Source organism: Diabrotica virgifera, chromosome 7 (assembly GCF_917563875.1).
Source record: "Diabrotica virgifera virgifera chromosome 7, PGI_DIABVI_V3a".
NCBI lineage: Eukaryota > Metazoa > Arthropoda > Insecta > Coleoptera > Chrysomelidae > Diabrotica > Diabrotica virgifera.
In genome coordinates, this window is record NC_065449.1 from 179,626,681 (window position 1) to 179,698,769 (window position 72,089).

The 72,089-nt window shown below is 32.7% G+C and overlaps 6 non-coding genes across 6 annotated transcripts; 5 read left to right on the plus strand and 1 right to left on the minus strand.

The window, feature by feature from the left end:
• Window positions 1-7,231: 7,231 nt before the first annotated feature.
• Trnaw-cca (transfer RNA tryptophan (anticodon CCA)) lies at window positions 7,232-7,303 on the plus strand. Its single transcript has one exon. It is a non-coding gene; the product is annotated as a tRNA-Trp (tRNA).
• Window positions 7,304-10,275: 2,972 nt separating this feature from the next.
• On the plus strand, window positions 10,276-10,347 carry Trnaw-cca (transfer RNA tryptophan (anticodon CCA)). The gene has a single exon. It is a non-coding gene; the product is annotated as a tRNA-Trp (tRNA).
• Window positions 10,348-15,569: 5,222 nt separating this feature from the next.
• Trnaw-cca (transfer RNA tryptophan (anticodon CCA)) lies at window positions 15,570-15,641 on the plus strand. Its single transcript has one exon. It is a non-coding gene; the product is annotated as a tRNA-Trp (tRNA).
• A 4,780-nt stretch (window positions 15,642-20,421) lies between these two features.
• Window positions 20,422-20,493, minus strand: Trnaw-cca (transfer RNA tryptophan (anticodon CCA)). The gene has a single exon. It is a non-coding gene; the product is annotated as a tRNA-Trp (tRNA).
• A 6,005-nt stretch (window positions 20,494-26,498) lies between these two features.
• Window positions 26,499-26,570, plus strand: Trnaw-cca (transfer RNA tryptophan (anticodon CCA)). The gene has a single exon. It is a non-coding gene; the product is annotated as a tRNA-Trp (tRNA).
• Window positions 26,571-27,403: 833 nt separating this feature from the next.
• Window positions 27,404-27,475, plus strand: Trnaw-cca (transfer RNA tryptophan (anticodon CCA)). The gene has a single exon. It is a non-coding gene; the product is annotated as a tRNA-Trp (tRNA).
• Window positions 27,476-72,089: the final 44,614 nt, after the last annotated feature.

Below are 72,089 nucleotides of genomic sequence, written 5' to 3' on the forward strand. Positions count from 1 at the left end.
TTAATAAACTGGCAACATCGTACGCACTACGGCATAATAACATAATAAGAACTCGTTTGTGATTGTGATTAACAGTATTTAAAATAATCCAACCTAATAGTAGGTAATACTACTTATGTATTTACTATTTGTTTACTAAAATTATTTTCTTTTGAAATGTATTGAAATACCTATTGCATAATTTTAAACGAATTACACATCTTTTAACATAAAAACACATCTTTTAACTAAACTAGTATTATGTATTTAGTAAGGTTTAAATGGGTTGAATGCTGAGTATTGCTGAGGGCTTTAACTGAATTACATAGTTTTACTAGTTTACAGTGGAACTTAAATACACCAGATAATGTCTCAGTAATTTGTTTACTTGTGAACTGAAATGAAATAACTAAGTTGTACTTACTTGAAAATAATTAATATACCGAATAGATGTTTCAAGTAACCTTTCACAAACACCATTCATAGGTAATAACATAATAGGTAATACACTCACTATTCGAAAACATTTTCGGCATTGACACTAAACAGGATTCTTTTAACTATCTGTTTACTATCATCTTCTATCTATTTACATGGGACTGTCTATGCTTAAATTTGCGTACCGCACATAGTTGTCAGATTTAAATTTGGATACCAAAATACATTTTAATTTTTTGGTCAAACGGTTGCATTTAGAAAAAAATGTTATAAGAGTTTTTTGTTCTACATGGTGCCTTCTACCTATACCTTTAAGGAACGCACTATTTTCCGGGACACCCTGTATGTATGCAAGTAAATTTACTAAATGATTTTATTAAATTAGGTCAATTCTATTTTGTTTTGCCAGAATCATATATATATTTTTTATTACTTAATCAGGATTAAAAGAAGAAATTTAATTTTTTGATAAAAAACTTATTAACATCTTACTGAAAATCTTAAAAAATTCATTCCCTCATGATTTAATTTACTGTTGATGCTATGATGCTACATAATATGCTGCTGCCAGTGCAACTGCAAAGGAAATTTTCATAACCTAATGGGAAAATTGATCGCTTCATCTCTCCAGAAGGCCGAGGAAAAAAAATCACAGTCAAATTCAAGGAGAGAAAAGATTTTGGAATTGAAGATATTCACTTGGCAGCTTTTTTGCTAGATCCAAATATGCAGGGGAGTTCACGGGAAGTTCATATGCATGGGCTTTATTTGCGAATTTGCTCAAAACATGAGTCTTGTCGTAATGAAAGTTTGGCCGATTATAGGGATAAACAAGGGCTTTTCTCGAGAAAGTTTATTTGGGAGAGAGTTGGTGACGAGGCAACTATTAGGCCTCTTTTGTGGTGGAGGGGACTCAGAAGTACCTGTTATTTAGCCGATGTTGTAATAAAGATCCTGAGTGCCCCTGTCACTTCTGCCGCCACTGAATGGACATTTAGTACCTTCTCCTAGTTCTCCTGGATGCGCTCTAAAAAGAAACATCGTTTATCATCAGAGCAAGCAGCCAAGCTTACCTACCTTGCTTACAATTGGAAACTAATGAACACTCCAAAGGAAGGTACTTTAAGCCGAACGACGTCAACAGATGGTAGGCTTAATAAGAATGGACCTGACGAAGACAAGGGCGACGACGAGGTTGTGCAAAATGAAAGCCATGAGGATGAGGATTGTGAAGAAACAAAAAAGAAGAAGAGGATGATGATGATGACGACGATAACGACGATGAATATCAAATGGATGTAAATGACAGTGAGAGTGAATAGACTCTGATATTTTTTACATCACTTCTTATAGACTACGTCACTAAACTATTCGTTTTTTTATATCAGTAATTGTTATTTCTGTATAAGTTCTTTTCACTAATTGCATTTGTATTTTTATCGCCAACCGTCACCAAAGTCATTCATTATTGTACCTACTCATTTGCCCTCATTTGCGGCAGTAAAGTAACACTTTATTTTACTGAAAGAAGAATTTTACTTTACCTGCCGCAAATAATCAAATTAACCGAGATTGAATGTAAGTGGTTAATGGCAGTAATCGAATGGCGAGTATTTGAGTGAACTTAAAATTTATTTACTTTAATTGTTAAAAATATTGTATACAATTGGCGATATTATCAATTAAATTTATGTCAAAAAGGAGAATTCTGTAGTATTTTGTAATTATATTCATATAAAATCATTTAAAACTTTACCGATTTAGTAATTATTCAATATTGATAACTATCGATTAAACATCGAAAGCGGCCATCTTGCAAAAGTTATCTGTCATCACTCATGAAATTATGAAATTTAAAAAGTTTTTAAATTGTAAATTGTAACTAAGTGTTAAAACCAATATCAAATTGTTGGCGATAAAATTTTGTATGCACCACGTCAGTAAAGACTCTTTATCGAACTCGTCTGTTATTCGCCTCGTTCGCTATGCTCGCTCTGCTCATAATATCAGACTCGTTCCATAAAGAGTAACTTTACTGACTTGGTACATAAATAACTATTAAACTTGAGTTGTTAAATTATTTTTGCACGATTGATCATTTTTGACTGTTTACCGTGACAGATTTTACGTCAGTAGGTGACATTTACTAGCAACTCGACGGTAAGTAATCCAACTCGACGGTAAGTACTCCAACTCGACGGTAAGTAATTCACTTACCGTCGAGTTAAAAAATCTCTTAATTTTAATTTATTTTTTGAAAGAATAAAGAAAACGAATTATTTATTAATATTGAAACTTATGGTAAAATTTGTTAAATTATTTAATGAAATCCCACTTGTTTGGGCTGTGGTTTCACTTCTAACAGAAACTCCTGCAGAATCGCATACATTAGTAGTATCCAACATTTTTTCTCTTCAAATACGCGATCAAAGTTGAAAACTTGGAAATATCAATGCCATCATAAAGAAAAACGGTGGATTTAATCATTGAATATTCTGCCCAGAGGCTTCCAGGAGCTTTCAACTGCATATGTCTTTGAACGAAATATGCCAATAGAGTCTTTTCTTCGATTCTTAAATTCTTGCCTTCGCACCATTTTTTAAAACTTTGGTAGGTATTTTGATAACGGATTTTGGATTTTTCGGGAATAATTGCGGAACACCCTTCTTCCCAAGCCCGTTCAAATTCTTCAAATTCACTTTCGCTCATATTTTAATTTATCATAATCAAAGTTGTACTTAAAATTATTGACAACTAAATAAAAACTCAATTCTCCATTGTTGTTATGCACCCTAGTTACTACCTAACAACCAAAGTATCTATCTTGATAAAATGAATGAAACTAGTCAATATGACGAAAATGTTTAATTTTATAATTTATAATGGTATCAATCGTGCAAAAAACGTTATAAGCATGTCGAACGTTAACCGATCTCAGACAATAATTGGAGTCGTCGCTCCGCTCCTCCTCCAAACAATTGTCTTCGATCGGTATAAAAACCTTACCGTTCTCCATACTTAATATACTATTTCTGCCTAATTTTGATCATATTAGAATTAGAATATGAACCCAACAATGAGTTTCCATTTAAATCAGTTTCGGTGTAAATTATAAATTCCCAAAAATTCCCAGGAAGATATAAATTTTGGGAATATTCCTGGGAATATTCCCTGAGAATATTCCCCCGAGAATAAATTCCCGGGAATTTTACATCACTACTCTGTAACGCGTCTGACTCCAGATCAGAAGGTTGCGTGTTCAAATCACGTCGGGGTCAAAGCTTTTTAACGATTTTAAAATCAAAGCTTTGACTACATTATTAACATATCACACATTACGCATTAAAATATTACACATTACAATAATAAAAATAATTCTGCACGTGTTTAAAATAAGTAAAAAACTCCAGTCCGTTGTTATTCATTTTAACCCATTATAGGCCAGCATCCTAGTTGTAGATCACTGAAAATTTTCTTTTTCAATAACAAAATAATTGTTTATTCGCCGAAAAGCTTCAAATAATGCGCTATCTACAGCAAGTCTTTTTCGTAGTATTTTTATACGCCAAATCGATTGCCGCTAGTCGTGATTGCTTAAACCACGTTCCGACTTTGTTATTAATAAATTATTGCAAAAATAACGGTTTATAGTACGTTTACTCACGGTTATTGCGCTAGATTTTAAAAAACCACTTGAATTGACATAAAATTTGGCATACACGTAGCTTAGATGTCAAACAAAACAAGTGATATTGTGCTGATATGTGCTTTTACCCTGGGGGTGAGTTTCACCTCTTGTCGGCGGTGAAAAAAGAAACATTTAAAATAATTCCGGAAGTGGATAAACTGATTAAGTCTAAGCAACTTTTGTTCTATACAGTTTTTTCACTAAGTCAATACTTTTTGAGCTATTTGCGAGTAAATATGTTCATTTTTCAACAAAAAAACGTTTGAAACTTACAGATCATATAAATACAACATAAGTAAAGCAACTTGTGAAACGGTAACGATTAATTTCATTTGAGAAGCATTTTACCATAATTTGTTAATAACAATTAAACGCACCATATTTGGGCTTCCAGACCACTTCCATTGGATTCAGCGACCCAAAAAACCTATAATACCACCATAAAATCACGGCGAGCTAGAATTTCCCATAGGACCCCCTATGTTGTGACTAGACTATAGTATCAAGTGTATAACATTTTTTATCTCCTCTATCTCATATTACGCATAAGTTTTTAGTTTGTGAAAACTGTCATTATGGATAGCAGTGCGTGAAGGATTTAAAGTGTGCGTGAAGTAACAATGTATTTTAAATGGGGTTTACTTTTTCGCACTGTTTTTTGGCACACTTTCATAACGAGCGATCCACAATTATTGGGATCAAAGCTAGCAGTGCACAAAATTACGTATGTCTTGTTTTAATCTGAATGTATATCAATTAATTTTGATTAACATTATAAAACATAAAAAATCAGTCGAAACCTTTAACACAGAACTTTAATCAAAAATAAAAAGATTTAACAAAATTATAAGTAACAATATAATAATAATGATGTTTATTTAGGAATAACAATAAAGATTTACAAAATAAAATAAAAAGCATAATGAGTACTACCTAAATAAACATAAATAACTCACTGAAGTTGAGCTACCCTGTATATATATTACTAATATACATACAAAAGTAGCACCCCTTGTGCGTGAGACTTAAAAATATAATATACTAATTTACAAATATAAACAAACACAAAAAATATTTAACAAATGTATAAATGTATACAGTTATATGAAAATTTATAAAAATACTAAAAACTCTAACATTAATCAAGAAAAAATAAAAATATAATAATTTTAATATAATTTGTGATATAAATGTGGCCATCAATAATTCAAGAAATGTCGCAGTTGATAATAATAGTACATTATATACCGCGGGACTGAAGTAGTACATTTAATCCTGAAGGTAAAGTTTATGGCCCGACCGCAGGGAGGGCCATAATTTACCTGAAGGATTAAATGTACTTCAGTCGCAAGGTATATACGATACTTTTCGTACTTCCGGTATGATTTTATTAATTATTTCAATAATTTCAATCAGTTTTTTCTCTCTTCAACTCATTTAATAAACTGTCTTTAAAATAAGTTACCATAGTAACATTGCGTTGTGACAGTTATAATTTAGAAACATTGTCATTACTAGTGTCATTGTAAAGAAACATTGTTATTGATAATTATTGGTATCATGAGTGAAGAAGGTGTATCTGATATTGATAAAAGAGCAGCCGAAGTAGGTGAAGAATTGTTACCACCGAAATCTAGAAAACTATACGAGCAGCAGTACGATGCTTTTAAAAAGTGGTGCCGCTTAAAAAATGTGAGACAACCTACTGAAAATGCGCTGTTAGTCTACTTCGATGATAAATCAAAAGCGGTTTGTGCCTCAACTCTCTGGGCACATTACTCAATGCTGAAATCGGTTATTAACATTAGAGAAGATATTGATATAAGTAAATTACTGTCACAATATTAATTTGAATATTAACGTTAATTACCATTCTAATTAATTATATTTTTCAATAAAATATCCCTTAAATTCGTTTGTTTGTGATTTAATCGTTCCGGGAGTTTCGTCAATATTTAATCCCGGAGGGATTAAATGTGACACTTTAGTACCTGTCACAAGGGAGTGAAGTTGTCACTTTAGGCCCGGAAGTACGAAAAAATCTATTTAGATACAATTTTTATTTTCGATATAATTTTTTATTTCTTATTGAAGTTTATTTATTACAATTATTGTCCATTGATAAGTTCTTCGCAGAATTTTGTTGATTTGTTCCCAATCCATTGTTTAATTTCATATTTATATCTATGTTTTTTATAATTTTTAAATTGTTTTAAATTATCCGGTAGCAAATTGTACAATTTGGGCCCTATGTAACCAACATATCTTTGAAGGATGGATTTATTACATTTTGGTAGAATTGTATTATGTTTTATATATCTAGTTTGGTGGGCATGACTGTTAAAATTTAATATTATCTTTTTTTCATGTATATGTATAAGGGCTTTATAACAGAATAATTTACGTACATTTAAAAATTTACTTTCGTTATATAACAGCTCACTAGAATATTTTAAATTTTTCTCGTATATAATTCTAATTAGCCATTTCTAAATAATATTTATAGAATGTAAGTAATTATTGCGTATTCCACCCCATCCTAAAAGGCCATATGTGAGTTGAGATTGTATAAGTGCATAATAAAGAATTCGCAATATTCAATAATAAATAACATCAAACAATATGCTGTATATGTCCACCACCATCATCTCTACTACATAACCTAACTTTTCTTGTTAAGTTGACGTACACTGCAAAGGTGAGGTAAACTGGACAGTATATCTGAATTAAGAATAGACATGCACTCCATAGCTAACTCTGTCGTTATAATCAAATATCCTTAACTCGCGTTGTCATGGTGATGACATTTGAGCAATAAATTACAACAAAACTTTTGACAGTTTTGTGGTTTGAAAGAAGTTTTTAAATGTCAAAGCTCTAAAATTTTGTAGAATAGAAATGAATTCTAGTGACGAAGAGTTACAGTTTTTTTATTTGTTTATCGTAGATAAAATTTTGTATGAAACTGTGCATGAAGTATGCTTTTTGCGAACGCACGCGATGTTTAGAGCACGAGCGACAGCGGAGCGAGAGAACTGTTTCATAAATAACTATTTTTATTTTGTTCATAACACTATACTGACAGTGAGTTTATTCATGAAACAATGTAGACACTGTAGCTGTATAGACTCCGTGGCGCAACGGTAGCGCGTCTGACTCCAGATCAGAAGGTTGCGTGTTCAAATCACGTCGGGGTCAAATGGTTTTGTTTTAAACCTAAGTAAAACCTAATGAATAGTTGATAAACATTTAAATTTAGTCGCTTCGATACATAACACCATTACATAAATTACAATAGGAACGAATCAGGAGTGAATAGAATAAGAGAATTATTCCTCCAGTTCTTAAACACTGACTTAGATAAACAAGATATCTTACTAAATCCTAAGACTGTGGTCTCCAATAAATGCCGTAGATTGCGTACAGAGTCACGCCGTAGATCCCGTCTGTATGCTTAATAGATCAGGGCGCATCTGCAAAAATATTAGTACATTTGGACGTTGAGAGGTGATTCAAATTTTTTTGCAGAAATTGCTTATAAATAACTCAAATAAATCCTCCCTGAGTTATCCTCCCTCTCAAAAAGGTCCGAACCATAGGGCCAGATTCATACAGAATTTGCGAAGAATGCTCCAGATTCCAGATGTACTATTAGTCCAGGGCGCATCTGTTTTGAGATGGACGTTGAGAGGTGACTCATATTTTTTTGCAGAAATTGCTTGGAATTAACTCCTATAATAATAATTGAGTTATCCTTCCACTAAAAAAGGTCCGGAACATTGTTTAAATAATCAAAATGTCAAAATATGAAGAAAAAATTCGATTTTTTTTATTGGTTTTTTGATTATAACTTTAAAACTATTCATTTCTGAGAAAAGTTGTACTGACATAAAAGTTGCATAATTAAATTTCCTATAATATAGAATTGGTTAAAAATTTAAAAAATAGTCACCCTTCTTGCAAAATAGCAATAATTGCGAAAAAAAAACATACAAAAACAAGTATTCGCATTTTACTTTTTTCAACCTTTTATGCTACACTTAGGACTTTAGGACCTTCATATTTCACCCAGAAAAACTTCATGATACAGTAAAACAATACTGTAAATTTCATTAAGATCGGTTTAAGAGATTTTGCAAAATAAATTTTGCAATCCAGCTTTCGCAAAAAAATTCATTTTTTCAAAATGTTACAGGACCGAAAATAAAGCAGATAGTGAGTTGAATTTTGTTTGCTTATAGAAGTGTACTGTACCTTTCATTTGCAATTTGCAAAACTAAAATCGATTAACTACCACGACGTCAGAATTTTTTTTAAATAAACAATAATTGTTGGTGCTACGCGCAGGACAGCGGATAGTTTGCTCTGATTTGGCATTCCAATGACCTTTGATAATGATTGATACATTTTCATTTTTATTACATTTCGATATAAATAAATAAATTTGTTTATTGCAAAAAAAAACACATACTCTATCCTTTGAAATAACACTTTTTTTAGCAAAAACTTTCTTTGTTCATATATTTTAACTTAGAGAATAAAAGTTTATTATTTTTAAACATATGCAATTGTTTAAACAATATTTCACAAACAATAATAAAATTAGTTTGATTTTTGTGGAATTAAAATATTAAAATACAACAAAATATAGAGTAAGAAAATAATATATTAGATAAATATTGGAAAAAATTTTGATGCAAATCAGCTTGTGTGAATCGAACACCGCTGTCCTGCGCGTAGCACCAAAAACTAATGTTTATTTAAAAAATTTCCTGACGCCGCGGTAACTAATCGATTTTAATTTTGCAAATTGCAAATGAAAGGTACAGTACACTTCTATAAGCAAAAAAAATCAACTTGCTATCTGCTTTATTTTTAGTCCTGCAACATTTAAAAAAAATGAATTTTTTTGCGAAAGTTGGATTGCAAAATTTATTTTGCAAAATCTGTTAAACCGATCTTAATGAAATTTACAGTGTTGTTTTACTATATCATAAAGTTTTTCTGGGTAAAATATGAAGGTCCTAAGTGTAGCATAAATGGTTGAAAAACGTAAAATGCGAATTTTTGTTTTTGTATGTTTTTTTTTTCGCAATTATTGCTATTTTGCAACAAGGGTGACTATTTTTTAAATTTTTAACCAATTCTATATTATACGAAATTTAATTATGCAACTTTTATGTCAGTACAAATTTTCTCAGAAATGAATAGTTTTAAAGTTATAATCAAAAAACCAATAAAAAAATCGAATTTTTCGTTCATATTTTGACATTTTGATTATTTAAACAATGTTCCGGACCATTTTGAGTGAGAGGATAATTCAAATATTATTATTTGAGTTATTTTCAAGAAATTTCTGCAAAAAAATTTGAGTCACCTCTTAACGTCTATCTGAAAACAGATGCGCCCTGGACTATAATGCAAATAGAATAATAGTTGTGGTCTGTTATCGTACTCCGAGCGTAGCATCAAACTGCTGCACACGACTTCACAGGCGGTGTTTACCAATAAACGCCGCACGCTGCCTACACTGTCACGCAGTAGATTGCGTATGTATGTGATTTTATTTGTGGAACGTGTTATCCTGACTGACAAGTGTACGATTGTGAAAACTAGCAGGTTGTTTTTAAGTTTATTCAATACCAAACTTTATATTATAATATATAAAAAATGTTTGTCCGACAAAAATTTGGTGCATTTTAATAAGTCCGACACACAAAATGTCAAATGACGGGATATATATTGGTCTGATTTTTGCATGAGAGTTTAATGAAATGGTCACAAATCACTTGGAAGTTCTGTCCGACAAAATACATGGGACGTTTTCGTAGTCTGACGTTCGAAACCTGTAACCTGTTCCACAATTAAAACTTCCCTTGTTCCTGTGTTCCCGTACATCAAAGTTTGTCCGACTAGACACCGTTAAGCTATTAACAAATTGTCAGCTTGCTAATAATAAATTTTTTGGGTACGCGGGATCCTGGCCTATTGGCGATGCAAATTGGCAATGGACAGGAATGACTAATGAGACAGAATGTTGAATGCCTAGGCTAAACTAGGGCTGTCGCGTCGTATTACTATCAAATATATAACATTTTTTTTATTTTGTTCGTAACACTGCACTGACAGTGAGTTTACTCGTAAAACAATGTAGACTCTGTAACTGTGTAGACTCCGTGGCGCAACGGTAGCGCGTCTGACTCCAGATCAGAAGGTTGCGTGTTCAAATCACGTCGGGGTCAAATGGTTTTGTTTTAACCTAAGTAAATCCTAATGAATAGTTGATAAAATATTTAGATTTGATTTAGTCGCTTCGATACGTAACATCATTACATAAATTAAAAAGGGACGAATAAGGCGTGAATAGAATAAGAAAATTATTACTCCAGTTCTTCAACAATGACTTGTCGCAGTTAAGAATGGTCTAAAATTCTAGAAATGAAGAGCGTTAACAAGAAGCAGCTATAATTTTCGTTACACAAATCAATCTTTTTTAGAATACATGTATACGTTATACCCACTTGTGATATTGATAATTGGGGTGTCCACTTATATTTTCCCCCATTTTAACTGCCTATAACTTCTAAACGGCTCAAGATATGCGGTTTTCGCTGAAATGTTTTATATTAGTAAAAGATTTGTCTGAATGGATTGAATTTTTTATATCGCTTTCAATTACGAAAAAAAAAACGGCGGATTTTTGAAAAAAACTTTGTTGACTTTTTTTTAATGGTACACTTAGTATATTTTTTTGTAAATTAAGAGAACGGTCATTCACCTATCCAGCGATATAAAGTTTTTTAAAATCGGTTGTCAAATGACTGAGTAATTAATTTTTAAAATGAGAGGTGCAATGTGGAAATCACATAACATAATAGTCCAGGGCGCATCTGGTTTGAGATGGACGTTGAGAGGCGATTCAAATTTTTTTGCAGAAATTGCTTAAAAATCTCAAATAATAATATTTGGATTATCCTCCCACTCAAAATAGTCCGGAACATTGTTTAAATAATCAAAATTTCAAAATATGAAGGAAAAATTCGATTTTTTTATTGGTTTTTTGGTTATAACTTAAAAACTATTCATTTCTGAGAAAAGTTGTACTGACATAAAAGTTGCGTAATTAAATTTCCTATAATACAGATGTGGTTAAAAATTTAAAAAATAGTCACCCTTGTTGCAAAATAGCAATAATTGCGAAAAAAACATACAAAAACAAGTATTCGCATTTTACGTTTTTCAACCATTTATGCTACACTTAGGACCTTCATATTTTACCCAGAAAAACTTTATGATATAGTAAAACAACACTGTAAATTTTAATAAGATCGGTTTAATAGATTTTGCAAAATAAATTTTGCAATCCAGCTTTCGCAAAAAAAATTCATTTTTTTAAAATGTTGCAGGACTGAAAGTAAAACAGATAGCAAGTTGATTTTTTTTTTGCTTATAGAAGTGTACTGTACCTTTCATTTGCAATTTGCAAAATAAAATCGATTAATTACCACGGCGGCAGGATTTTTTTTAAATAAACATTAATTTTTGGTGCTACGCGCAGGACAGCGGTGTTCGATTCACACAAGTTGATTTCCACCAAAATGTCTTCCAATCTTTATCTAATATCTAATATATTATTTTCTTACTCTATATTTTGTTGTAATTTAATATTTTAATTCCACAAAAATCAAACTAATGTTATTATTGTTTGTGAAATATTGTTTAAACAATTGCATATGTTTAAAAATAATAAACTTTTATTCTCTAAGTTAAAATATATGAACAAAGTTTTTGCTAAAAAAAGTGTTATTTCAAAGAATAGAGTATGTGTTTTTATTTTGCAATAAAAAAATTTATTTATATCGAAATGTAATAAAAATTTAAATGTATCAATCATTATCAAATCCGCTGTTCTGCGCGTAGCACCAATAATTAATGTTTATTTAAAAAAATTCCTGACGCCGCTTGTAGTTAATCGATTTTAGTTTTGCAAATTGCAAATAAAAGGTGCAGTACACTTCTATAAGCAAAAATAGCTATTTGTATAACAAGGGAGGAAAGTGCTACTTTTCCTCCCGAGAATGAAGTTTACTGCCCGACGCGTAGCGGAGGGCAGTAATCTTTCAAGGGAGGAAAAGGCACTTTATTCCCATGTTATACATATGGTTTTTCCACCTTCCTCAAATAACAAGTCATTTTTTCATTTTTAGTTAATTTATTTATGTAACTAACCAACAAAATTTATTAGAACTAAAACTAACAAGTAGGTACAATATAACTGTCAACCGTCAAATATACGTCAAATTATTAATGTAAACATTGTTAAATCAGAATAACAATCTACTGTTTCTTACCATTCTGCAAAATACAGAGTGTTTTTAAATAAAAGTTAAAATGTATAGATACTTACGTAATAGAAAATAGATATTGTACAGGGCGTCAATAAGTTATATTTTATGAATGAAATGCCATGACGTCACTTTTATTTTTCCTCCCTAGGGAGGAAAAGTACAACTTTGCTCCCTCCCTAGGGAGGAAAAGTACAACTTTGCTCCCTACAATCAGGTCCGGAAAAGTATACTTTCGGTAGAGGTAGGTGGAAAAAATTTTAACGTGCTATCTGCTTTATTTTCAGTCCTGTAACATTTTGAAAAAATGAATTTTTTTTGCGAAAGCTGGATTGCAAAATTTATTTTGCAAAATCTATGGTACCGATCTTATAGCCCAGTAAATGAACGGGAAATAAGGCGATACCGTGTAATTTTCAGGGGCAACTCCAAATTGCATAAAAATTTGGATTTAGGTTCTACTTACCCTCCACTTCAAAGTTGAAATTGTGCCGTTGGTTGCTTTTACTTGGGGGGTGACAGTCACCCCTTCTATGGGGTGCTTTTACTTGGGGGTGACAGTCACCCCTTCTAGGGGGTGAAAGAACATACCTTAAGACAAGACCGGAAATGGATAAATTGACTGATTTTAAGCATTTTTTGTTCTATAATGTTTTTATGTAAGTCAATACTTTTCGAGTTATCTGCGATTAAAAATGTGTATTTTTCGACAAAAAACTACGTTTTCAGACGGTTTTTCGCAAATAACTCAAAAAGTAAATATTTAATCGAAGAAGATATTCTTAGCAAAAGTGTAGCTTATAAAAAACCGAAAAAAATGGTGTATCAGTAAATTCTATCAATCAAGTAAAAACAAAGTTGTAGCTCATGAAAATACGTTCTTATTCGTCTAATTCCAAATCGAATATTTCAAGGTGAAATCACCGAAAAATTAAGCACTTTTCGGGAAAAACCCTTTCGAACTTTTTTAAAGTGTTTATAGAATGCTTTATTTTAATTGTTTACAAAAGTTTCTAGCATTAAAAATAAGCGAGTTACGCTCAAAATAAAGTTGGCCCTCTTTTTTTTGTAAAAAAATCATGCAAATCTCCCCGTGTTTAGCTCCTCAAATGAAATTAATCGCTACCACTTTACAAACAATTTACTTACTTATCTATTTTTTATATCATTCAGTCTCGCCGGTTTAAAGTGCTTATTTTTGAAAGGGTTATAGTTGAAAAAGCTTGAACGGGTCACTATAATCACGAGTTGAAAATTTTGAACAGCCATATCTTAACCAATTCTTGTCTCACGGAGAAACAAAATAAAACTATCATATTTATAACAGCAAAACCTACATTTCTTTACTCTTTAAGATTTTTCTTATCACTAATACTTTCTAGGTTATTTTTTTTAAATATGCACTTTAAACAAATTAAACTTATAGATCATATAAACAATACACATACAGTTAAAATAAATGGTAAAGCGTTAACAATTAATTTTATTTAGGGTGATAAATAGAGGGAGGTTTTCACGATTTTTTTACCAAAAAAGGGGCCAACTTTTTTTTTCAGTGTAACTCGGTTATTTTTTTATGCTAGAAACTTTTGTAAAAAACAAATGTAAAGCCTTTTTTTAGATGCTTTAAAAATGTTAATAAGCTTTTCCCGAAAAATGCTTAATTTTTCGGTGATTTCGCGTTGAAATATTTTATTTGGAATTAGACGAATAAGAACGTATTTACCATGAACTACAACTTTGCTTTTACTCAATTTATAGACTTTACTGATAAAGATTTTTTTCGTTTTTTTATAAGCTACAGTTTTGATAGGATTATTTTTTTCGATAAAATATTTACTTTTTGAGTTATTTGCGAAAAACCGTCTGAAAACGTAGTTTTTTTGTCGAAAAATCAACATTTTCAATCGCGAATAACTCGGAAAGTATTGACTTACGTAAAAAACTTTATAGAACGAAAGTTGCTTATAATCTGTCAGTTTATCCATTTCCGGGCTTATTTTAGACACGCGTTTTTCACCCCGCGAGAAGGGGTGCCTGTCACCCCCCAGGTAAAAGCAACCAACGGCACAAATTCAACTTTGAAGTGGAGGGTAAGTAGAACCTAAATCCAAATTTTCATGCAATTCGGAGTTGCCCCTGAAATTTACACTCTAAAACGGTCATTTATTGGGCTATTAATGAAATTTACAGTATTGTTTCACTGTATCATAAGTTTTTCTGGGTGAAATTTGAAGGTCCTAGGTGTAGCATAAATGGTTGAAAAACGTAAAATGCGAATACTTGTTTTTATATGGTTTTTTCGCAATTATTGCTATTTTGCAACAAGGGTGACTGTTTTTAAAATTTTTAACCAATTCTGTATTGTAGGAAATTTAATTTCGCAACTTTGTTGTCAGTACCACTTTTCTCGGAAATGAATACTTTTAAAGTTATAATCAAAAAACGGAGAAAAAAATCGAATGTTTCCTTTATTTTTTGACATTTTGATTATTTAAACAATGTTCCGGACCTTTTTGAGAGGGGGGATAACTCAAATATTATTAAAAATGAATAACCATTTTCAGTCTTTCAAATATTATTATTTGAGTTATTTTCAAGCAATTTCTGCAATAAAATTTGAGTCACCTCTCGACGTCCAAATGTACTAATATTTTTACAGATGTGCCCTGGTCTATAATATCAATTTGCTTAGTTATGTTATTTAGTTATGTGATATCCACGTTGCACCTCTCATTTTAAAAATTAATTGCTCAGTCATTTGACAACCGATTTTAAAAAACTTTATATCGCTGGATAAGTAAATGACCGTTATTTCAATTTACAAAAAATATATTGGGTGTTTCAATAAAAAAAAAATCAACAACGTTTTGTTCAAAAATCCGCCATTTTTTATTTAAAAGCGATATAAAAAATTAAATCCATTCAAACAAAACTTTTACTAAAATAAAACATATCAGCGAAAATGCATATTTCTATCTTGAGTCATTTAGAAGTTATAGGCAGTTAAAATGGGGGAAAATATAAGTGGACACCTGGTATTTAAAACACACTCCAAATTTAATGTCTACTTTAAAATTCCGTGCGTTTGGAAAGTAGCCACTCTCAAAATCGTCATAGACTCCGTGGCGCAACGGTAGCGCGTCTGACTCCAGATCAGAAGGTTGCGTGTTCAAATCACGTCGGGGTCAGTATTTTTTTATTTTAAAATAGTATTTGAATCTGCAAATGGATTAAAGATCATTATAGCTTGTGACTTACTATTTTTTTTGGTATTTTAGGTGCACTATAGCGATGTGGACCATAAATCATGAACTACAAGAATATAGTAATAATGAGTCAAATACATAAAAACTTTAGTCTCGGTAATTAGGTACATAAATATGTTTATGGTGATCTTGAAACAAACGGATCTGCAAGCCAACCCCAGTGAGAGGAAGAGAAAAAAGATATTAATTGAAAATTAATAACCATTTTCAATTTCGTTGCAAGACGAAGATACACCCGCATCGTATTCTAGTCCAATCAGAGAGTGCAGAAAGCACCTCTACCTGTTTCGAACCTTATTAGTCTCTCATCAGGAGGCACATATGCTGCTCTCTATTATCCAACCAAAACAAACCCCGGCGTGCAGTCACGGATTGCAACGAACGAAATAGCATAGATGCCCTAGCGGCAACTGCTAGCAAAAGACTAAGTTTTCAATCTAATGGCATGTAAAACAACATAATGTTACTCTACATCCCACCAGACTGAAAACAATGGGAACCTTCTCTGGTTACACCTCCGAGGCTTCTAGAATTTGCAAGCCATAACGGATGCTGAGACTAAGAAAGATGAGGGAATTTTACAATTTATAATTCACGTCCCATCTGCTCAGCGCGGTAAAGTTCCAACGAGAATGGTTCCCTTCGTACTCCAATCAGAGTAAACATGTAAATCAAAAATGAATAACCATTTTCAATTTCGTTGAAAGACGAAAATACACCCGCATCCTATTCTAGTCCAATCAGAGAGTGCAGCAAGCACCTCTACCGGTTTCGAAACTTATTAGTCTCTTCATCAGAAGGCACATATGCTGCTCTCTCTGACCCAACCAAAACAAATCTCGGCGTGCAGTCGAGGATTGCAACGAGATATTAATTGATTTAGACAGAACGAAGGAAAGGAAAAGAAAATCTTCATAAATTAAACAGAAACTAATCGAGATTTGGAAGCTGAAATATTTCAAAGAAATTGTTAGGCAATCCATGGAACTACTGGGTTGTAACTTTTACCATGACCCTTTCACTAGCAATATGGATACATTGTACAAGATCATCATCATCGTCATCAACAGCTCTTCCATCCATCATCGGATATATCAATCTTTTTCATACGTTGGTGCCAAAGTGTTTGGTAGGTTCTATTTGAAAGCTTCAATGCAGTAAGGAAGCTACGATAGAACATATCGTTGCTATGAGGGCCAAATAAAAGATCTATCCCATGGTACCGAGGAGCATAGCAAATTTTATTGTCAGTATCGAGAACTTGTCTAACAGACAATGTGTCAATTCTTTCAGAGAAAAAAATATTTTGATTTTAATTGTATTAAACCTTAATCCCGCGTACCAAAAAAGTTGATTAATAGCAAGCTAAAAATTTGTTAATAGCTTAACGGTGTCCAGTCGGACAAACTTTGATGTACGGGAACAATGGAACAGGGGAAGTTTTAATTGTGGAACAGTTTAAAAAATTTTAACGTCTGATTACGTGAGTGTGTGTGTTATTGGCACTGGTTTTCACAACCAACTGGCCAGTCAATTTCATAATGATTTTTTAGACTATAACTTATCACTAACTCGGGGAGTAATGTCTAGTGTGTGTGTTGAGTAAGTGTCTTGTTACTTTGCAAAGTCGACGTCATTGTCTTTGCAAAGAGACGGTAATTGTATCCGAACGTCTGCGGTTCGTCCGGTGAGTACCGATCCCTCAAGGACAGAAACTATTTTCATTTATTAATTTATAATAAACGAAAAATTTTTGGCCCTGGTGAGATTCGAACTCACGACTATTCGGAGCTTTCGATCCAAAGGTAGGCGCTCTTACCACTGAGCCACAAAGGGGGTAACGTCTGATTACGAAAACGCCCCATGTATTTTGTTGGGTAGAACTTCCAATTGATTTGTTACCGTTTCATTAAATTTTCATGCAAAAATCAGACTGCTATTTATCACCAATATAATTCATGTCATTTGACATGTTCTTCGTGTTTCACTCATTAAAATGCCCAGTTGGTGATAAACACCAGTCTGATAAACTGTCTGACAGCTTCGAAATCAACAGTGGACTCAAACAGGGTGATGCGTTATCTCCACAACTTTTTAACCTCGTATTAGAGAAAGCCATGAGGTCGCCCGAAATAAAAAGAGAACTGCTATCGGTTCAAGGTCCCAAGTTATTACTAGCATACGCAGATGACATTGATCTCGTTGGAGACTCCATCCTATCCACAAAAGCCATTTTCAACAAGGTGGAAGGAGCAATTAAGGCTGAGGATTAATGAAGAGAAGACGAAATAATATATGACACGAAGAGACAGGATAGGACAAAATGTGACTGTCAACACCTTCAATTTCGAAAGAGTACAACGTTTTAAGTATCTGGGGGCCGTAATCACAGCTGACAACGATGTTACTGAAGAAATAAAAGACAGAATCCAATCAGCAAATCGCTGTCTATTCGCACTGGATAAGCTTATAAAATCAAAACATCTTACAAGAAGTTCCAAGATCAAAATCTATAAATCCATCGTCAGACCTGTACTAACATATGGTTGCGAAACGTGGACCATGACCAAATCAAACGAAGAAAAGCTCAGGCGTTTTGAACGAAAAATACTTAGAAAAATTTTCGGACCTCTTCACGACATTAACACAAACCAGTATAGGATCAGAACCAACTTCGAATTAAAAGAACTCTACAATGACACCGATATTGTCCAGGAAATTAAATCACAGCGACTAAGATGGGCAGGCCACTTGCACAGACTTCATAACGAGAGACTTGTAAGACTGGTATGGGGGGAGATTTCTACAGGCAAAAGACCACTCGGACGTCCCAGAATGCGATAAAGAGATAACAACATCCAAGCAGATCTTCGAAAAATGAACATCCCATTTGACCGTAGGTTGATACTGCCTAACCTACCAGATATCCAGCTAAAATGCGGCAAAAGTTATGCGCTTTTTTTGTTTTGTTTTTTGTTATATAGTCTGGATGCTTATTCTATATTATAACAAGTTACAGAACAAAGTTGTACAACAAATTTGTTGTACAGCTTTGTTATTAACATGTTTTGTTACTTAGTCTGGACCCGGCTTAACAATTCAATTTTAATGATTTTGGTGCAAGACCTTGAAACAAATATTATTCTTAAACAAAACTTAAAATGTATAACGTGCATGTAATATACAGCGTGTGTCGTTTAGTTGGCCACGTATGGGAAGCTTTTTTAATATTAATTTTACGAAAAAAAGATACTTAAAAAAGTTCTGCATACTCATTGATATGGTCCAAAATCTAAGATGCAACCATCATATATCAAATTTTATTAATCCTGTAGGAGGTATGTAAAAAAATATAATTTTTTAAAGCAACATAGCAAGAATCAACATCAACTGTGATTATGCAAATGAAACCACAAATCTCGCAGTGAATATCCTAACCACACATTTATTTTTCCTTAATCTGCAAAATAAACTCCACAACTAAATATAAAATCCCTAAAAAATATATACAACAGAAATGGTCCTAAAGAAATATAACGATTTATTAAATTTATCCCAATAAAAATTAGTCAAAAGTAGTCAAAACTCATATGACTGATCAATGTTCATAATATAATGCTGATAATTCTCCATAAAAATGTTATTTCAGGTGATAATTGTCCAAATTTCCTACCAACATAAGAAAAATAAAACAAAACTTGCGGTCAACTAACCATAACTGAATCTGTGGTTGTGAATTTGTGAAACAACAACTGTCAGTTAGCCTATGGGTAAAGGTTAGTTAACCGTTAGGGTTAACCACAGATTGTGAAACTGGCTGTAAGTAATACTGAATATTAAAAATCAAAAACTCGTAGTTTATATTCATTATTTACCTATACAGTGTGTTCACGGATGGGGTGCCCAAAAGGAGAAACTTTTTTATTTTCAATTTTAACGAAACATGTCATTCTTGATAAAAAGTTTTGCTTGTTTTAAAACCCCATAAAACGAAATAAAATTCAAGTTTTTCAAAACCTGCTTAATTTTGAAGCCAATTTTACGTAAATCCCGATAAATCCCTATAAGTTCGAAATCGTAACAATAATTTATTGTTGCTAAGCTACAATGTATGTAGCTTAGTAAATGTCAACTCCGATAAATAATTTGCGAATAGTCATTTTTTTCGACATAAATTTTAAATTTTTATTTAAAAAATGACAGATAAATTGTTTGTTGAAAGCTTTGTCGAAAAAAATGACTACATATTGGCAAATACTTAATTTATTGAAGTTGACAGTTACCAAGCTACATTGTAGCTTAGCAACAATAAATTATTATTACGATTTCGAATTTAGTGCAAAAATTTATATGGATTTACAAAAAATTGGCTACAAAATTAAGCAGGTTTTGAAAAACTTAAATTTTATTTCGTTTTTTGGGTTTCTAGAACAAGCAAAACTTTTTATCATGAATTACGTTTTTCGCTAAAATTGAAAATAAAAAAGTTTTTCCTCTTGGGCAGCCTATTCGTGGACACACTTTATATCATATATTATACCTATACATATTATTTGCAGTGTTCTCACTATTTCGAGAAATGGTATCCAAGTTACATGAAAATGAAAATGAAAGATTTATGAAGCGGGCAGTAGGTATGATCAACTTGAATGTTTTATCACACATTCTCATATCTTACTCAGAACAAAACATAAAATCATTTTGACCCCGACGTGATTTGAATACGCAACCTTCTGATCTGGAGTCAGACGCGCTACCGTTGCGCCACGGAGTCTATTTGTTTTTGCAAATACTTTAATATTTTATTTAAGACTATTTCTTGGTAGTTGATAATACTTATGTATAAAATACATTTTTTTAATTTTTCATTTATTGAATACATACGAGTTTTAATTTAGAGCAGTGGTTTTCAATGTTTTTGAGCCATGTACCACCAAAATTCTTATAATTATTTTTGGTACCACCTAACTGAAGTATGTATGGAGGTAAATAATCTAATTAACTACAAATATGCTGAATTTTGGCTGTGGTTTTGCGTTTTGTGTACCACCGCACCTAATGAAATGTACCACCAGTGGTACATGTACCACAGATTGAGAACCCCTGATTTAGAGAATTAGGAAATTTATATACAGTGAGCACGTAAAGGTTGGAATAAATTATTCATTTTTCCGTGAATGGGCAATTTTGGATATAAATCCCGAAACCGGTTTATTTTTATTTTTAAATTACAATTTTTTGTCATATATTGTTATGCTCTGTATTTTCTCTCTGTTATGAGATTAATCAGCATATTCTTATTTTGATTAATTAATTAATTACCTATTTTAATTACCACTTATGGAAAACAAAACCAAAATTAAATAAAACTTTCCAATAAAATTTATTCTCAGGGCTAATTTATTTTAATGTACCTTTGGTTTGTGGCTTCTGGTATCTCTAGTTGCTTACTTCATCCAGGACAAAATAGGGAAAATAAATATACTCAATGTCATATAAATTCTATAAATATTATTTATTTATCCAATATACCATAAATATAAGATTTAAATGTATGCTAAAACTCAATTTTGTTGCAACTATTTCTTATCTAATAAAATATTTAATTCTGCTATCTCCTTTTTTACAAAATTTTCATTTAAATAATTCGTTAGACTGTTCTTACTATTATACAAAAAAAAAACAAAATTTACGTTTCACCTTTTGAATAGTTTACTTATTTCTTCTTTGAATTTATGAATGACTAAATTATGCTATAGAACTGTTCAATAAAAAATAAACAAATATGGTATGTGATATAAAACAACTCTCTCCGTTTCACAAATAATCTCACTAACCTTTTTTCTCTTCTTTACTTATTCTCATGGATTGTGTAGTCCCCGATTCTCCCACACGAGCTCCTAGGATGCTGTGAACGATCCTTCTCGTCCAAACTGCTTCACAAACAAACAACAGCACTCTCTCGAAATCTCTCCTCAGTTTTCTCTCTGCTCGATATCTTGTGCAAATTGATACCAACCGGCTACTCGTTCCAGACAGAAACAGGAATCTCTTCGGACACAAGGAGATTTAACTTCTCAACTCGATCAACGATTTCGTTTCAACACGATTCTGCTTACACGGCCGCCAACTTCACCACTTTACACAGACTTCTTACTTTTCAAAAACTGGACTGCTCTCTCCAGATGTTCATTACACAGTGAAACTTTTTTCCTCCTCAAAGTCAGACTTAAACACTCTATTCTCCCTCTATACGTCTCTCTCGCCAATCACAAAACATCCTCTCTACACATTACATCCCTAACTCTCATTTCTTAAGAACAAATTATTTTTGCATACAACTTTTCCGTTTCGTCAAATTCCAGGAGATACCAAAATTACTTTTATGTTTCTAGATGCTATAAAAACCTGATATTCTAAAACTCAACAATTGTGTTTACCGTCTTTCCTTCTAAGAAGCATTTATAAACGTCCTATTGTTCACTTCCAGAGTGAAGATATGCACTTTCTAATCCGACCGTTTGTATAAGTCCGTTCATAGAATCATTAATACTGAACTAGATTCAATTTCCGCGAACCACTGCTTATGACTAAATTATACTATTTACAATATTTGGCCATATACAGGGCGATGAAAATCTATAATCTCGTGGTCTTTGACATAAATTAATTTTCTAAATTTTTCCCATAAAAATTATATAACAATATATATCATACTAATGACGTCATCCATCTTGGCGTAACGACGTACCTAATCGATGACTTTTTTAAATGAGAATAGGGGTCATGAGCTAGCTCATTTGAAAGGTTATTTAATTTTCTATTCAGTAATATTAACATTAACGTAATTATTTGTGCAAAGTGTCTAAAAAATTTTTTTCGAATTAAATTAATTGACACAAAAAGAAGAATGCATGTAATTTATTTAATTCAAAATACGTTTCACTGCTGTCAAAAAAATAGTAAACAATGTTTATTTGATAAATAAACACAGCTTTTCGTTTAAACTAAATGTTCAAACTACCAAGAGACAGGTGGGTGGCAGCTTTGAATTTAAGCCAAAAACAATGTTTATTCGTTAAATAAACATTTTTTCTGTTTACTGACAGCAGCAAAATGTATTTTCTACATACATTTAAATAAAGTACATACATTCTTCTTTTTGTGTCAATTAATTTCATTAAAACAATTTTTTTGGACACCCTCTTTACATAATTATATTAATGTTTATATTACTAAATAGAGAATTTTATAACCTTTCAAATGAGGTCAAAAAGGTCAAAAGAGGTCAAAAAAATCATCGGTTACGTCACTACGCCCAGATGGATGACGTCACTAGTATGAAATATAAATGCCAAAAAATCGTTATTTAAAAAAAATCGACCTGTTTCTGGATTTATCTCCAAAATCACCCATTATCGAGAAAATTAATTCGGGACTTTTTTCCAAAATCACTCATTCACGAAATCATGAATTTATTCCATTTGGCTTTGCCTCATTGTTAGTTTATAATATCTACCACATCTTTTGTCCCGTCTTCTACATTGTTAATAATAATTAATACAAGATTTAAAAAATAATCTAAACATGTTTATTATATATTAAAAACTTTAGCGAAAATTACTGTTTTTTTGAAATGCGTAATAGTCTGGGAGGTAGTGTCAAATTTTTACGGTGATTTTAGTACGGATTCTTTGAATTTATTTTGGTAGATAGTACTTGTTTGATAACGAAAATGTCTGTCAGCTGGCGCGACTCCGGAGCTTTCAGGCAAGAAAAGATAAAATATGAAAGTAGATGGAAAAACCCTACAACTTATATATTATGTCAAATATTTATCTCCGTGTCTTACATCCATAATGGCCTAGTGGTTAGAATATCTGGCTCCTGGCTTTCTTCCAGCTTTGACATTTCGATTTGAAAAATAATTGTTTTTATAATACCACGTTTTTATTATTTATACGACACAATATAGAAAAGTATTATAAAAACAATTATTTTTCAAATAAAAATGTCAATTTTAAAAACAAAAAGGATTACCGACGCTGGGAATCGAACCCGACTCGCCTGGTTGAAAGCCAGGAGCCAGGTATTCTAACCATTAGGCCATTATGTATGTAAGGCACGGATATAAATATTTGACATATAAGTTGTAGGGTTTTTCCATTTACTTTCATATTTTATCTTTTCTTGCCTAAAAGCCTCGGTTTTGGGCCAGGCCATCTGACACATCATTTGTTAATAAGCTTTGGAACAACTGACTATATAAAAAACAGCCATGCCAAAATGCTCCGGTCAAACTTGACACTACCTCCCGGACTATAAGACAATACCTATCTAATTCTCAGCGCAATTTCTGATCGCAAAATACGCAATTCTTAATTCTAGTCCTTCGATTAGTAACTTTTAGAAAACAGTAAGGGGATAGACAGATACACTATCTGAGCATTTTGGCCTAAATGTTTTCAGTGTGGAAAATTATAATTTCCTCGATAATAACAACGACACATTTCAAATTTACAGAACTTTCATAATTTTCATTCGATTAGTTACAGATTAATAAACTCCTTATTTTACTTATTTTCTTATCAGAAACGTGTCATTCATTTAATTTTGCAGATTATATACCTGTTAAAACAGTTGTGGTTATCAGTCACAGCAATGAATTATGTGTAGGTATCAAGTATAAGTACTTATTAGATTAATTTATTGGTAATCAATTGATTGTGTTCTCAAGGGTTAACAGAAATGTTTGTAACCAAATCTCTTTATAAAAATAAGTGCGCGAATCTGATTATAACAATTTCCCTCTTATAGCACAACCAATTAAATATTTGTATAATTTATTTAGTATCTTGGGAATACCCAATATAAGGCATTCAATTGAAGCAGTACAATTGAGCACCATTTTTGTTACTTATAGAGAAAAATTCTAGTCACTTAATAATTTAACACTTAATAAACGCGACGATGTCGGCACTCGTACCTCCTCACTACATCTGGAATCAGGCATCTCGTCCAGGCAGCCTTTCCGACTTCAGTTGCCCATTCCCTCTGCCACAGTGCCACATCTCCAAGCTCCTCTTTCTTTCTTGTGTACCTGAACCAATTGCCCCGTTGCCCCTCTGATGCATTCGGACCCTTTCTCTGGCCAGGATGTGCACCGGCATAGACCCAGCCACCACTTGTAAGGCAATGGTTGAAACGGTTCTGTACGCGCTACACACCCTGATCCGATCAGAGGTTTCCTCTGTGCTCTAAGAAGCATGTCTCTGTATTTTGGCCATCTCTAGAACCTCTTGCCACACTGGGGCCCCGTATAGTAAGATGGATGTGATTGATTGCAACATTACAATTCGTTTTTGTGACCCCGGACCCCCTATATTTGGCATTAATTTGTTTAGTGTGGAGGTCCTTTCTTCTGCCTTCCGACGTGCCTCTTGTATGTGTGGTCCGAATTTCATTTTATCATCAAAAGTTATTCCTAAGTATTTAACTGTTTTCTGGGGTCTTATTATACGGAGTCTTTGTACTCGAATAATATGTTTTCTCTATATCTCGGTCCGCTCAAGATTATCGCTTCCGTTTTCTCTACTGCTAGTTTTAAATCATATTCTTCTATCCATTCCGCGGTTCTTTTTATTGCTCGGTTTACTTTATTTAAGGAAGACCTAATGTATAGGTGATGAAAGATTTAGGCCGTCCGCACATGGGTCGATCGAAGACACGTCTCGAAGTTCGCGCGTCTTGCTCGTGTCTCCGCACACTAGTCGATTCAGTGTGCTCACATCTTCCAACCAAGAAGAACGTATTTTTTATATATCAACTAAAACGACTATTTCGATCTGTGAAAAGTACGGTATATTTAATTTGTATAGAACGAACATTATACAATTGAGGGTATTTTTCTACTTTCCCAACGCATTTTATATTAAACGCATAGAAACAGAAGTTCAATATTTTCAGAATTTTCTATTACGAACAAAATATTTTCACAAAGCTACTATTTAATTTAGCGCAAAAAAAACAACAAAAACGAAGGAATAAAATAAATTTAATTCCATGACTGGAAACGTGTGTCTCACTCGAACTTTCTCGTGCGCTACCGATCGCAAAGGACGAGAGTCGTACAAGACGAGTAGTTTTGCAATCGTAAATGCTCCGTCTACGGAGCTCAATGCTACAACGAAGGAACTTGAGTGGTGGGAAGAGATCTACGCCACTGGAATCGAGTCGACTACGTCGAGCGTCGACACATATGCGGACGGCATAAGATTTAGCCGCTTCGATGTCTACATAAATCAAAAAGGAACGAATAAGGCATGGATAGAATAAGAGAATTATGCCTCGTTACTCCTTCTTCAACACTGACATAGATAAACAAGATCTCTCACTAAGTCTTTAGCGTACTATTGAAGCACTTCAATTTGATTTTAGCGTACTTCAGCACTAAAATCAAATTCTACGTTGCCGTTGAATTTCATGCTTTTTTCTACTCTAAATATTAATTCTATGACGTTTACGATTTCAGCAGTGCAAATGTGTTGAAAACAAAATGAAAAGTATTACATTAGCAAAGTCTGCTCTTTTCAAACACTTTGAGGAACATTTAGTTCCTTAAGTATTGAGGTATTTATTGTCATTTATGATTAGAATCTGGAACCGTCTGTGTTTTCATTGTTTTTGTATTTATGTATTATGTTTAAAAGACACTCAAAATTTTACGTATACTTTAAACTTCCGTGCGTTTGGAGAGTAGCCACTCTCAAAATCGGTATAGACTCTGTGGCGCAACGGTAGCGCGTCTGACTCCAGATCAGAAGGTTGCGTGTTCAAATCACGTCGGGGTCAAAGCTTTTTAACGAAATTAAACCAGATCTCCGACTACAACATTAAAATACATATTACATAATATGACATCCTAAATTATTACAATAATAAAGATAATGCATGTGCGTCAAACAAATAAACACCTCCTTCTTCTTCTTTATGTGCCTTGTCCATTGTGGACGTTGACTATCATCATAGACATTTTAATTTTGTCTGCGGCGTTTCTGAATAACTGATGGATGTTAGTCCAAACCATTGGCGTAAGTTTTAAAGCCATGAGTGTCTTCTTCTTCCGGGTCCGCGTTTGCTCTCTATTTTACTCTGTATTATCAGTCGGAGTATATGATATTTATCATGTCTCATAATATGACCGAGGTATTCAAGTTTCCGTTTCTTAATTGTAAAAGAGATTTCTTTTTGTTTTCCCATTCCGCGCAATACCTCTACGTTGGTGGTGTGAGTCATCCAGGATATTTTGAGGATACGTCGGTACATCCTTATTTCGAATGCCTCCAGCTTCTTCATTAATGATTCCGTTAGTGTCCATGCCTCTGCGCCATACAGCAAGACTGAAAATACATAGCATTTAGCAAACACCTCCAGTCTGCTGTTATTTATTTTAACCAGGACACCAAGATTGTGGTAGAACGATTTTGTAGATGAGCACGTGAGAGAGATTGGCGCTGCCAATCGGCAATTGACAGGAACGACTAGCGAGGTAGAATACGGAATGCCTAGGGTAAACTAGGGGTGCAGTATTACTATTAATTATATAAAATTTGTTTTAAGTATGAATAATAAAAACTGTATTCACAGTCTGTTATTCATAAAACAATATTGACTGTAACTGTATAGACTCCGTGGCGCAACGGTAGCGGGTCTGACTCCAGATCAGAAGGTTGCGTGTTCAAATCACGTCGGGGTCAACCCTTTTTTGTAACACTTGTTTAATCAACAATCTTCTTCTTCTTGTTCCCACTCCACTAATGAAGGTTGCCTTTTTTTTATTAACTCCCTTGAGTACAACAATCTGCCCATTGAGCATTAAGGTGATACAGTAGCGATCAACAGGTAGCCAAAACGCGTTCCAAGATTGCGGCTATAATTTTGAATATTTTTTCGAGATATTTGGCACACGTATTCGTAATATAATAAAGAATGGCGGTACAGAGCCCAATTTGAAAAATATATTAATATGTGGAAATTACTCTGTAATTAAATACAATATTAAAAAAACGAGCCTGTACCGCCATTAAGAAGAACAAAAAAATACACTTTCTTCAAATAAACTTTTTTAGCCGATGCCTAGATTTTGTGTCATTTTGGAACTACTAATGAAATAAAAAATTTTAGTAGGCCACTATATTATAGGAAATTTAATTACGCAACATTTATAATATAGGATTTTAAAGATTATCACCCTTGTTGCAAAATAGCAATAATTGCGAAAAAACCCATAAAAAAACAAGTATTCGCATTTTACGTTTTTCAACCATTCATGCTACACTTAGGACCTTCATGTTTTACCAAGAAAAAAACTTTATGACATAGTAAAATAATACTGTAAATTTCATTAAGATCGGTTCAATAAATTTTGCAAAATAAATTTTGCAATCCAGCTTTCGCAAAAAAAATTCATTTTTTGCAGGACTGAAAATAAAGCAGATAGCAAGTTGAATTTTTTTTTTACTTATAGAAGAATACTGTACCTTTCATTTGCAAGTTGCAAAATTAAAATCGGTTAACTACCACCGCGTCAGGAATTTTTTTAAATAAACATTAATTATTTTTTTTGCGAAAGCTGGATTGCAAAATTTATTTTGCAAAATCGGTCGAACCGGTCGTAATGCAATTTACAGTATTGTTTTATTATATCATAAAGTTTTTCTGGGTAAAATATGAAGGTCCTAAGTGTAGCATAAATGGTTGAAAAACGTAAAATGCAAATACTTTTTTTATGTTTTTTTCGCAATTATTGATATTTTGCAACAAGGGTGACGATTTTTAAAATTTTTAACTAATCATATGTTGTAGGAAATTTAATTACGCAACTTTTATGTTAGTACAACTTTTCTCGGAAGTAAATACATTTAAAGTTATAATCAAAAAACGAAGAAAAGAATTGAATGTTTTCTTCATTTTTTGACATTTTGATTATTTAAACAATGTTCCCGACCTTTTTGAGTGGGAGGATAGCTCAAATATTATATGAGTTATTTTCAAGTAATTTCTGCAAAAAAATATGAGTCACCTCTCAACATCCAAATGTACTAATATTTTTACAGATGCTCCCTAGTCTATTTGGGAATTAATTACAAGGCAAAGTTTGTCTATAAAATAAAATTAAGATAACTTTTAATTACTGTCAAACTTTTGGTATATTCTCGATGGAGATTTGATAAAGCTATTATTATTATGATATTCAAGACAACTGTTTATAAAAATTAGTGTTTATTACTACGAACAACTTTTTTTATCGTATTTTTTGCATTTCAGGTATGTCTTTGGAAAAACTACAAGAGACCAGTTCTGCTGTTCTAGTTAGCTATTTATTTGTAAGTAACATTATACAATTTACTATCGATAAGCAACATAGCAGATATTATAATTATACCATCGCATCGATGAAAAGACATTTGGGACAACTCATAAAGTTCAACAAGGAAGACAAGACTGTTTCTATTTTCTCGATTTTTGCATTCTCTTCAAGTTCAGCTCGTCTTCATCTTTCTGTTATATCGCTAGGTGGGTCTACGTTAATTTTAATTGTCTCGTTTTCTCTGCCGAACTTCTCCAAAAATCTATTTCTGCAATCTCAAGGTTTTTTCTTGAGCAATTCCTTTATCTACCATATTTCATTGCCATACTTCATTTCATATTTCATTGTTATTGCTGATTTAAGAATTGTGTTATATGGTTGACATAAGGTCACATGGTCACAATAAGGCTCGCACGCAATTTTCCCCTTGATGCCATATTTTAAATTTCAAAAAATATATAGGGAATAATTTGATTTTTTTGACATGCCATTCCTATTACAGCGAGGATTTCATTAGCTAGAAGTAGTGACGAGTATATGACGACAGGAGTTATAGTATGGTTATAACTAGACCCAATTCCAGACATCCAAAGTGAAAGTTATCCTCCAACACCAAATTGTTCTATATGGTCCACATAATGTTCAGAAAAAAGTCACACCATTTTGAGCGTCGGGTTTGGGGGAGAGAGAGGGGAGAAATCGGTAAATTCGTAGTTTTTTATGTCTGCGTAGATAGGAACCACATGGAAAACTTTTTTATTATCAATTTTACGAAAAAAAGTTATTCTTCATAAAATGCTCTGGATAGTCAAAAATCTAAAATTCAACCATCAGATATCAAATTTTATCAATTTTATACGAGTTATGTCAAAAATATGAATTTCGTTAAAGAGTAAAGTACCTTTATATTCCAGAATATCAAAAAATGCTATTATGAAAACTTGTTTGAAATTAAAAACTATGTTTAAATATACAATTACATCATTATAATCGAAAAAAAAATTTCAGTTTTTTCTCAAATTACGGATACTCATCATCATTTTATTACAATTATGATAACTATTTTATTATCACTTTTACGAAAAAAAGTTATTCTTCATAAAATGCTCTCCCTGGTCTAAAATCCAAGATACAACCATCAGATATCAAACTTTTTTAATTCTATACGAGGTATGTAAAAAATATGAATTTTTCTAAGAGTTAAGGGCCTTTATTATTCACAATATTTTAATTAGAAGGATGTAATTGAGCACTAAAACAAATTTTTTAATTCCAAACAACTTTTCTTAATAACAATCTTCGATATTGTGAAATGTAACGGTACTTTACTCTTGAGTGAAATTCATATTTTTTTACATACCTCGTATAAAATTAATTAAATTTGATATTTGATGATTGCATCTTAGATCATATACGATGCAGAGTATTTTATACAGAATAACTTTTTTTCGTAAAACTGATATTTAAAAAGTTATCAATAGGTTCCAAGTTACGCAGATATACTGTATAAGAGCTAAAAATTTTTTTTTGTTGAGCATTTATTATTGATGAAGCTTATTATTAAATGTATTTTAGGTAATTTTTACAAAAAAAAGTTTTGATCACTTTGTATAAACATTTTTTTAGATGGTAATTTTCGGTTTTTGTATTACATTTTTGTCATCTCTCTCAATTTTCTCAAAAAGAAATAGTCTACTTCATTTCTAAAGTAAAATAATTTAGTGTATTTTAAAGATTACATCCTAAGCTTTAAAAAAGCACTTATATAAAACTGTAATAGATCTATTCAAATTTGAGTAATACCGTCTTAAAGTGGTGGTAATTTTGTAAAATTACGAAGATTTTAAAAATTACATTTTTTGAGACGTCATATCATTTGAATTAAATTTTTGAGATTTTTTTTTAATGAAACATCATTTAGTAATATGCTTGAAAGATAAGTTGTGCAAAATTGAGGGTTTTATAAGAAAAATTGTATTAGTTACACATTTTTAAACCATTTTAAACAAAATTCATGTAAGGCTCATTTTCCGCCCCCACCGTACTTATGCCCATACATTTTATTTCTTTTTATTATAACCATAAGATAGCTTAATTATTCTTCTTTCATGTTCAATTTGTAAAATTTCATTTGATCCATTAGTTAAAGAATTACATTAAAATAACTCAACCGTGCGTTTCGCCGTACGCTAGTTTACAGTGCGATGACTTTGTGAGAAGGGTGACTTAGCGTTATAAATAAAAAATTATAGAAGATACAGATTTAATTTTAGAAAATTCTTTATATAAGGTTTTTTTTGTAAAATTTCCTGAATTTTTCAATGGTCAATCAAGTCAGTTTTTTTCTAAAATTTATATTTTCGGAGTTATTTAAAAAAACATCTAATTTCGCAGTTCATTTGTTTAATAAAAAATGAAGCACCCACTTCTCGAGTAGAACTTTTTGATATGTTGTTTATTAAACATTTCTTAATGATATTACAAAAAGTTCTATCTTGTTTGATTTTTTCCGAAATGAAAATCTAATGCACTCCCCTAAATATTTCTAAAACTATGCAGTATGAACAACCTTCTATACAAAAATATTCTACATAAAATTTGAAATAAAAAAGGCCCTATGCGAGTCCTTCTAAAATGAACGGTTGCAAAGTTACGGAGATAGTATATTATAATTGGTCCAAAAAAAGGCCTAACCCAGACATCCAAAGTAAAAGTTTTCCTCCAACACAAAATTGTTCTATATGGTCCACATATTGTTCAGTAAAAAGTTACACCAATTTGAGCGTCCAGTTTGGGGGGGGGGAGATGGGGGAGAAGTCGGTAAATTAGCTAAACCGTATAGTTTTAGAAATATTGACGAAAAACGTAAAAAACTACGAATTTACCGATTTCTCCCCCCTCTCCCCCCCAAACCCGACGCTCAAAATAGTGTGACTTTTTTCTGAATATTTATATACTATTAATTTTAAGAAATTTTGCTGGATTTTCCCATTTATACATACCCGGGCCGTGTCCGTTCCGGGTCAGTGCCGAGTCCGGGTATTTTTAATGCAATATTTACATACAACCGGGTTGTGGCAGTGTGCGTACCGGGCCGAATAAGAGAGGAAAACGTTATTACATATCTCTGTGTAAAAGATAGTTGAAAATATTTCGGCTTGGATAGAAGATCTCACCTCACAATATCTATTGCTTGTCTGTTTTCCAGCAGTCGCGTTCACAAAACAATAAAATCGTGTTTATACAAGTCCCTGCGATTCGTGTCATTTTCGTGCATCGCCAGTGCCGACAGCAAAAATATCGGCTGGGATTAATTTCAGACCGGGCCCGGACGGGCCACATACGGGAAACGCCAATGTATAAATATGCTCATAAGAGTACATATTGTTTTTTTTTGGACCGGGCCCTGTCTTAACACGGAACGGACACGGCCCTGATATGTATAAATGGGCCTTAAATTGGGACAGCTAATTGATAAAATTCTGAAACCGTTTCCTTGTGGCATGTTAAATTTAGTATTGTGTTTATGGGATTGGGCCACAATTGTTGGTGTAATGAAAATGATTTCTTCTTCTTCTTCTATTTTTTATATAGACATTACTCTGTCTGTTTTTCAATGTGCCTCCAGTAAGTTGTCATTCCATCTTTTTCGTGGTCTTCCCACTGATCGTCTTCCTATTGGGGAACCGTCTCTCGCCGTCCTTACTACTCCATTTGTTGTCAATCGGCTTATGTGGTCGTTCCATTCTACTCTTCTGCTTTTCACCCAGTTATTAATGTTGTCCACCTTGCATCTCCTTCGTGTATCTGCACTTCTAGCTCTATCCCACAGCGTCTTACCATCGATTTTTCGCAATGTTTTCATCTCTGCTGTTTCTAGCATTCTTTTTGTCCTTTCTGTATCAGGTCGTGTTTCTGCCGCGTATGTCATTATTGGTCTGATGACTGTTTTGTAAATTCTGCCTTTCACTTCTTTTCCGATGTTTTTATTTCTCCATATTGTTTCATTCAGGCAACCTGCGGCTCTGTTTGCTTTATTCACCTGATCTTCCACTTCTGTTTCGAGCTTTCCGTAACTGCATAGTGTGATGCCTAGATATTTAAACTCCATGACTTGTTCTATTATTTGACCCTCCAGCGTTAATTTACACCTTATATGTTGTTATAACCATGCATTTAGTCTTTTTTGGGGAAATTAACATGTTAAATTTTCTAGCGGTTATATTAAATTCGTGCAGCATACGTTGTAAATCATCTTCACTTTGAGAGATTAGTATTGCGTAGTCTGCATAGCAGATTATTTTAAGTTGTTTTTCTCCCATTTGGTATCCTTTTTTTGTTCTTACTTTTTTTTATTATATTGTCCATGATCAGGTTGAACAACAGAGGACTCAGGGAACCTCCCTGTCTTATCCCTGTCTTATTGCCAGCTTCAATTGGGTCAGTTAGTTCTTCATCTACTTTTACTTTTATTGTGTTGTTCTGGTTGATATTTTCGATGGTTTTAATTATTCCTAGAGGTACCTCTCTTGCATATAATAAATGGATAACGTCCTTTAATTTGACCCTGTCAAATGCCTTCTTAAGGTCCACGAAACATAAGTATGCCGGTTTGTTGTATTCTAACGATTTTTCTTGAATCTGCCTCATTATAAATATAGCGTCGGTACATGATCTTCCCAACCTAAAACCTTGTTGTTCTTCTGCTAATGATATAATTTTATTCAGTTTGTTTGTTATCACTTTGGTCGTTAATTTTAGTGTTATGTTTAATAAATTAATTCCTCTGTAATTCTTCGGGTCCGATTTTTCTCCCTTTTTGAAGAGATGTATTAGGATGCTTGATCTCCATTCTTGTGGTATTCTGTTTTGTTCTATTATTTTTTGGATTAGTTTTAATAATTGTGTGGTCAGGTCTTGTCTTCCATACTTTAGGAGTTCATTCGATATTCTGTCCTCCCCTGGTAATTTTCTATTTTTTAATTTCCTTAATGCTTCCGTTACCTCTGCTTCTTCAATATATATTTCTTCGTTTGTTGTCACTTCAGGTGTTGATGGTTCGTTATCGTTATCTTTAGCAAACAGAGATCGAAAATAGTCTGCCCAAGTTTCCTTCTGAATGTGTTTCGTTTTTATTAGTTCGTTCATCTCTTTTCTTTGTCCTCTGATCATTCTCCCTATTTCCTTTTGTGTTCCGTAGAAGTCGTGTTCCATCTGTTTTGAGAAACTCTCCCAGTGTTCTCTTTTTATTTGTCTGACTAAAGTGTTTGTTTTGTTTCTAAAATTATTTCTAAAATTATTTTTATTAAATCTAAAATTATTTTCTAAAATTATTAGTCTTTTAAACTTAGTCTTTTTTTTTTCTAAAATTATTTCTTAAATGAACTATTGTTTGACATTTCGATTTCCACTCTGGAAATCGTCCTCAGAAAATCAAAAAGAAATTTCTGCGAAAATCCTCACAACCTGATCTTTTTAGGCTATGTATATTTTCCTTGCAAATGAAATTGTGGCCTCGATTTTAACACACCTAGTAGTCTGTGGTTGAAAAACATTGTTTAAAATTATGTTACCAGGGAGTACCAAATTCTGTTTTTTGTTAGTTTGTTTGTGTGGTTTGTTATGTAGATGTGATTATTGAAAAGGAAGCATATCCAAAATTTAATAGTTATTTCCCTAACTAGTGCGGAAAGTGATACTTTCACGCACGAGACTGACGTTGACCCGAACGACGCGATAGCGGAGTTCGGACAAGCAGTCGAGTGCGGGGAAGACACTTTCCGCATGATTTAGGAATAATATTTTTTCTAGGGCCGTACGTTTGGAAAAAGCCACAAAAGAGTTATATTAATTTTTATTTAAAAGTGAAAATACACTAATTAATTCTTTGACAAGGTTGTCAAAACCAAACTTTCAATATAATGGGTTACCACGACGACGATATTGGTTTCCATGTTGACGATTCAAAACCATTGTAATTGTCTACTGATCTGACTTTTAAATACTATGTCAAAATAATTTCATTTCATTGAATTATCGCGCTAATTTCATTAAAACATGGACACGATAAGATAAATTTGAAATAAATTAGTTAATAATATCTAAATATTAGTTTATTGCATGTATTATAATATATTATAATGCCCTATTACAAGGTATTTTACTTTCACGCACGCCGTGCGGGAAAGTGCAACTTTCGGAAACGAAATCCGTGCGTGAAAGTGGCTCTTTTAGCACGGCCGTAGAAAAATTAAATTTTATTATCAAACTCTATCTCTATTATAAAAGATCAAACAATTTTTGTATTGTGGTCAGAGTTTGATATTTTATAAATAGAAAGAGTTTTATAATAGAATTTAATTACAATTTTATTAAAAATTTGATAATAGAATTTCATTTTGGATATGATTCCTTTTCAATAATTACATGTACATAACAAACTAAGAAAAAGCAATACACAAAAAACAGTCAGAATCTGATACCCCCTGGTAACATCATTTCAAACAATGTTTTTCACCCACAGATTACTAGGTGCCTTAATATAAAGGCCAAAATTTCATTTGCAAGGAAGATAAACATCATAACCTAAAAGGATTAGGTTCTGAGAATTTTTTCAGAATTTTTCTTTTTAACCTAATTTTCTTTTTAATTTTCTGACGACCATTTCCGGAGTGGAAATCGAAATGTCAAACATTAGTTCGTTTAAGAAATGCAATTTTCATTACACCAATAATTATTTAATTATTGTGGCTTACTCCCCTTAGTAGGGGAGGAAAGTAGGCTAAATGTGCAGTTACTCGAGCGTTATGGGGACGTATTGGATTGTGAAGATTAGGTCCTAAAACCAAAAAAAGGTAAGTAAAGTTTTCCATTTAAGTGGGGACTTTCCATTTTTTAATTTAATTTTCCATTTCCAAAAATTGTTTTTTCCGATTATAACGCCATCTATCCATAATTCGAAAAAATGTTTCGAATAAAAGTTACTTATTTTTACGTATGGAATTTAAATCTGCAATAAAAAATGGGGGCACCACCGTGGGGAGTCGTGTTTGGTGTCATTCGAGATAGATTTTTCAAAAATATTGAATAGGTACCTGTATTTTGCAGTTTTTCGATCTGATGTTTGACACTAAACACAACCCACCACCCCTCTCTGGTGGGTTGTGTTTAGTGTCCCTCGATAGATTTTTAAAAAATATAAAAATCGTATTTTTTTGTTTTTCGATCTGAAGTTTATTTCTCGAAATATTCTCTTTTTTCTTGTGAAACTTTGTGACTCACCCATTTTCTTACTCATCGCTCACACCGTCAGATTTTTGAAATATACTTATACTGTTTTGCATGTACATCTTAATCTGACGATTTCGAATTTCGAGTTTTTCTAAGGATAGATTTTTTCGGACCCCCCTCCACGAACGCCCCTGTATTAAGAGCCAATATATGGTAGAGGTAAATTTACAGTGTTGTTCTGAAGCTATTTTCTTGTGGCATTTTTATAATCAAGTATATTCAAATGGGAAATAAGCCACAATTTTACCTAAAAATGATTTTATTAACGTTTCGACGCCCAAGTCGGGTGTCGTTGTCAAAATACAAAATAATACTAAATAAACAAAAATGTTGTTGCTTAGTAAAAAATTCTTCTAATAATTTATTTAATCTGACTCATTTATATCGGCAATTCAGACACGTATTATACATTTTAAAGTAGACGACTTTAAAATGATATTGCCAATATTGATGAGTTGCGTTCCTGGGACGACTTTACTAAAAGATAGTTCATTCGATTACATGAAATCAATCCCAACTCAAGAATATCCGCCACAAAAAAATTATAGCATGTGATCTGTCTTTAAAAAGACAATCAAATGCAACGGTGGCACTGAAATTCTCGCGTTAGAGATTCCATAGTAAATCACGAGGGAAAACCAGGAAAAACCTCGTGATACTATCCCGACATCGTAAGTATTTGGGTTTACATTTAGTTTACTCTCAAAACTAATACCAAATTCTGACTTGATATTTTAAATTTTAAATAATACTAAAATACTAAATATGTACTAACTCGATATGTTACTGATTTACTAATTGTGGTATTTTCTTTCTATTGACTTCCTCCTTTAATATGGGTAACCACATCCTACTGCATTCTACGTTTCACCTATATAAAATTGTTCGCATTCACAAGGTATTTTATAAATACAATTCTTTGTTCTTTCTTGTTCATTGTTAGGTTTAGTTTTAGATAGAATAGATCTCAATGTGTTTGTTGTTTTGAATGTTGTTGATATGTTGAATTTATTTCCTATTGTTTTAAGTTTTAAGGAGGAAGTCAATAGAAAGAAAATACCACAATTAGTAAATCAGTAACATATCGAGTTAGTACATATTTAGTATTTTAGTATTATTTAAAATTTAAAATATCAAGTCAGAATTTGGTATTAGTTTTGAGAGTAAACTAAATGTAAACCCAAATACTTACGATGTCGGGATAGTATCACGAGGTTTTTCCTGGTTTTCCCTCGTGATTTACTATGGAATCTCTAACGCGAGAATTTCAGTGCCACCGTTGCATTTGATTGTCTTTTTAAAGACAGATCACATGCTATAATTTTTTTGTGGCGGATATTCTTGAGTTGGGATTGATTTCATGTAATCGAATGAACTATCTTTTAGTAAAGTCGTCCCAGGAACGCAACTCATCAATATTGGCAATATCATTTTAAAGTCGTCTACTTTAAAATGTATAATACGTGTCTGAATTGCCGATATAAATGAGTCAGATTAAATAAATTATTAGAAGAATTTTTTACTAAGCAACAACATTTTTGTTTATTTAGTATTATTTTGTATTTTGACAACGACACCCGACTTGGGCGTCGAAACGTTAATAAAATCATTTTTAGGTAAAATTGTGGCTTATTTCCCATTTGAATATACTTGATTGTAAATTTACAGGGTACAAGGTTTCTTCTCATGTGATAATCTCACATCTGACGCGCTCTACTAACTGCAAAAATCCCCGCTTTGACTTCCCTACCATAAAATACATTTTAACTGAACTGAGATTTGCTTCCATTTATTCGTATTAAATTTTTGCAAGCACTCTTATATTTTATTAAAATGTGTATGAACAAAAACATTTACCGAACTGGGAAATGTAGTGTCACCTGTCAAAACAGAAGCTACACCTGTTTAATATTTCAAACCTTAATTGTAAACTATGGTATACTTTATTCATCGTTCTCCAAAACAACACAAGTTAGTGGAAACTTCCTAGTAAATTTGGAATCTGGACTTTGCTTCACGAACAGCGATTATCAATTAAACTTCAACCCTGTATTATCAAGAGAATATGGTCGTATTAAATATTAGTTGACCGTATGATCAGCTACAAAGGGATGTTTGGAAACTCACTGGGTGCTTAAGAATCATGGTTTATGAGGAATTCCCCATATATACGTATGTAGTTAGTTAATCATCCTAGCTATTTTGAATTTTGTATACAGGTACGCAATAATTGATTGGACTTGCAGCCAAACTGTCTGCTATACTAAGACTGTACAGGGTATTTGGTAAAGCATGGGCCATAGCTTAACCTTAGATTCCTGAGGTTAAAATAGGTCGATTTAAGCTAACTTACATTAGTACAAAAGTTGATAATAACCGAAATACAGGGTGTCAAAGTTAAAATTAGTCCGTCATAGGAACATATAAAATTGATGTAAAGTCACATCAGTTTTATATGTTCCTATGACGGACTAATTTTAAAGGGTTTTTACCGTAATATTTTTACTTTGGTGGTTAACATGTATGATTCAAGAAACACTGATGATGATCGGTCAACCGATTGAAAACTAGTTCTGTTTGTTTTATGATGTAGCCCTGTATAGGGATTTTAACAAATATACTGTAACAAAATAATTATTGACCTACCCTCGTATACCAGCTCCCGTCTCCGCACAGACAGAACACTATCGATGTTTCGAGATACGCCGATGCAGCGCCGATGACGTGCAAGCGGTCACATGGACATAGCTGGAGATATATAGATATTTCTGGAATATCTGTATCGCATATATAAATAGGACATATTTGTAAATAGAGTTAGTCTTAAGCTAAAGTTTGTAAAGTAAACTTGTATAAATATAAATAAAGTCGTATATAAATTACGAACCGCTAGTTTTATTGTAATTAGAAGTAATTACACTAATCACGCTACAATACCTTTTATAAAGGATTTCATGGTTTTTTTTCTGTTGGAGGTTGTACGGAAAACCAATATAGTGCATACCTGATTAAAAAAAAATTGTAATACAACTATGTATGTAGATACTATTATGGTCGTGCACATAACCTCAAGTAGTGGTACTTTTACCTGCTATTGACCATTAGCCCCCATTATGACAATTTTGTCGAAAGCGCGTAGCTAAGGAAATAAACACATTTTACACACTTTAACCTTCCGTGACTAACATTGGGTCTGTAAGACGGACCACGGAGTTTTTATCCAAATTGTTCGTTATGTATCTTCGCCGCCATCAGTAGCTGCCTGATTCAGGTGCCTGTTTTTCGTGTTGAAGTTTGAGTCTTCGGGTCCCGGTGAATTCGTAACTATTTTAATCCCCATCCTAATTACAGGCCAATTGGTAACTCGGCCCTCAAGTAATTTCTCGGTAACCAATCAACTACCGGTGAATTCGTAACTAAATAAAGGTATAATCTTTTAGATTTGAAATAAACATATGGAAAATATCTTTGCTTTTAAATTATCAGATGGATTTAAATAATTTATCGTTGCTAAACATCTAAATATTGAATTTACAATTACTTGATAAAAACCAAGCTCGTGTAGAGCTATACTTGATGACAATAATATTTATAACACGTGTTAATGAAACACTATAATATTGTTTCAATTATTTTGTTAAGATATTTCAACTTTTGCTATTTTTTATAGGTACATATAATACAAATATAATGTTTTTAATGAATTTCGACTCAATTCAAGCTTTCTGCTTAACCCAGGTATAAACATACCAAAAGGCACCGCCAGGAAAACATTCCACTTTGCGGTTCAGAGAGCCCATATGAAACGAGTCTTTGTACTCTATGCAGAGTATGGCATTAACAAAATAAGAAAATCTACGGTTTCGTTTTGATTAAAATCTGTCTTCCTCCATCCCCCGATAGTAATATTTCTAGGTCTACCTGTTGTCAAGGAGGCTCTAAGGAAGACAGATTTTTACCATTCCGACCGTAGATTGTCGATATAAATTAAAATAATTTATATCGCAGTATGGATAGAACGCCCTCTAACGGGGAATAAGCGAAATGAATTTCGACTCAATTCAAGCTTTCTGCTTAACCCAGGTATAAATATACCAAAAGGCACCGCCAGGAAAACATTCCACTTTGCGGTTCAGAGAGCCCATATGAAACGAGTCTTTATACTCTATGCAGAGTATGGCATTAACAAAATAAGAAAATCTACGGTTTCGTTTTGATTAAAATCTGTCTTCCTCCATCCCCCGATAGTACTATTTCTAGGTCTACCTGTTGTCAAGGAGGCTCTAAGGAAGACAGATTTTTACCATTCCGACCGTAGATTGTCGATATAAATTAAAATAATTTATATCGCAGTATGGATAGAACGCCCTCTAACGGGGAATAAGCGAAATGAATTTCGACTCAATTCAAGCTTTCTGCTTAACCCAGGTATAAACATACCAAAAGGCACCGCCAGGAAAACATTCCACTTTGCGGTTCAGAGAGCCCATATGAAACGATTCTTTGTACTCTATGCAGAGTATGACATTAACAAAATAAGAAAATCTACGGTTTCGTTTTGATTAAAACGAGTACAAAGACTCGTTTCATATGGGCTCTCTGAACCGCAAAGTGGAATGTTTTCCTGGCGGTGCCTTTTGGTATGTTTATACCTGGGTTAAGCAGAAAGCTTGAATTGAGTCGAAATTAATTTCGCTTATTCCCCGTTAGAGGGCGTTCTATCCATACTGCGATATAAATTATTTTAATTTATATCGACAATCTACGGTCGGAATGGTAAAAATCTGTCTTCCTTAGAGCCTCCTTGACAACAGGTAGACCTAGAAATAGTACTATCGGGGGATGGAGGAAGACAGATTTTAATCAAAACGAAACCGTAGATGTTCTTATTTTGATAATGTTTTTAAGCAAAGCAAGAAACAGTCGGTTTAGATTTAAGGTATTAGATTTAATCAATGGTTTCGAATTCACCTGAAGAACGTTTCGAGTTGGCAGGTCAGGTTAAAGAAAAGTTACGAATGGGCCGGTGTACATTTTGATTTGAAAATTTTTGTCATTAAAAGTTACGAGTTGGCGCGTGTCCGAGTCTTCAGCGCCAACTAATTATGCAATTATCGGCAAATCTGGTCTCAGAGACCCATGTCGGACCCATGATCTACTCGATGAAAAAAATATTTAGATTAACGAAAGACTGTGCAAACAAGTGCTGATAATTGAGTAACCCAATTGCCAGGAGTAAAATGTGAACCTAGGTACAAGAAAACAGCAATGGAAATATTGAGGTTGTTTTTGACAAATCAGATGTTATATGATTGTTTTATTTTCTTTGGTACTTTGCTAATGTTAAAGAGGTTTAATAATTTAAAAATAGGTATCATTTATGTTTAATTTTACTCCTTCAGGGAGTAAACACAATCCTACGCTTGAAAGTGTGTCAATGGAAACATTTTTTTATGTCGGTCCTGAGACCCTAGCTTTAATGTTCAGAAAACCTATTGTAGCGTGATTAGTGTAATTACTTCTAATTACAATAAAACTAGCGGTTCGTAATTTATATACGACTTTATTTATATAAGTTACAGACGAATTTATCTTATACACTAAACTTATTCACAAAATATGCCCGTATTTATACCCAGTTGTTATTCTGGAACAATCGACTCCCATCTCGAGCTATCGGCTTGTTCCGCCTACGTGACGTACCTTCCAGAATTCTCCGGCGAGGCCTAGCACATCCGATTACGTCATTCTCGAGGTGTTTACTGTTATACGGGGATCGGCCAAGATTTCTCTTCCGCTACACTATGTTAGTTGCGGAAGGTTAACATACTATTTATTTTCACTTCTTTAAGAAATTAGATTACTCAGTTACACCCTCATAAATATTATAGTAAAACATAAAAATAAGCTCTTCCAATATTCTCTACAATATTCTTGAAGAAATGAAAATTTCTTTTGTCCTTTATAACCGAGGCTTAGGGTTTTTAGCGAGAAAATCGATTTTCTTCAAAATGGACTTTGAAAATGTACTAATTGCCTCGGTAATTTTTATAATTTGAAAACTTAAATTGCTTGATTGAGAGTCTGTATAAAGCGAAAGTGGATCCCATTACGAAAGTTGTAGTTCTATTTTTTTCTTCGACTTTGGAGAGTGAAAATGCTGGTTTGAAATCAGATTGTACTTTCCGGAGTGTTTTAGAGGGTTTTTAATAAAGGGCTGTAATTGGGTTAATACCAGAATAATGAATTTGGTTTTCCTCCTTTGTTAGTGAAAATCCACGACGAAGAGAGCTACCACTTTAAAAGGCACTCTAATTAATATCAGATGTAGAATGGAGATTCAATACTATTTTTTGTTTATTTACTCATAAAGCTTGTTTTCATAATATTCTGAGGCACTCATTGATTGGAAAATATAAAAGCAGAAAAATATAAGTAAATCTGTGATGGATTCGACTGTTACTTGATGGAAATTCGATTTATCTAACAATAAAAGACTGAGAAAGTTTTGTTTTTAGTACTTCCACAAAATTTATTACACATTAATGTCACTACAGCTGTCTGGGCAGAGTACCATTCTCACCCGTGTTGAGCTGCCCTCCCCCCCCCCCCCCACCCACTTGCACAAATTGAAAAACAAATAGCCCTGATTTATGAGCTTTCATATTCCGCAAATTAAACATTTTGACTCCACTGAGCAGGAATTTAATATTTTACTGGGGGGAGTGGGGCTGAGTCAGCCTCCCCCCACTACTTAAAAATCGATTCAATATCCCTATTGAATCAATTTTTGCGGCAAAATTACGAGCTATTTATGAGCTCTTGAAATGATATAGTTTAGATTTTTGAGCTCATTCCCTTCACCCCCTAACTACCATTTAATTGATTTAACTTAAGAGAAACATGCTGAAAAAAATTAGAATATATCGCATCGCGGATATAATTTGTATAGCTTATATATTCTAAGAATAAACTCTTAACTCACGCGCATTTTGATTATTGAGCTACAGCCCCTTCGCAAGAAAACCACCCCTTCTTCCCGGATTAAGAGATAATTTCACTTAAAATGAATTAGATTAATTATTTGGCGACTACATCGTTTAATAATTTATGAGCTCGCAAAATACACGCATTTCAATTATTGAATTGCAATTTTCTTTCTATAGTGCAGTCACTGATGGTAAAAATCAACTATGATTTCGGTGAACCTCCATTCATTTTGACAAAAATTGGTGAGTGGATAGAGGATACCTCAAGAAACAAAAGTAACATAGTACCAACTTGCGGTTTTAGCCTGGTGTAGATATCACCCCTTCTCGGGGGTGAAAATCGTTTATATTGTTTCCCCTTTGGACCAATATTTTTAATAATTTCTGATGTTATTTTTTCATGTCCTGGGGATTTGATTTTCCATTTCTAAGACTTTGTCCTTTAATAATATAATATAACAAATGACCTTATTTTCTACTGTCCTGTAAAAATTGAAAATGGTGTAAAGAACTTTACGACCATATAATCAAAACGGAATGCCATTTACTAAATTATAGAGAATTTTATAAAAAGTAGTCTCTTCTGACTTTCACAACAGTTTTAGTTTACTGAACATCGTCACCGCAGCTTTCCCCAATTGTGCCGAGTCATGAAATACTAAATAACTATTTCTCTATGCATTTAGTAGGAATAATTTACATTTGTGGATTACATCAACGCCAAGTATTTGGGGCGCATACTATCGGTCGCTATAGGTATTCATTATGGAATATAGTCTCTAGATTCTCGATGAAATTTCCAAGATAAACTTCTTGGATTATCGTGGATGGATTTGGTTTACTGTTGTAAACTAAATGTAATATGTAATAATGCTGTAGTCTGCATGATTACATATCCCAAAAAATATTTTTTGAAATAAACCACAAATTTCAAAAAAGATTATCTAAGAATTGTGTGAAAAGTTTAAATTTGATAGCTTCGACAATTTTATTAATTTTTATGATAAAAATATTTTTGCTCTCAAAAACTATGGTAGGATAGACCAAGCGGGGATTTTACATTACCATGTGGACTCTTAATACAAAGGCGTGCATTGGAGGCAGTCCGTAAAAAGAATTCCATCCTGAAAAAAACTCGAAAACGTCAAACTAAGATAAGGTAAGTTAAGTACATGAGGAACAAATTATTGGATTATTTCCTAACGAAGGTGCTCACAGGGCACGGGTGTTTTAGGCCTTTATTAGACTAGGTAACTGGTGACGCAACTGGTGGCGCAACTAGTGGGCCCACCAAATTTAAGCACAAAAGAATACGGGCAACTGGTGGCCGATAATAGCCACCAGTAAAAATAATAAAATGCATAGTGAATGTTATTTAGTAGTTTAGTTGAGAGTATAATATCAAACGAGTCGTTGTTTCTTCTTGCCGTTTTAATGAAAAAGAATAGGAGAGTGTGAAGGAGTCGAAAAATTTATATACATACAATGTTGGCTTCCAGAGAAGGAAAAGGGATGTATACATTATTTCCTGAACTTTGTGCGGACGAAGTAAAATTTTTCAGTATTTTCGCATGTCAAAATCGTCACTTTTGGAACTCTTGGACTACATTACGTGGTATTGATACAAAAATGAGGAAATGTAGGAAAACTTATATAAAGATTTTTCTAAAATTAAATCTACAGCTTTTATAATTTTTTATGTCACTCCTCTCACAAACAAAGCGCGCGGTTAAGTTAATGTAACATAATTGTTTAACTAATTGATCAAATTAAATGTTACGAATTGGAAATGAAAGAAGAATATTAAAGCTATCTTATAGTTATAATACAAAGAAAAAAATATTGCATAAGCACAGTGTGGGTGGAAAATGTGACTTACATAGATCTTCTTGTAATACCAATTTTCGATATTGTGAAATATAAAGATACTTTACATACCATTTTTTTGACATACCTCGTATAGAATGGACAAAATTTGATATCTGATGATTCCTTCTTATATTTTAGGCTATGCAGAGCATTTTATAAAGAATAACTTTTTTTCGTAAAATTGATAGATAATACAAAAGTTTCCCATATGGTTTCAAGTTACGCAAACATACTGTATAACAGCTCAATTTTTTTAATTTTCCAATTGTAATGTCGCATTTGGATTCAGCATAATCAAAAACAAAATAGAAACATTTTTGATCAAGGTAAAATGATGAATTTACCGATATTTCTAAAATATTTTATAGAAAACAGCTTTTATTATTTAAACAATGAATAAACAATTAGTGGCTAAATCTACGAGAAGAACCTTTTACTCTAACATATTTATAAAGCAACAAAAAAAGTTTTAGAAAAATATACGCTTGTTAAATTTTTTTCGAAACAATGCAACAAGTTTTCAATCTACAATGATTCCCCTGTAAATAATGAAATTATTACAAAACTTTTATATATTTAATTTTAATTTTAAAAGATTATGTAAAAATCATAAGATCACTCAGTATAGAAGTTAATAGAAATACAAAGATAAGGACATACGAAGCACTCGATTACAGTATAATGTAATCATCTAACCCAACAAGTTATAATGACATTAGAGTTATTAGTATTCTCCCTGCTCTGTCAAAAATATTTGAGAAAGTACTTTATGAACAAATGTATGACTATTTTACTATGAACAACATAATTCCAAACTCACAATGTGGTTTTCGTAAAGGTTTTGGAACATCAGTAGCACTAACGAATGTTTTGGATGATATCTTTAGAGCATATGACAATAAAATGTGTTCTGCTTTGGTACTTTTGGATTTTTCTAAAGCGTTTGATACTATTAACCATGACTTGCTGGTAGCTAAACTTAAATACTATGGATTTTGCGAAGAATCATTTTTGCTCCTTGCATCTTATTTAAGCAATAGATTTCAGTCAATTTTCTCTAATAATAAGTATTCTAATAGAGCAGAAATACTTGCTGGCGTTCCTCAGGGTTCGATATTGGGTCCTTTGCTATTTCTTATTTACACGTCTGATATATTGAAATCTATAAAATATTGCAAACTGCAAGCGTTTGCTGACGATACCCAGATTTATGTATGTTTTGAATTAGAGCACTATAAAGAATTTCAGGAGTGCCTTAATCAGGATCTTCAGACGATTTATAAACTTTCTTTGGATCATAATTTAAAGCTAAACCCTGACAAATCGTGTGTTATGATTTTTGGTAATCAGAGTAAAACAGAGTTTCTTAAAAAAAATTTAAGTATTTTAATTAATAATTCCAAACTAAACTTTGTAGAGAAAAACAAAAACCTGGGCGTTATTTTAGATGAACAGCTTAGATTTAAAGAACATGTAAAAAAATTAGTTCAAAAATCATTTTGTTCTCTAAAAATATTATATAATAATAGACATGTCCTAAACAAAAAATTAAGAAAAAATTTATGTGAAGCTCTCGTCTTATCTAATTTTAATTACTGTGATTTTATTTATGGTTTTTGTTTAGACAGTGACAGTAAAAACCGTATACAGAAAGTCCAGAATGCGTGTATCAGGCTTGTTTATGGTTTGCGCCAATTTGATCATATATCACATTTATATAAGGATGTTAATTGGCTTAAAATGAATGACCGAAGGACTTTTCATTTTGCTACCTTTTTATTAAATATAATAAATAATCCTACTTCACCAACAACGCTTAGGGAACGCCTTATATTTCGTAACGATATACATAACCTTAACATCAGAAACAGGATTAAACTAACAATGCCTCAACATAGCACCGCTATATTTCAGAGATCTTTCTCATATAATGCTGTTAAAATTTTTAATTCCATTCCTAATGATTTCCTCCCATTAAATATAAATACCTTTAAAGTCAAATATAAAAAATACCTGTTAAATATGTCATAATAAGTAAACAGTTCTTAAATCTTAAAAAACCAACTAAATTATTAAATTTTAATTTATTAGCTAATTTGTAGACCAAATAAAATATTTATTCAATGTTATTATTAATTGCCAATCCGTAATTTTCTTTTATCAGTATAAATTAACATAAAAGCCTTTGTGTAACTTATCTTGTAAGTGACAAAAAATATAAATGTATTAGGGTTCTGGTTTGGTTCAGTTGAGTAGCCTTGAGCTAGACTTGCGCCAAACCAGGACATGATAGGAAACATTTTTTTTTATTATTGTAACTGACTGTAATTTTTTCCCCTTAAATAAAGTCCTTTATTATTATTATTATTATTATATAATACAAATGAACTAGTGGTGGCCGACACCAGTTGCTCAGTCTAATAGGGTCTATATAACATAATGCCCCGGCTTCGTGGCGCCACCAAATCTGGTTACCCAGCTGGTGGACGGCAACAATTTCTGGTGCCGCAACCAGTTGCCGTAGTCTGATAGGTCTTATTTACTTAAATGCCCCGTGACGTCATGAGTCATTAGTGGAGCAACTTGGTGGCGTCACAAGTTGTCTAATATAATAGCGCCCTTAGAGCCTACTTCTCTAGGTGCACAAAGGCTGACACGGATGATTGCTTATACTGCGGACACCCAGCCACTGTGACACCTATTATGATGTTAGAGTGCAACAGATGACAGATGGATAGTAGAAAGGAACACAATAAGAAGAGAGACATGTGTGAATTTTGTGACAGTGAGAGAAATGATTGAGATTGCAAATAAAGCAGGTTGGACTAGTATACACAACTATATCCGTGCAGTGATCAAGAAGAAAGAAGAGGAAGAAAGACAGTTGCCTTAACGACAAAGGCAAGAGGGAAAGATATTGTAAGTTGAAGGTAGAGGGAATACGTTTTGATAAGAGGCGAACTAGTGAGTCAGATTGTGTGAGTCAGACTGTGGAGAAGGAGGAAATGCTAGTCTAGGGGTGATTAGGGGTCACCAACTTCTTGAAAATTTCAAGATCTTGTCTTGATCTTGTCTTGTCTAAAAATGATCTTGTCTAAAAATAAAATACAAGAGAATCAATAATTATAATTTATTAATCCGGCAATAATTGAGGTAAAAATTGTTTGTATTAATAATTGATTTCAAGACAAGATCACGACAAGAAATAATTTTAGATTTCAAGACAAGACAAGAAATTTTATGTCAATACCAAGATTTCTTGTCAAGAAAACGAGAAATCTTGAAATATCTTGACTACCTAATAATAAAAATTAGATTTTATTTTAAATAACAAATTTAGCAGATTTTTAAATCGGAATTGATAAGCCATGAATTAAGGCAGATAACACTTCTTATGGAGTCAACGCCTAGCTGGTTTCTTGGCTTGTTATTGTTAAATATGCTCTTGAAAATAGCCTTTCCGCAGGTGCAGATGTTGCTGGCGTTCCGAGAAAATCCTTGGCTATTTTCGATAATGACAGATAGATAGATATTTTCTTGTCTTCTCTGCCAATCAAGTATGTGTATTCTCAGAATCTTCTGGCCTAGGCTCATTTAAGTATTTTTTAATTTCATACTTCCAAGATTGTAATTTATTATTATCAGCTTTCTAAATCTAAATCAAATTCGTTATATTCTTTTTTCAGACTAAGTACTGGTTCTGGTATTCGATTCTATACATCATTCTGGGATTTATTAAAGTATGTAGTTAGCTTTAAATATTTGTTGTCTGAACATTAAAGGTAAAATATGTCTCTTTGCAGATAATACTAGTATTACTTGGAGTAACACGGATATTATGGATCTTCGCAATACCATAGCTACAGACCTAGCCACCATTAAATCGTGGTGCGATTCGAATCTCCTGTTATTTAACGTTTCTAAAACCAAAGTCCTACCTTACAACAGTATGATGCAACCTTTAGTACTTAATAACAACAGTCTAGAGGTAGTTGAATCGGTGAAGTTCTTAGGGCTTATTGTGGATAAGTCTCTAAAATGGAACTTGCACATTGATGCCTTACACAAAAAATTAAGTTCTGCTTGTTTTGCGCTAAGATCAGTTGCTACGGAAATGAATTTGTCAACATCTAGGACCGTTTATTATGCCCTTTTTGAGTCTCATCTTCGGTACGCACTTCCATTCTGAGGTTCGTGTTGTGCGACTCAATTTGAGCGTATTTTTAAACTACAAAAGAGAGCTCTTCGTTACTCCCTGAGACTCAATAGCAGAGTTCATTGCCAGGAATTCTTTAAAAAATTTAAAATATTAACTCTTCCTTCTTTGTTTGTTTTTGAATCCGTTTGTTTAATCCGCAAACATGCATCAGAAGGTCCAGAGAGACCCACTCACAACTATCCCCTTAGAAACGTGGAGCATAATCTTTATCTGCAAACCCCACGGTCTGAGCTGGTTAAGTGCTCTATACTATACAATTCTAGAAAAATGCACAATCACCTGCCACCTAATATCGAATCTATTGCAGCATTTCCCGCTTTTCGCAAGGCCTTGAAAGCTTATTTGCTTGAGAGAGCTTTTTATACAGTGAATGACTTTTTTATAAACGATTTGAATTCAGCAAATTGACTTGCAGGATTATTACTTTCGAGTACTGTTGTACATATTTGCAGCGGCATAGATCTTTTGATTTACTTTCCCTTTCCCTTTTCCTCGTTCGACTTCTTTTTGCTCTGACGTTGTATACATATTGTTTGCAAAATTTTTAAAAATTTTTAATGTGTACTTAATAACTATAAAATTGTATTTAAGTAGTATAACTCACGCCATTTATTTGGTGTCTGTTTCTGTTTTTATTTTGTTTGTAGTTTTTATTATTTTTTGTTTTTTATTGTATTTTTTATTTTGTATAAGCTTTGTCCACAAATAAAGCATACCTTACTAAAGCATACCTTACTGTTCAAAATTTTGTACTGCCTCCGATTATATAAAAATATAAGCTTTTTCCAAGATGAAGAGGAAAATGCCTCTACTTTATGGCAAGGATTCAAAATAACAACAGTACAGTATACCCAAGTAGTTTTGTTATAGTGTTTCAGTATTTTGTTTCTCGCAGCTTGATTGCAGTAAATTAATTGCTCATCGGTAACGTCTCTATCAATTTTATTATTAAGTTCATGAGCCCATATTTACAGTTTGTCCAAAAGTAAATTTACTCCAATTACCACCAATAGGAGTGTGCAATATTTTTCCCCTTCGAGAATTGAAGAAAGTGTTTTAAACCTTCTCAGATACTGACAGAATTTACTGATTAGAACCATTCTTTATCTAACATTTTCCATTTAGATTTTGGTTGTTGTCACAAAATATAGTTTTAAGCATTTTTTACACTTAAGCCCCATGTTAGCATCTCAAAAGTTGAATGCCATCTTGTAGGCACATCTAGTTCTGGCATAGTAATCTTACAATTTATGGCCTCGCAAGCACTGTTAAATTTAAGTTGCATTTGCCCTGAATTTTTGATTTTTTTTATAAGGTATTGAAATTTACTTACAGGAGAGTTAAAATCTAAAGTAGTAGCATTTATAGCATTTTCTACTTCGATCTCATCCTCGAACTAATCAAATCCTTTTCGATGTCTAAACTGTTTCGATTTGGTTAAGCAATTTTTATGAAATCCTGGACAGCTAAGCTTAGAATATGTGCGAAACATACAAAATGCTTATTGTAAGCATGCACATAAATTTTGGGTTCGTCAGGAAACACATGCAGATCAGGGACTCCCCCAGTGGCAGTGGAGGCCGTGTTAGCACGCAACGCAATAAAAAGGTCGCCGGGCAATCACTAGACCGGGTAATCAAGAAATTTCAAGATCTTAAAATTTTTTGAGTCCAGACAAGATATAAGATGTCAAGAAAACGTCAAGACAAGATTTTTCAAATTTCTTGATTTTTTCTCAAGACAAGACGAGAAGTTGTTGTCAAGACAAGAATTCTTGTCTTGTCGACTCCTAGGGGTGATGCTGTTCTGGGAGCGATGGGGGCCATCTGCGAGATGATTGAAACGAGGTTCCGCAAAAAAATAAATTCTAAGACCAAAAAAAAAAAAAGGAAAAACTGGAAAAAGAGAAAGGCCTACTTGCTGACAGTCTGTGAATACATGAAGGTAGTACTTCGGAAGTGATGTCGGCCTTACGGCGGTCATTCTGTTTTCGGAGCGCCGGATGACATAGGAGGGTTTGGTTTAGAAGGTAGGCGTTCGGCGTAGTCTAGGCGACGAGAGGTCGTTTTAAAGTAGGTACCTCGGGAACTATCGCCGGGACTACGAAGAGTGAATCCTGCATTAAGTTCGGTCAGTGGACTAAGATGTCTTTTGAAGATTCCAGACCCCCGCTTTATAAAGATGAGAAAAATATCATAACCACTGAACTACGGCCACCACCGTTCTTGCGTGTTTTTAAAATTACATGCATACTAATTACAGTGCTGAAAACTATGTGAAAAAATCTTAAAAAGTTTACTGATAATGTAAAAGCAGAGAAAACAAGTACCTCCACAAACGCAAAAGATAAAGTAAATAAAAAAATGAATGAGTTTCAACACTTTGTACTTTTTTAGCAGAATCCAAAAAAAATGCAGAAACTAATGAATATATGGGTAGAACAAATGAAATAATTAAAAATTTAAATAAACGAGGAAAAAAGTAAAATAATGATAATTGCCGGCGATGAAGATAGGAAGGTAATGAAATAACGATAAAATGTAAATACTCAGAACTGAAAATAGTTACAACTTACGAATACCTAGGAGGTATAATTTCTAACGACGGGAAAATAGAATGGGAAATAACATATAGAGCATAGAAATTAAACAATTTATACTATGCGTTATCTCCAATACTAGGAAAAAGAGAACTTACACGGGAGACAAGAATAAAAATATATAAGACAATGGTCTTATTTTTTCAATCTTTTTGCTGTACAAGTGCTATTTCAGAGATGCAGGGATGTAAATTGTGATATATACGTATGCTTTATAGATTACCAGAAAGCATTTGACCGAGTAAAACATGACAAATTAATAACTCTAATGCAAGAAATTGGAATTGACAACAACGATCTGAGAATTATCAGAAACATTTATTACAATCAAACGGCCAAAATCAAAATAGAAGACCAGTTGACTGATAAAATTGCAATAGAACGAGGAGTACGACAGGGCTGTATTTTATCTCCACTACTATTCAATATTTACTCTGAATGGTTATTTAAGGAAGCTTTAGACGGTTGTGCGAAGGGAGTATTAATAAATGGTGAATGGTTGAATAACATTAGATATGCAGATGACACCATAGTTTTTGCCGATAAACTGAATGAGTTACAGATATTAACAAATCGTATAACAGAAATCAGCAACAGAGACGGACTAGCTCTAAACATAAAGAAGACCAAATTTATGACAATTAGTAAAAAACCAATACTAAACGCTCAACTTACAATCAACCAACAGAATATCGAAAGAGTTCATCAATATACATATCTGGGCACGAATTTAATTAGCCAATGGGACCACTCGACAGAAATTAAACAGCGAATAATAAAAGCGAAAGCAGCATACGTTAGAATGAGACCCATTTTCAACAGTCGAGACATATCATTAAAAACAAAATACCGTCTGTTGAAATGCTACATATTCACAGTTCTGCTCTACGGAATGGAAGCGTGGACACTAATTGTTGCATCTATGAATCGGCTGGAACCTTTCGAAATGTGGTGTTATAGGCGCATCTTACGTATATTCTGGGTTGACCGAATTACTAATGTGGAAGTCCTACGTACAGGGTGGTTCATCTTATACGCCTCGGTGTCTGTACGGAAAACCACTTGATATTTTTAAAAAATTTCTTCACAATAATATACAGGGCCATTAATACTACAATCTAAAAATAATGTGAACTATACAGGGTGCTCCAAAAAAGAGTGGTATATCAAAATTATATTTTTTCTTATGGAATGCCCTATATATGATGACATTATTGAATTGACCTTAAAAAATAAGCTATACTTTCATAAGGGTTTCCTATACCTAAATACAGGGTGTTTTGATTTATTTCGATTTTTATAAAAATGTAAGGTTTTAGAAAAAAATAAATATCTACGAATCTAAGAATCAGTAACAAATTCTTTCCTGGATCTTAATAATTGACTATATAGCATACTTAAGCAAATGCTTATTGCAACAAAGTTGCTTACAGAGTGGTCAAAATATGAGATTGTTCTATTAACAAATTCAAGCTGTAATAACTTACTTAATTTAAATGGAACACCCTGTATATTACTAGTCTATCGCGTAGAAAATATACTTTTCAATTTTTATTAGGGTTTCCTATACCTATCTTTTTACAGGGTGGTGAAAATATTAGATTTTTCAATTAACAAATTCAAGCTGTAATAACTTACTTATTTTAAATAGAACACCCTGTATCTTACTAGCCTATCGCGTAGAAAATTTATTTAGCTTTCAATTCTTATTAGGGTTTCCTATACCTATCTCCCTTCATTTGTTAAATATTTAAAGATTTCCTAATTTGCAAGCTTTAAAATTTTTTTTAAAGTAAATATGTCGTGGTTACATATTATTTACAATTGTACAACACATCACCAACACCGGCAATGTATTTAGACATGTTACTGTCATTAATAAAATTTTCATTGTTATCATGTAATCACACAGAGTGTTGTATTATTTTAGTTGATTTTAGCCTACATGTGACATTGAGTAATATGTTTATATTAAACTGCAAACCCTATATTAGATGCCGTATTCTGGAAGATATTTAAATTATATTTCATTCCGTGTAAGTATTTTCCATATCTTAAACCAACGGTTATTTAGTAAATTTAAGAACACCACTTTTTGTTTGAATCTTTGAATCGCAATTCCAAACAATTAAATGCAACGGCTACTATGACGAAAACGAGCCTATTGTACAAAAATATGTAAAAATGGGTATTTACAGAATAACATGGGAATTTACATTTACAGAATAACATGTGTATTGAGAATGTTTACATGGAATTGAAGAGATTTTAAATATCTTCCATTATAAAGAATAGAATATCGAGTATTTCATTTAAAATAAGAACACTCTGTGTGATTAAATGATAAAAATATGAATTTTATTAACGAAAGTATCTTGACTAAGATATTTAAGTATATTGTAGGTGTTGGTGATGTGTTGTACGTAACCACAACATAGGTACTTAATTCTAATTTTTAAAGCTTACAAATTAGGAAATCTTTAAATATTTAAAAAATGAAGGGAGATAGGTATAGGAAACCCTAATAAGAATTAAAAGCAAAGTAAATTTTCTACGCGATAGATTAGTAAGATACATGGTGTTCCATTTAAAATAAGTTAGTTATTACAGCTTGAATTTGTTAATAGAAAAATCTAATATTTTGACCACCCTGTAAAAGATAGGTATAGGAAACCCTAATATAAATTGAAAGCTAAGTAAATTTTCTACGCGATAGACTAGTAAGATACAGGGTATTCGATTTAAAATAAGTAAGTTATTACAGCTTGAATTTGTTAATAGAACAATCTCATATTTTGACCACCCTGTAAGAAATTTTGTTGCAGTAAGCATCTGTTTAAGTATGCTAAATAGTCTATTATTAAGATCCAAGAAAGAATTTGTTACTGATTCTTAGATTCGTAGATATTAATTTTTTTCTAAAACCTTACATTTTCATAAAAATCGAAATAAATCAAAATACCCTGTATTTAGGTATAGGGAACCCTTATGAAAGTATAGCTTATTTTTTAAGGTCAATTCAGTAATGTCATCAGATATAGGGCATTCCATAAGAAAAAATATAACTCTGATATACCACTCTTTTTTGGAGCACCCTGTATAATTCACATTATTTTTAGATTGTCGTATCAAAGGCCCTGTATATTTTTGTGAAGAAATTTTTTTTAAATATCAAGTGGTTTTCCATACAGAGACCGAGGCGAATAAGATGAACCACCCTGTATAGTCCGATCAGGGAACACAAAATTTTACGAAAACCTCCAAAAAATAAAGGAAGGATGAAAATTTGGGAATAGGTAGTTGAAATTGTCTATTATTATATAAGAAAAAGTTTACAATTCTACATGCCCTCTATTTTATAAAAATTGGGAAATACGGGGTGAAAAATATTTTCTCGGGAGTGAAAAAATATACTTTCAAAATAGGCCCGGAATTGGATAAAATGAGTAAATTCTAAGCAACTTTTGTTCTATAGTTTTTTCACTAATTCAATACTTTTCGAGTTATTTGCGAGTGAAGATGTTTTATTTTAACAAAAAAAAACATGTTTTTGGACGGTTTTTAGCAGATAACTCAAAAAGTAAGTATTCTAGCGAAAAAAATATTCTTAGTGAAAGTATAGCTTATAAAAAATTGAAAAAATGGTGTACGCGTGAGGTCTACAGACCCAGTAGACGCAGAGGTGTAGCTAATGAAAAGTAGGTTTTTCTTCGTCAAATTCCAAATCGAATATTTCAATGTGAAATAACCAAAAAACAGAGCGTTTTTCGAGGAAAATTCATTATGACTTTTTTAAAGTGTTTAAAAAAAGGTTTATTTTTGTTTTTCAAAAAAACTTCCAACATTAAAAATAAGTGAGTTACACTCAAAATATTGTTGGCCCCTTTTATTTTTTGGTACAAAGATCGCGAAAATCACCCCATAATTAGCTTCCAAAATAAAATTAATCGTTACCGCTTCACAAGTTACTTTACTTATGTATTATTTATATTATCTATAAGTTTCATTGGTTCAAAGTGCTCATTTTAAAAAAAAATTGGGTTTAAAATAAAACATTTTTTTTAATTAAAAAAAAAATGGAGTTGTTCATGGAATTAACTTAAAAATTATTAGTAATACCAAAATTCTTAAAGAGTAATAAAATGTACGTTTTGCTTTTCTGAATATTTTTTCTATTTTGTTTTCTTGTTATGCTAGGTGACAAAAATTGGTTATGCTAGGCTGTTCAAAATTTTCCTAAACTCGTGATTAGTTACTTGTTCAAGCCATTTTAACTACAGCTTTTTCAAAAATAAGCACTTTGAACCGATGAAACTTAAATATCATATAAATAATACATATGCAAAGTAACTTGTAAAGTGGTAATAATAAATTTTATTTGTGATGCTAATTAGTGGGTGATTTTCTCGATTTTTTTACCAAAAAATAAAAGGGACCAACAATATTTGGAGCGTAACTCACTTACTTTTAATGTTACAAGTTTTTTTAAAAAACAAAAATAAACCTTTTTTTAAACACTTTAAAAAAGGTGAAATGAAGAAGAAGACAATGGTGATACCGGCTGTGCTCTATGCAAGTGAAAACTGGACAATTCTGGAAAAACATAAGAGCAGGATAAATGTAATGGAGATGATACACCTAAGAAGGGTAGTTGGACAGACAAAATGGGATAGATTAAGCAACGAGACTATTAGGTGAATGGCCAACTAAGATCCAATAATGAATAAAATAGAAAAGAGACAAATGAACTGGTATGGGCATTTGATGAGAATGCAACCCAACAGAATTTCAGAACAAAAAAAGTCCACGAAGCAAAGAACATCGTAAAAATAAAAAGAGGCATGCCAAGAAAAAAATAGATACACCAAGTAGTAGAGGCGGAGAAGGTTAAACAAAAATCACTCGAGGAATTGAAGATAATGGCAGGAAATAGAAAAGAATGGGAGAGATGGGTGAATGGAAATTAAAATCATCATCATCATTCAACTTTCTGCATTCAAAGTTGAACATAGGCCTCCCCTAATTTCTTCCAGTTTTGTGGGTCTTGGGCTTTTTGCAACTAATTCCCAGCAATCCTTTTGACGTCGTCTGACCGTCGTGTAGGTGGTCTACCTCTACTTCTTCTGTCTGTTCGTGGTCTCCACACTGTAATTTTTTGGGTCCACCTCCCGTCCTTTAGACCCGGCGCAAACTGAACCTAAGCGAGACACAACCTGCACCGGGGAACTGCGTAGACAGTTCTGCGCATCCTACTATCAGTTCATTCGTTCGCAGGTCTCGCTTGGGAACGTTCGGCATACAGTTTTCTTGGGCCGTGGGACGCGTGACTCACCGCCAGATGTTTATTTTTACTTGTTTTTGTTTGCGACATGGACTTATCTGAAATGAATACTAATGGTACCTAAGTACAATTTATTATTGTCGACATTGTTGTAGCCGAAATGGCTTAATTTTTGTAATACTAAGGTCATTCGACCTAACTATGTAGCTAGTTTCAACTACTTTGGATCTGAAGTAAGTAACCACATGTTTTAATTTTTCCTAACTTTCTAACAGTCAAAATTTCAACTTTGCCTTTTTATACAGTGGTTTGCTTATTTTAGGTTTCAACCTGATGATGGACTAATTAGTCCAAAAACGTTTGTGTTTTTTGTACTATTGATGTACCCACTTTAATCCAACTTGGATCTTTTTAGAAAAAAAATTTAATAAATTTATATACCATCTACCTACAAGTGAAGTTTTACTTCCTTAGTAAGTTTTTTATTATGGTATACAGCCAATAAGAGGAATCTTTTCCTTTATATTACAATTTATTATGATAAATAAAAATATTAGCATAGTCAACACCCCGAGCGAAAACTGCGTTAATTATTAATCAAAGTTATTGGTGTGAGTTTTTGCTGAATCTCACCCCACCGTGGCAAAAGGGGTTTAATTTTACCTTTTGCCTAATTGGACATACGTAAATATTTTTGGACCATACGCATGTCCCCAAAGTAATGTTTCGATTATACAAAACAGTGAACTATTAGGAGAACTGGTTCTAATATTTAATTTGGTCTGGTTTTAAAGTTACTGATTAACACGATAGGAAGGGTTGTGCACACGAGTAGTGTTGCCCAAAATCGGTCTTGGTCTTGCAGTCTTGGTCTTGTTCTTGCGTTTTAGCAAGACCAAGACCAAGACCGCCTTATTTTAGCAAGACCAAGACCAAGACTGACCGTGCAAGACTTGAGCAAGAACAAGACTAAGCTGCGAGACTCTTGCGTCTTGCAGTTTGAGTGTCGTTTTATGGAATAATACAGGGTGTAACAAAAATACAGGTCATAAATTTAATCACATATTCTGGGACTAAAAATAGTTCGATTGAACCTAACTTACCTTAGTACAAATGTGCACATAAAAAAAGTTACAGCCCTTTGAAATTACAAAATGAAAATCGATTTTTCAATATATCGAAAACTATTGGAGATTTTTTATTGAAAATGAACATGTGGCATTCTTATGGCAGTAGTATCTTAAGAAAAAATTATAGTGAAATTTAGACACCCCATAAAAATTTTATGGGGGTTTAGTTCCTTTAACCCCCCCAAACTTTTGTGTACGTTTCAATTTGATTATAATAATTGTAGTACCATTAATTAAACACAATGCTTTAAAAACTTCTTTGCCTCTTGGTACTTTTTCGAAAAGTCAGTATTTGTCGAGATATTTTGCATATTATTTGTCAAATTCACCACATATTTGTATATGGCCACATATGTATATGTTGTGTTCATCTGTGATATGGCTAAGTACGATTACGAAGACTTGATAATAATAGGATTATTTCATTCATAGGAGATTCTAACCAATAGAAAGCTACAGAAATCTAAATTGAACTGATAACTTTTTTGATAATTGCCCGTCGTCAAGCATATTACGTCAGATGCCCTTCGTTGCTACGAAAAAATACATTCAGTGACATTAATGACAAATGTTTTAAAAATTATAAAAGTGATGACTTTCAACCGTCAAATACATATTTAAAAATACGAAGCAAGTTTTCAATCCTAATAGCAAATAATTAATATTGAAAAATATCAAAAATTACTAAAAGATTTTTAAATTGAAAACTTACTGGTACATCCCCATGTATACGCCTCCAAGACTTCTACAATTTGCAAGTCATATGGATGCTGCAGTAAAGACGATAGGGAAGGAATTCTAAACCTTGCAATTCAAATCCCTCGTCTGCAGCCGGCTAGGAACTGAAAGATGCACCATAGTTACTCTACTGAGTAATAAGAAAATAAAATAAAAATGTTTGTACCATTTTTATATATTCGGCTGCAATACGAAGGAAAAACAATCTTACTTTTTAATTAGAATAAGGAGTGCAGCCAGTCCCTTTAACTGCAGTTTTCTGCTCTTATTGGAGCGTCATCAGAAGGAACGTAGGCACTGTTCTCCTTAATCCAATCAAATCGCATCGAAATGTTTTCCCAAATACTGCAGCCAAAATGATGGTAATGGGTGGCTAGCGCCATCTGGCCGTAAAAATACGAAGCAAGTTTTCAATCCTAATAGCAAATAATTAATATTGAAAAATATCAAAAATTACTAAAAGATTCCCTATCGTTTTTACTGCAGCATCCATACGACTTGCAAATTGTAGAAGTCTTGGAGGCGTATACATGGGGATGTACCAGTAAGTTTTCAATTTAAAAATCTTTTAGTAATTTTTGATATTTTTCAATATTAATTATTTGCTATTAGGATTGAAAACTTGCTTCGTATTTTTACGGCCAGATGGCGCTAGCCACCCATTACCATCATTTTGGCTGCAGTATTTGGGAAAACATTTCGATGCGATTTGATTGGATTAAGGAGAACAGTGCCTACGTTCCTTCTGATGACGCTACAATAAGAGCAGAAAACTGCAGTTAAAGGGACTGGCTGCACTCCTTATTCTAATTAAAAAGTAAGATTGTTTTTCCTTCGTATTGCAGCCGAATATATAAAAATGGTACACACATTTTTATTTTATTTTCTTATTACTCAGTAGAGTAACTATGGTGCATCTTTCAGTTCCTAGCCGGCTGCAGACGGGGGATTTGAATTGCAAGGTTTAGAATTCCTTCCCTATCGTCTTTACTGCAGCATCCATATGACTTGCAAATTGTAGAAGTCTTGGAGGCGTATACATGGGGATGTACCAGTAAGTTTTCAATTTAAAAATCTTTTAGTAATTTTTGATATTTTTCAATATTAATTATTTGCTATTAGGATTGAAAACTTGCTTCGTATTTTTACGGCCAGATGGCGCTAGCCACCCATTACCATCATTTTGGCTGCAGTATTTGGGAAAACATTTCGATGCGATTTGATTGGATTAAGGAGAACAGTGCCTACGTTCCTTCTGATGACGCTCCAATAAGAGCAGAAAACTGCAGTTAAAGGGACTGGCTGCACTCCTTATTCTAATTAAAAAGTAAGATTGTTTTTCCTTCGTATTGCAGCCGAATATATAAAAATGGTACACACATTTTTATTTTATTTTCTTATTACTCAGTAGAGTAACTATGGTGCATCTTTCAGTTCCTAGCCGGCTGCAGACGGGGGATTTGAATTGCAAGGTTTAGAATTCCTTCCCTATCGTCTTTACTGCAGCATCCATATGACTTGCAAATTGTAGAAGTCTTGGAGGCGTATACATGGGGATGTACCAGTAAGTTTTCAATTTAAAAATCTTTTAGTAATTTTTGATATTTTTCAATATTAATTATTTGCTATTAGGATTGAAAACTTGCTTCGTATTTTTACGGCCAGATGGCGCTAGCCACCCATTACCATCATTTTGGCTGCAGTATTTGGGAAAACATTTCGATGCGATTTGATTGGATTAAGGAGAACAGTGCCTACGTTCCTTCTGATGACGCTCCAATAAGAGCAGAAAACTGCAGTTAAAGGGACTGGCTGCACTCCTTATTCTAATTAAAAAGTAAGATTGTTTTTCCTTCGTATTGCAGCCGAATATATAAAAATGGTACACACATTTTTATTTTATTTTCTTATTACTCAGTAGAGTAACTATGGTGCATCTTTCAGTTCCTAGCCGGCTGCAGACGGGGGATTTGAATTGCAAGGTTTAGAATTCCTTCCCTATCGTCTTTACTGCAGCATCCATATGACTTGCAAATTGTAGAAGTCTTGGAGGCGTATACATGGGGATGTACCAGTAAGTTTTCAATTTAAAAATCTTTTAGTAATTTTTGATATTTTTCAATATTAATTATTTGCTATTAGGATTGAAAACTTGCTTCGTATTTTTACGGCCAGATGGCGCTAGCCACCCATTACCATCATTTTGGCTGCAGTATTTGGGAAAACATTTCGATGCGATTTGATTGGATTAAGGAGAACAGTGCCTACGTTCCTTCTGATGACGCTCCAATAAGAGCAGAAAACTGCAGTTAAAGGGACTGGCTGCACTCCTTATTCTAATTAAAAAGTAAGATTGTTTTTCCTTCGTATTGCAGCCGAATATATAAAAATGGTACACACATTTTTATTTTACATATTTAAAACAATTGTTTGATTAATTGTACTAATTTGTACTTACATAAATAAATTACAATAAAATTTTGGTTTTGAACAGTTTTATTCATGAAATAATCGCAACAAATTGCACTCGATCTCTAAAATTAATATAGAATTTTTGCCCTCGTGACACTTTGACATAATTTCACTCGCCTACGGCTCGTGAAATTAAAACTGTCAAAGTGTCACTCGGGAAAAATTCAATAATCTTAGAGCTCTTGTGCAATTACTACTGAAAATTTATTTATGATTTACATTTTTAGATATATTTTGAACCATATTAAAAAAGAAGTCACATCTCGATAAAATGTGCTTATCGAAAAAATACAAAGAAGCAAAAAGTTTTAAAAACACTGTGCTTAACTAATCGTATTGCAGTAATAGTTTAATTGGAACGTACACAACCATTGGGAGGTTTAAAGGAACAAAACCCCCCATAAAATCTCTATGTAAACATATTAGAAAAGAAGCTGAAACTCGATAAAAACTGCCTTGTCGAAAAAATACTAAGAACCAAAAAAGTTTTAAAAATATTGAATTTAACTAATAGTATCACAATAATATATTAAATTCAACCATTGTTTGGTTCTGGGGCTATTTAGCAAGTATACACGTAAGTAATCTAACCACACTTTTTTAGCTTTTTAAAAATTTCAACCATCTTTCAATTCTAATAGTGGGATTACTTATTTTATTGTAGATTCACTGATGATGGACCGATAGGTCTGAAAACGTTCTGAATTGGACATATTTTATTCAATCCATTGGGATTTTTTAAGTTTTAATAAATATACCAATTTACATAGAAGTGGTTTTACTTCTTGTTAGAGTTTTTAACTATATGGTATACAGCCAACCTAGGGAACTTCCCCTTTTAGAATAATATATTAATTGGAACGTACACAAAAGTTTGGGTGGGTTTAAGGGAATAAAACCCCCATATCATTTTTATGGGGTGCACAAATTTCACTATAATTTTTCTTTAAGATATTCCTGCCATAAAAATGCCACATTTTCAATAAAAAATCTCTAATAGTTTTCGATATATTAAAAAAAATCGATTTTCATTTTGTAACTTCACAGGGCTGTAACTTTTTTATGTGCATATTTGTACTAAGGTAAGTTAGGTTCATTCGAACTATTTTTGGTCCTAGAATAGGTGATTTAATTTATGACCTGTATTTTTGTTACACCCTGTATATTAGTTCGGGTATATGCTTAGAGACTATGAGATACAAAAAAATATGTAACAAAAATTTGGAACATTGGATTTATCCGCATTATGAACAATACGATGAACATACATACCGAATTAAAAATATGAACGCTTATTTATTGGATACGTACTCAGAGGTCATAATAAATGATTATACAATGTAAAAATAAAATATTTCATTCTTTCCGAATATCAGACGACGCCTTCGCTCCGAAATTAATTACAATTGAGCAATTGTCTAGATTTTGAGAATAGCAACCTTTCATAAAATAATCTTCTTGTGTTGTGTGACACGACACGACAGTATAATAATATCGCATTAAAGTATGTCGCCTATAAGGTGATAAAAATATAATACGAATACAATATCCACTGTTACGGATAACCACTCAATTGTTTTTCCTTATCCATATCGTAAAGACTAAACGTCCTACTTATAAACTGTTTGCAGAGTGTGCAATTAGATATTAGATCAATCGGCCAAACAAAATTTTTTGCTGAAAAAGCACTAGATAAGATAATGCCTGGCTACCCTGTATAGTCCATTCGCGCACGGTAAAATGTTAAAAAAATCCTTCAAATTTCAAAAAAAGAGATATTTATTATTATATAAAAAGAGATATTGGCCGATGTGTGATTTTGCCATTGTTTTTTTATTGTTAATGAAGAACTTATGAGAGGATGGGCGATCGGGCTGCATTAAAAACTAAAAAACAATGTTTTTTAAAATGAAATAAACAAATTACTTATCGACAACTGATAAATAAAGTTTAAACTTCAGTTTAGGCACTTCGAGATTTCGAAAATAATATTTTTTACTTGTGTTTTTGAGCCTTGAAAATCGTCATTTTTCGACTTTTTTCAATTTTAAATTGTTTATAACTCGGAAACGAATAACTTTAGACAAAAACTACAACAGACCTTTTTTGTTCCATATGATTCAAAGAACCTAAAATAAGTCTGCCAGGGCTGAAAGAATTGATTTTTATAATTTGTTTAATTTTTTTTTAAATAAATATAGAAATAACTCAGAAATTACGGCATTTCGGTATAGGAAATAATACATGAAAATTAATTAGTAGTTATTGTGGTTCAAAATGCAAAAATATACAGGGTGTTCTATTCGAAATACGAAAGTTCATTATATTTTCAAAAAAAACGCAAGATCTGGCAACAATCTGTAATTACCACTATAATATCGGCCGCATTAGAAGAACTTCACCCACCAAATTCTATAAAAATCGTTCAAGTCGTTTCCGAGATATTTGAGGCGTTCCATACATAAAACTCACTCTGTATAAATGTTATATAATTAAACTGCGTGTATTACTTTGTATTAATTCTTGTTAAAAAAAGTCAATCTTAAAATTTTCAACTAATAGCAAACAAAAATTATCAACTAATAATAGTGTCAAAGCTATTGCGTACTGTGCTGTAATTTAATTTGTATTTTTTTTTATTTTTTATTTGAATAAATGGCAAATTGTAGAACTCTTTTATTCCGTTTCATTTCATATACCTAATGTGAGAGTCCATCAATCCTTTTCTAGGCAGATAATGTTCTTTAAAATACAGTCAAGTTTATGTCATTTGTTTGTTTTTTTTTGTGTTTTCACCATGTTTTAGCACATGCCAGGTTATTAAATGCAAACGTTTATTAAGAAACAGACTGACTCCCGTGGGACATGGTAGATAGCCCAGTTAGTTAGAGTATAGGCAGGGATAGTTTAGATCGTGGGTTCAAACCCACCTAATGTGAGTTGTTTATTAATAAATAGCAATATGCTAGTGGGTAACTGCGAGACTTGCAAGACTCTTGCTGCAAGACCAAGACCAAGACCAAGACTGGGAGTGCAATACCAAGACCAAGACCAGGTGTACTGGTGCAAGACCAAGACCAAGACTGTCCAAGTCTCGTCTTGGTCTTGCATTTGGGCAACACTACACACGAGAATAAAAGTGATAAGCGACAAAAACATTTATTAAAAACAATGAGTTTGACAAATAAGCGTCTTAACGATAAATTGTCTTAGTAGCGAAAGAGAGAGAAAAGAGTCCTTATTATACACATTAAGTACCGTCTTAAAATTTAGCGTGCGAGGGAGTTATTGTGAGCGAGAGAACAACAGAGAAAAGAACTAATCGCTTTGGACGCTGAGAAGGGACTGCCGAAATTCTATTCAAATCACTGCATTATTATCTTTGATAGTTTACACTATTCGGCCTGAAAAGGGCCACACACATGTTACACTTCTTTGGCAAACTGGCCTGCTTACCCCGAAGACGATAAAATGCAACCATATGCCTATTTTATAAAACACACAACGCTAACACTTAAGTTTTCAGAGAATTAAATCTTTTAAACACAATACAGATTGTCCCAACATATTTACAAGAGAGATTTACAAAAATGCGAATTACTTTAACTGTTGTTTTTACGACATGCTCCCCCGCGTTGAAGCACTGGCTTTAACATAAACCTAACCTTACATAAATCAACTTACAACGTTCCTAAGCGAAAACACTAAACTTAACTTAATTTAAGTCATTTGGTAGAGGACACAATTTATTAATAGAGCGCTTGAAGACTCCATCTTTAGTTTTGACCGATGCAACTCTTACTCGGCCATCCTTTCCGGGAAAGACATCAATCACTCTTGCTAGAGCCCAGTAAAGAGGAGGAGTGTTGTCTTCAATCAACAAGACGAGATCGTTGGGCTCTAGGTTCTTATGAGGAAGAAACCATTTAGGGCGATTTTGGAGTCTGTTCAAGTAGTCGATTGACCATTTTTTCCAAAACATTTGCTGGAGTTTAGAGAGATGTTGTCATAAACTTAATCTATTTTCGGGAATGTGGATCACATCCCTTTCAGGAAATGACGTAAGAGATTGTCCAATCAAGAAATGTCCAGGAGTCAGATAGGTTAGATCAGAGAGATCATTTGAGAGGGAGCAAAGCGGTCGAGAATTGAGAACAGCTTCAATTTGAGTGAGAACAGTGATAAATTCTTCAAAAGTGAGCTTAATATCACCCATGAGCCTACGCACATGATGCTTTGCGCTCTTTATAGCGCTTTCCCAGATGCCACCATGATGAGGGGCTCGAGGAACTGTGGTTTTCCAGCGAATATGCGATGATGCCAAAAATTCATTAATAGAGCGAGAGTGTTCTTTATCTTTTAAAAATTTATAAAGTTCAAATAAATGATTACGAGCTCCCAAAAAGTTCGTAGCGTTGTCACTGAATATAGTCTGAGGGAGGCCTCTACGGCTTCAATGTGAACAGCTTGAGTCGATAGACAAACGAAAAGAGCAATATAAGATTTTATTAAAGGAGCTTTGCGGAGTTTGGAAGCCTTAATCTGAAAGGGACCGCCAAAATCAAATCCGACATGAGCGAATACTCGAGAGGATTGCAAACGTTCCTGTGGTAAATCTGCCATAATCTGAATAGCGGGTTTGGCACTAAATCTAAAACAAACCATACATTGGTGTATGACCTTTTTGACTTCACGTAGTCCATTTAAAGGACAATATTTAAGTCGAATTTGAGATAAAGTATTTTGAGAACCAGAGTGACAAAGTCTGATATGTTCTCTGTGAAGAATGAGACATACTACACGATTTTTTGAGGGAAGGAGAAGAGGATATTTTTGGTCAAATGTAACGTCTGAGTTACCAAGGCGACCTCCTACACGCAGCATTTCATTTTCATCCAAAAAGGGGTTTAAGCGTAAAAGAGACTTATTAGATAGAGTTTTACCTTTCTTAATCTCAGAAATCCCAAGCGAGAAAGAAGAGTACTGAAGCATCTTAACAATCTTCAGTTCAGCGTTTTGAAGTTTGCTTACTTCAAGAGAATTTGACAACTTTTGAGAAGGCGATTTGGCATTATTGCCTGGCAAACCTGAATATAAAGGCTAAATTTCTTACAAACCTTGAAAAATTAGAGAACCTATCAGAAAGAGAGGTGAAAAAATCTATTTGATCATTTCGAACGTGAAGAGTTACTTTCCTTTCTTCAGGTAACTTGGAGGTATAGACTTTTAGATTGTATTTCAATAAATCCAACCGAGATTGATTTAAAAATTGAGGACCATGAAACCACAAAGAAGATTTAAGAAAGTCAGCGGGTAGCATTCCTCGGGAGAGTATGTCGGCAGGATTCTCTTTGGATCGTACGTTCCTCCAATGAGCGTTAGGAAAATTATCTAAAATTTGTGCAACCCAATTTGCTACAAATTGAGTCCAACGAGAGGGATGCGAACGAAGCCAAGCGAGAACAATTTCTGAATCCGACCACATATTTATAGAGTCTAAGCGAGAGAGTTTTTCTTCAATAATATTAGCAATCCTTGCTGTGAGCTTACTACACAATAGCGCACCCTTTTCCGTACTAGCCTTTTATGAGAGCCAGTTTTCGATCCTTGTAATTTTATCCTTCAAAGGCGTCCTTTTTTTCTTGAGGTCTTCCATTTCTATCCCGAGTTTGATTGAGCACACACGGCGAGAGAGTCAATCGATAAGCGGCAAAGCCTAAATTACACTGGAGAGTTTTTCTCCAGAAAGGATCAGATACATCAGTATTTTGTAATCAATATTTGTACTCAGTACCACTGAGAACCAGTATCAAAAGTAACCGTTACATGTCCGCACTGATTTTGCCCCTCTCTATTCGCCGCGTCGATGGCTAACGGTTGGGTTGGCTTGTGTTCAATATGCGGCACGCTAGAAAAATAAATGCACGGGTCACCCGTCCCGCCGGCGCAGGTTGTGTCTCGCTTAGGTTTAATTTGCGCCGGGCCTCATTCTGGCTACATGGCCCGCCCAATTCCACTTCAGCCATGCTACTCGCTCTATGACATATTATTATGTGACGTCTGTCCTGATTTCTTCGTTTCTGACCCTGTCTCTGAGAGTCAGTCCAAGTAGTGACCGTTCCATTTTTCTTTGGGCCACTCCAAGGTTGGTTGCTGTGGAAACCAAACCAAACCTGTGGAAATTAAAATAGCTAGCCCAAATCCGACACAGTGTTGGGGTAAAAGGAAGGGGAGAAAGAAAGAAAAAAGTATTTTTTGTTTTAAAAAATAAGAATGAATCAACAAGTTAAGAATCGTTAAATATTGTTGAGTTAAATATTGTTCAAGTAGTACCTATAAATAGGGGAGTGCAATTAGAACGAAAACATGCATTGTTTCGGAAAAATTCAAACAAGCTTATATTTTTCTAAAACGTTTTTTTGTTAGTTTAAATATATGTTAAATTAAAAATTTCTACTCGCAGATTTGGCCGCTAATTGTTGATTAATTGTTTTGTATAAATAATTTTAAAAATTTCGTTGAATTCATCATTTTACTTTGATCAAATATGTTTCTATTTTGTTTTTGATTATGCTGAATCCGAATATGGCATTACAATTTAAAAATTCTTATACGGAAGCTCTTATACGGTATGTCTGCGTAGCTAGGAACCACATGCAAAACTTTTTTATTATCAATTTTACGAAATAAAGTTATTCTTCATGAAATACTCTACCTGGTGTTAGAATCTAAGTTATAACCATCAGATATCAAATTTTTTAAGTTGTACGAGGTATGTAAATAATATGAATGTTTCTTAAGAGTTAAGTGCCTTTATTATTCACAATATTTTAATTATAAGGATGTAATTGAACACTGAAACATATGTTTTAATTCCAAACAACTTTTCTTAATAAGAATTTTCGATATTGTGAATTATAAAGGTACTTTACTCTTGAGTGAAATTCATATTTTTTGACATACCTCGTATAAAATTAATAAAATTTTATATTTGATGGTTGCATGTTAGATTATATACGATGCAGAGTATTTTATAAAGAATAACTTTTTTTCGTGTAAGACTGATAATACAAAAGGTATCACTAGGTTCCAAATTAGGCAGACATAGGTACTGTATAAGAACTAAAAAAAATTTTTTTGTTGAACATTTATTATTGTTGAAGCTTATTATTAAATGTATTTTAGGTAAGTTTACAGAAAAAAGTTTTGTTCACTTTGTATAAACATTTTTTTTAGCTGGTAATTTTCGGTTTTTGTATTACGTTTTTGTTATCCTTCTTAATTTTCTTAAAAAGAAATAGTTTATTTCATTTCTAAAGTAAAACAATTTAGTGCATTTTAAAGACTACATCCTAATCTTAAAAAAAAAAACACCTACAAAACTGTAATAGATGTGTTCAAACTTAAGTAATACTGTCTTAAAGTGGTGTTAATTCTGTAAAACTATGACATTTTCAAAAATTACATTTTTTGAGACGCCGCACAGTGGGGCAAGAGACAACATAAGTTGGCATTAAATCATTGTCGATATATTATGGCCAATTTTTTTTTTTCAAATATTATAAGTTGTGTGTACATAAAAAAAACGATGTTTTTTCAAAGTTTTCTTCTTCTTCTCAATGTGCATATCCGTGACGAATGTTGGCGATCATCATGGCAATCTTTATTTTATCTGCAGCAGCGCGGAAAAGCTGCACAGATGTTGTGTTAAAGCAGATTCTGAAGTTCTTTAACCAGGATGTTCTTCTTCTTCCTGAGCCTCGCTTTACAAATATTTTCCCTTGAAGGATGGATTGTTCAAAAAATGTTTTGCTCAAAATTTTCAAAGCTGAATGTCCGTAGTTACTACCGATATTGATTTAAATGATATTTGAAGTTTAGTCATTTTTATTTTATATCTTATTTATTTATTATTATCTAATATTATTTATATCTCAAAACAATTGTGTTAACATTATTTTTGAAAAATTGCTTAACCAAATTGTTCTTTAAAACCATTTACCGCATATTTATAAGAATAACATAAAATTTTGTAGGTAAAATATTGAAAAACTTAAACTACAGATCATCATCAGAATCATCAGATGTGACGTCAACATCTTGCACATTCGGAGATTTGAACATAATATATTATGCACTAATATGCAGTGCTTCCACTGGCAGGTGTTCTAATTTCTTTCTTTTTATGTTTCTTTTGCTTGTGATCAGTGGATCACTACTAATCAACAAAAAGTGGAATACATCTTAATTTGTTTTGCATCTACTACACTTTCTTGAATTATTATGCTTGAATTATGCAAATAACGAAAAATTAGAATAGAGTGTTATTCAATTTAATTAGGTCAACATAACCTCACAAAAAATAAAATTATGAAAAAAGGAGCAAATATGAGCAAAAAGTTAAAATGACTTTCTAAAGAATAATACTCAAGCTTTCAAAATAAAACAAAATTAAAGTTGGATCAGTCTGGGAACACTAACAAATCACTTGCTCTTTTTGAAAAATGCATATTTTGATATTTTGTACGGGTAATTTTAAACAATATATTATAAGATACTATATTTACTTAATTATTATATCACATCTGTAATAATATTGTCACTTTCCTGAAGATCAAACATCCGTAGCCAATTTTACTAGTAAATTAACTTTTCACTTGAAATAAGTGGATCAAACGTAAGTCGAATCACGTTATCGCGGCCTATGCATTGTTAACACGGGACCATGTGCCCTTTGCGACGCGTCGCAACTGGTGGAGAGGGATTTAATGGGAAAAAAATGATGCCAAATCATACGCAGGATTGTGTACTATTTAATTAAAATGAATGCGACAGAAAATACTGCATTTAGTATTTTCATTTTATGCCAACTTTTTAGCTCTCCTGCCCCACTGTGCGTCGTATCATTTGAAATAAATTTTGGATAAAACATCGTTTAGTAAGATGTTTGAAAGGTACGGTGTGCAAAATTTAGAGTTTTATAAGAAAAATTGTATTAGTTACACATTTTTAAACAAAATTCATGTAAGGCTCACTTTCAGTCCACACCGTACTTATGCCCATACATTTTATTTCTTTTTATTATAACCATAAGATATTCTAATTATTCTTCTTTCATGTCCAATTTGTAAAATTTCATTTGATCGATTAGTTAAAGAATTACATTAAAATAACTCAACCGTGCATTTCGCCGTACGCTAGTTTACAGTGCGCCAATGTTTGTAAGAAGGGTGACTTTGGCGTTAAAAATAAAAAATTATAGAAGCTACAGATTTATATATATATATATATATATATATATATATATATATATATATATATATATATAAGATTATGGTATTCTTGACTGTATATTCAAATATCAAGCAGTGATTCTTGAGGATGCAGTCTATTTTGGCCCAAAAGATATTGAGTAATATATAATAAAAGATATATAATAAAAGATATTCAGTCTATTTTGTCTTTTGGGCCAAAATAGACTGCATCCTCAAGAATCACTGCTTGATATATATATATATATATATATATATATATATATATATATATATATATATATATATATAGTTTGAGTTTAATTCTTGAACCTTGATATATTTTTTTACCAATGTTTCTTGGGTTTAGGTTCATAAAAAAAGCTTGTCTATGATGTTATGACCATATTTATTGATATATTATCCGACGTTTCGGCAGGAAATCCATGCCTTTTTCAAGGATTGACTAAAACAACATTTATTGAAAGCTACAATACAATTTAAAAGAAAATCGACTTACCATGCAATCGTAAATTTAGTTTTGAAACAAGTACACAAATAGACCTCACAATTAAAACAATGTTAAAATGTTAAAGCATAGGAACGGACCCACTAAGTCATTGCGTTAAGAGAGTAATGAACTGTGTCAAAAATTATTATGGTGTTTATTGATGTTTGATTTTATGTTAAGTCAAAATAGTTGTCTTCGTCTCATAGGCGTGCTGAAATATTATATAGTTAATTTTAGATTAAGTTGAAATATACCCTATTAAGGTTTTTGACATCCCGTTTATCATTGACAGCTTTGTTATTTTTTTTAATTTCTATGGACTCTAGCAGTTCCCTCTTCTTTTTGTTGGGTTCAATTTTTAGGATTTTAGTTTTATCGAAATCAAATTTGTGTTTCTTTTCGTTTTCATGTTTTGTGAGGGCTGTAGTGTTATTTTTGTCATATTTGTGAGACCGAATTCTAGAGTTTAGTAGCTGGCTGGTTTGTCCGATATATACCCCATCGCAATTTGAACAAGGAATTTCATATACAACATGTGATTTTTTTGATTGCGGGGTTTTAGTTTTAAGTTTAGTAAAATTCCTTTTCAAGAGATTATATCCTTTGTGAGCAACTGTAATGTTATGCTTGGCTAGGAGATTCGAAAGTTGTT